Source organism: Ceratotherium simum, chromosome 21 (genome assembly GCF_057802395.1).
Source record: "Ceratotherium simum simum isolate JZ-2026a chromosome 21, ASM5780239v1, whole genome shotgun sequence".
Classification (NCBI taxonomy): Eukaryota; Metazoa; Chordata; class Mammalia; order Perissodactyla; family Rhinocerotidae; genus Ceratotherium; species Ceratotherium simum.
In genome coordinates this window covers 47,180,719-47,252,807 of record NC_141920.1, presented here as the reverse complement: position 1 = coordinate 47,252,807, position 72,089 = coordinate 47,180,719, and the positions used below count along the sequence as shown (strand labels likewise).

Genomic DNA, 72,089 nt, shown 5'->3' with positions numbered 1-72,089 from the left:
GGCTTGACAAGTGGTGCATCGGTCGGCGCCCGGGATCCGAACCTGTGAACCCCGGGCCACCAAGAGGAGTGTACAAACTTAACCGCTATGCCATCGGGCTGGCCCCGATGAGCTGGTTCTTAATATGTCCACTTATTCTATTTTATATATCAATATTGCCTACTGCACATCCACAGCCTCCCAAAATGCTTTGAGAAGGAAAGAAATGCAATTACAAAGTTAAACAGAAGGTAACCAGCTGAAGAAAACAGCATAAAGAAAGGGCAAAAAGTTCATTTTTCAGATGACCAGGAAAAATGAGCAAGGCTGAATTTAGAGAGAGATAAAGCTGCCATTGTGACCAGCAGATCCTAAAAGAGGAATTAAATCAGCTCTCAGAACTCATGTATCAGTAATGGAAGAAAAGAAGTAACTCTGAGGAGGGGGATTAAGACCTGCCCAGGCAAAAATATGAAAGCTGAGATATTAATCTTCAATTTGTACCTTTCTTCCCTTCTATTCCTAATTCCCCAGGCCCTCATTCTGACCAAAGCACCCGCCTCCACACACAGACTTAATATTAATCTCTTTCCCACCATAAAGGCTACTGTCATGTTCTAGTCACTCCTAATTCCCCCTCCCATCAAAACATACCTGTTCTAGAGCTGGCTTGGTGGCATATAGTTAAGTTCACACACTCCGCTTCAGAGGCCCAGGGTTCGCGGGTTTGGATCCCGGGTGTGGACATACACCACCACTCATCAAGCCATGCTTGAGATAGCCAAGTGGCGCCTATCTCAACAAACAAGAAAAATCTCAAATAAACAATCTAACAGTGCACCTAAAGGAACTGGAAAAAGAAGAGAAAACAAAACCCAAAATCAGTAGAAGGAAGGAAATAATAAAAATCAGAGCAGAAATAAATCAAATAGGGTCTGCCCCGTGGCTTAGCGGTTAAGTGCATGCGCTCCGCTGCTGGCGGCCGGGGTTCGGATCCCGGGCGCGCACCGACACACAGCTTCTCTGGCCTTGCTGAGGCCGGGTCCCACATACAGCAACTAGAAGGATGTGCAGCTATGACATACAACTATCTACTGGGGCTTTGGGGGGAAAATAAATAAATAAAATAAAATCTTTAAAAAAAAAAAAAAAGAAAGTAATCAAATCAAAAAAAAAGAAAAAATTGATGAAACCAAGAGCTGGTTCTTTGAAAAGATAAAGAAAACTGACAAACCTTTAGCTAGACTCACCAAGAAAAAAAGAGAAAAGCCTCAAATAAGTAAAATCAGAAATGAAAGAGGAGAAATTACGACACACACCTCAGAAATACAAAAGATTATAAGAGAATACTATGAAAAGCCGTATGACAACAAATCGGATACCCTAGAAGAAATGGATAAATTCTTAGAATCATACACCCTTCCAACACTGAATCAAGAAGTAGACAATTTCAATAGACCAATCACCAGTAAGGAGATCGAAACAGTAATCAAAAACCTCCCCAAAAATAAAAGTCCAGAACCAGACCGCTTCCCTGGTGAATTCTACTAAACATTCAAAGAAGATTTAACACCTATCCTTCTCAAAAAATTGAAGAGGAGGGGAAGCTTCCTCACTCATTCTTCGAAGCCAACATACCCTGATACCAAAACCAGACAAGGACAACCAAAAAAAAAAGAAAATTACAGGCCAATATCACTGATGAACATCAATGCAAAAATCCTCAACAAAATATTAGCAAATCACAAACAATACATTTAAAAGACCATACACCATGATCAAGTGGAATTTATTCCCAGGATGCAGGGATGGTTCAACATCTGCAAATCCATCAACATGATACACCACATTAATAAAATGAAGAATAAAAATCACATGATCATCTCAATAGATGCAGAGAAAGCATTTGACAAGATATAGCATCCATTTATGATAAAAACTCTGAATAAAATGGGTATAGAAGGAAAGTACCTCAACATAATAAAGGCCATAAATGACAAACCCACAGCTCGTATCATCCTCAATGGTGAAAAACTGAAAGCTATCCCTCTAAGAACAGGAATCAGACAAGGATGCCCACTTTCAACTACTCCTATTTAACATAGCATTGGAAGTCCTAGCCAGAGCAATCAGGCAAGAAAAAGAAATAAAAGGGATCCAAATTGGAAAGGAAGAAGTGAAACTGTCGCTATTTGCAGATGACATGATTTTATATATAGAAAACCCTAAAGAATCCACCAAAAAACTTTTAGAAATAATAAACAAATATGGTAAAGTTGCAGGATATAAAATCAACATACAATAATCAGTTGTGTTTCTATACACTAACAACGAAGTAGCAGAGAGAGAAATTAAGAATACAATCCCATTTACAATTGCAAAAAAAAAGAATAAATTACTTAGGAATAAACTTAACCAAAGAAGTAAAAGATATGTACACTGAAAACTATAAAACATTGCTGAAAGAAACTGAAGAAGACACAAACACATGGAAAGATATTCTGTGCTCTTGGATTGGAAGACTTAACGTAGTTAAGATGTCCATACTTCCTAAAGCAATCTATAGATACAATGCAATCCCTATCAAGTTCCAACAACATTTTTCACAGAAATAGAACAAAGAATCCTAAAATGTATATGGAACAACAAAAGACGTTGAATAGCCAAAGGAATACAGAGGAAAAAGAACAAAGCTGGAAGTATCACGTTCCCTGATTTCAAAATATACTACAAAGCTATAGTAACCAAAACAGCATGGTACTCGCACAAAAACAGACACACAGATCAATGGAACTGAATTGAGAGCCCAGAAATAAATGCACACATCTATGGAGAGTTAATTTTCAACAAAGGAGCCAAGAACATACAATGGAAAATGGAAAGAAAATGGTGTTGGGAAGTGGTGCTGGGAAAACTAGACAGCCACATGCAAAAAAAAAGGAAAGTACTATTATCTTACACCATACACAAAAATTAACTTAAAATGGATTAAAGACTTGAATGTAAGACCTGAAACCATGAAATTTCTAGAAGAAAACATAGGACGTACACACTTCAACATCAGTCTGAGCAACATATTTTCAAGTACCATGTCTGACTGGGCAAGGGAAACTATAGAAAAAATAAACAAATGGGACTACATCAAACTAAAAAGCTTCTGCACAGCAAAGGAAACTGTCAACAAAACAAAAAGACAACCTAACAATTGGGAGAAGATATTTGCAAACTATATGTCTGATAAGGGCTTAATCTCCAAAATATATAAAGAACTCATACATCTCAACAAAAAAAAAACCTAACAACCCAATTTAAAAATGGGCAAAAGACGTGAACAGATATTTCTCCAAAGAAGATATACAGATGGCCAACGGGCACATGAAAAGATGTTCAACATCATTAACTATCAGGGAAATGCAAATCAAAACTAAAATGAGATATCACCTCACGCCCGTCAGAATGGCTATAATTAACAACACAGGAAACAACAAGTGTTGGAAAGGACATGGAGAGAAGAGAACTCTCATATACTGCTGGTGGGAGTGCAAACTGGTACAGCCACTGTGGAAAACAGTATGGAGATTCCTCAAAAAATTAAGGATAGAACTACCATACGATCCAGCTATTCCACTGCTGGGTATTTATCCAAAGAACATGAAAACACCAATGCGTAAAGATACACACACCCCTGTGTTCATTGCAGCATTATTCACAATAGCCAAGACTTGGAAGCAACCTAAGTGCCCATCAAGGAACAAACGGATAAAGGAGATGTGGTATATATACACAAAGGAATACTACTCAGCCATAAGAAATGATGAAATCCAACTACTTGTGACAACATGGATGGACATTGAGGGTATTATGCTAAGAGAAATAAGTCAGAGGGAGAAGGTCAAATACCATATGATCTCACTCATAAGTAGAAGATAAAAACAACAACAAACAAACACATAGAGACAGAGATTGGATTGGTGTTACCAGAGGGGAAGGGAGGAGGCAGGAAGAGAGGAAGGGATGCTTAGGCACATGTGTGTGGTGATGGATTGTGATTAGTATTTGGGTGGTGAACAGGATGTAATCTATGCAGAAATAGAAGTAAAATGATGTACACCTGAAATTTATACAATGTTATAAACCAATGTTACCATAATAAAATAAATAAATAAACGGATAAAGAATTTAAGGCAAAACATTAAAATGGGCAAAGAATATCAGAACAGATAAAAGATCACAATTCAAAATGAATTAGTTTCATGAACCCATACTTTCTGAATAGAATTGCATCAAAACATACAAAAGTTATATATTTGTATCTTGCATTTGCAAGAATAAATTTACCAAATTTTCATATGAGCAGGGGCAGCAGGAGGTAGGGCAGAAGCAGGGAAGACTCTTTAGTGACTCTCCCTCTATCTTTTTTTTTTTTTAATTTTTTGTTTATTGCAGTAACATTGGTTTATAACATTGGTTTATAACATTGTAAAAATTTCAGGCGTACATCATTATACTTCTATTTCTGCATAGATTACATCATGTTCACCACCAAAATACTAATTACAACCCATCACCACATACATGTACAGAATTATCCCTTTCACCCTCCTCCCTCCCCCCTTCCCCTCTGGTAACCACCAATCCAATCTCTGTCCCTATGTGTTTGTTTATTGTTGTTATTATCTATTACTTAAGATCAAGCAGACAAAAGGCAGTTCTCATAGATCAGGTTCCTGGAAACAGACTCTGAGACAGAGATTGCATGCAAGAGGTGCACTGGGGAGTCCTTTCAGGAATGACACTTGTAAGGAAATTGCAGAAACAGGACTGACACAAGGAGAACTTGAATTGTATTGCAGGCACCACAAAGGCCTCAGAAGATCCTGAAGAGAGCTCTGGAGCTGGCATAGCCCTTCAAAAGATTTCCCCATGGAGGCAAGAACAGCAGACCTTTGTAGTCCTATATCTATCAACCAGTCTTTGGCTGCAGACTGCCCTTGGTGGGGGGAGGGGAGGGCGCTTAACTTTGGGCAAGAGAGCTCCCTTCACCTGAAGACAATTTCTTCAGCTTGGAAATTGCCATTGCATCCTAACAACAAGTAAAAAGCTGAATGGACTGAAAAATCAACAACTCTTCTTGGATTCAAAAGAGAGAGGAGGACACAGGGCAAACCACTGCCCTCAAGATTGGAGACACAGACAAATACAGCGAGTCACAACCTCCCAGCACAGACACTCAAGAGCGGGAACCAGGAAAACCTAAACTGTAATTGAAGAATTGCTGGAGGCTCAGTGCAGACAATTCTGCGAGTTAAAACTCCATGGGGACCCAGTCACGGGGGGGGGCGGGGCACAATGTTGTGAGATTTACCTCCAGGAGTTCAAACAGATTCCCACCATAAATATCAGAGAAAAATCTCCTCCTGCTTCTGGCAGGAGGAGTGGAAAAGGAACAATTTTGAAATATACCAGAGCACTCTGATCTTCTTAAGAAGGCCTGCTTTGGGGGAAACTAGTCAACCAGAGCCTAACCTGCTGGGGTATCATCAGAGCCTAACTGACCTGAGGAAGGAAAATACTCAACTCTAGCTGGCTCTAGCCATCCTTTCCCACCTAAGGGGGCTGCGGGGAGGGAACTGAGAAACACTTGTGAAGTTCACAGACAAGAGGCACATGCTCACTATAAGACTGAAACCTAATCATAGAACTATAGAATGCTTCCCCTCCCCCTATACTTCACCACTACATTACTAAAGGTCTATTTATAGCAGTTCCTTTTACCCAGGACATCATGTCTGGCTATCAAGAAAAAACTACAAGGCATACCAAAAGGGAAAAACACAATTTGAAGAGACAAAGCAAGCATCAGAACCAGACATGGCAAGGATGTTGGAATGATCAGAGCAGGAATTTAAAACAACTATTATTAATATGCTGAGGGCTCTAATGGCTAGTGTAGAAAGCATGCAAGAACAGATGAGCAATGTAAACAGAGAGACGAAAAGCCTAAGAAAGAACCAAAAATGAATACTAGAGATAAAAAACACAGTAACAGAAATGAAGAATGCCCTTGATTGGCTTATCAGTAGACTGGACGTGACTGAGGAAAGAATCTCTGGGCTAGAGGAATATCAACGGAATCCTCAAAGATTGAAAAGCAAAGAGAACAAAAACTGAAAAAAATAGAACAGAATATGCAAGGTCTGTGGGACAACTACAAAAGGTGTAACATATGCATAATAGGAATACCAGAAGGAGAAGAAAGAAAGGAAAAGAAGAAATATTCGAAACAATAACAACTGAGAATTTCCCAAATTAATGTCACAGAACCACAGATCCAGGAAGCTCAGAGAATATCAAGCAGGATAAATGCCAAAAACCCATACCTTTATCTTTGATTTTCTGCAGTTTGATAATCTAGATGAAATGGACTTTCAGTTCCTTGAAAGACATAACATGCCAAAACTCACACAGGAAGAAACAGATGATCTGAATAAGCCTATATTTATTAAAGTGAATCAATAATTAATAACCTGGCAAAACAGAAAGCACCAGGCCCAAATGGGCTCACTGGTAAATTATACCACACATTTAAGGAAGAAAGTATACCAATTCTCTACAATCTCTTTCAGAGGACAGAAGCAGAGGGAACACCTCCTAACTCAGTCTATAAGACTAGCATTATCCTAATACCAAACCAAACGAAGACATTACAAGACAAGAAAACTACAGACCAATATCTCTCATGAACATGGATGCAAAAATCCTCAACAAAATATTAGCAAGTTGAATCCCAAAAAGCATTAAAAAAAAATTATACACCATGACCAATTGGATTTTATCCCAGGTATGCAAGGCTGGTTCAATATTTGAAAATTAATTCATGTTTGATTACATCACATCAAAAAAGAAAGATAAAAAAAAAGAAAAATCACATGATCATATTAACAGATGCAGAAAAAGCATTTGACAAAATCCAACACCGATTCACAGTAAAAACTCTCAGTAAACTAAGAATACAGGGGAATTTTCTCAAATTGATAAAGACTATCTACAAAAACTCCACAGCTAACGCTATACTTAAATGGCGAGAAACAAAGCTTTCTCACTAAGATCAAGTACAAAGCAAGGATGTCAATTCTCACCAACCCTTTTCAACATCATACTGGAAGTCCTTGCTAACGCAATAAGGCAAGAAAAAGAAATGACAGATATACATATTGGGAAGGAAGACATAAAACTGTTTTTGTTAGCAGATATTACTGTCTATGCAGAAAAATCAAAAGAATCAACAACAACAAAACCTGGAACTAATAAGCAATTATAGCAAGGTTAGAGGATACAAAGTTAATACACAAAAGTCAATTGCTTTCCAAATACCAACAATGAAAAAGTGGATTTGAAATTAAAAACACAATACCATTTACACTAGCATCTCCCAAAATGAAATACTTAAGTATAAATGTAACAAAATATGTACAAGATCTACATGAGGGAAACTACAACACTCTGATGAATGAAATCACAAGAACTAAATAAATGGAAAGATATTCCATGTTCACAGATAGGAAGACGTTATTTCTTCCCAACTTGATCTATAGATTCAATGCAATCCCAATCAAAATCCTAGCAAGTTATTTTATGGATATTGATATTGGATATGGATTGGATATGGATATTGATTCTAAAGTTTATATGGAGAGGCAAAAGTCCCAGAATAGCTAACACGATATTGAAGAAGAAGAACAAAGTTGGAGGTCTGACGATACCCAACTTCAAGACTTACTATAATGCTACAGTAATCAAGATAGTATGGCATTTGTGAAATAATAGACAAATAGATTAATGGATAGAATAGAGAGCCCAGAAATAGACCCCCATAAATATAATCAACTGATCTTTGACAAAGGAACAAAGGCAATACAATGGAGCAAAGACAGTCTCTTCAACAAATGGTGCTGGAACTACTGGGCATCCACATGCAAAAAAATATTAATCTAGACACAGACCTTACACCCTTTACAATAATAAGCTCAAAATGGATCACATACCTAAATATAAAATGCAAAACTATAAAACTCCTAGAAGATAACATAGGAAAAAACCAAGTGACCTTGGGTACAGTGATGCCTTTTTAGATATAAGACCAAACACATGATCCATGAAAGAAATAATTTATAAGCTGGATTTCATTAAAATTAAAAACTTATGCCCTGCTAAAGATAATGTTAAGAGAATTAGAAGACAAGCCACAGACTGGAAGAAAATATTTGCAAAGACACATCTGATAAAGGACTATTATCCAAAATACACGAAGAACTCTTACCACTCAAAAATAAGAAAACGAACCACCTGATTAAAAAACGGGTCAAAGACCTTAACAGACACCTCACCAAAGAAGATATACAGATGGCAAATAAGCATATGTAAAGATGCTCCACATCATATGTTCTCAGGTAATGCAAATTAAAACAACAATGAGATACACACTTATTAGAATGACCAAAATCCAGAGCACTGAAAATACCAAATGCTGGCGAGAATATGGAGCAACAGTAACTCTAAAATATTGCTGGTGGGAATACAAAATGGTACAACCACTTTGGAAGACAGTTGTTGGTTTCTTACAAAACTAAACATACTCTTACCATAAGATCCAGCAATTGTGCTCCTTGATATTTACCCAAAGGATTTGAAAATTTATGTCTGCATAAACACCTCCATGTGGATGTTTATAAAACCTTTATTTATAATTGCTAAAATTTGGAAGCAACCAAGATGTCCCTCAGTAGGTGAGGGGATAAATAAACTGTGGTATACCCAGACAATGGAATATTATTCAGCAGTAAAAAGAAATGAGCTATCAAGCCATGAAAAGACATGGAGGAAACTTAAATGCATATCACTAAGTGAAAAAATTCAATCTGAAAAGGCTACATAGCATATCATTCCAATTATATGACATTCCGGAAATGGCAAAACTAATGAGACAATAAAAAGATCAGTGGTTGCCAGAGATGGGGGCAAGGAGAGATGAATAGGCAGAGCACAGAGGACTTCTAGGTCAGTGAAAATAATCTGTATGGATATATGTCATTTTACATTTGTCCAAATGCATAGAATGCACGACACCAAAGTAAACAATGGACTTTGGGTGATTATGATGTGTCAATGTAGGTTCACCCTTGGTTAAAAATGTACCATTCTGGTGAATGATGTTGATAAAGGGGAAAGCTATGCATGTGAGGGGGCAGCAGGTACATGGGAAATCTCTGTACCTACCTCTCAATTTTGTTGTAAACCTAATAAAACTGCTCTAAAAAAGACTTTAAAAAAAATTTAGGGGGCCGGCCTGGTGGCATAGAGGTTAAGTTGGTGTGCTCCACTTTGGCAGCCCAGGGCTCACAGCTCTGGATCCCGGGTGCAGACCTACACACTGCTTATCAAGCCATGCTGTGGCACGTGTCCCAATATAAAATGGAGAAAGATGGGCACAGATGTTAGCTCAGGGCCAATCTTCCTCACCAAAAAGAGGAGGATAGGCAACAGATGTTAGCTCAGGGCTAACCTTCCTCACCAAAAAAAAAAAATTTTTTTAAATGACAAAACTTACCTTCTTATCTAACCTCCAGGGAACATTTATAAAATTGATCCAGTATTAGGTTACAGAAAACATATAAGTACATTAAAAGCATATTCTTTGATGATGTTGCACTAAAAGTAATAATCACAAAAGTTATAAAATAAGACAATAACTAATCATTAAAAATTTTAAAGCAAAGTCTAAAATAATAAAGCTAAAGTCAAATAACAAACAAAAAAGTTACTATTCCTAACAAACAAAGGGCACTTTTTTTTTTGGTGAGGAAGATCAGCCCTGAGCTAACATCCGATGCCAATCCTCCCCTTTTTTGCTGAGGAAGATTGGCTCTGGGCTAATATCCGTGCCCATCTTCCTCTACTTTATATGGGATACTGCCACAGCATGGCTTGACAAGCGGTGCATCGGTGTGCACCAGGGATCCGAACATGCGAACCCTGGGCTGCCGAAGCAGAGCGCCCACACTCTGCACCACAGGGCCGGCTCCACAAAAGGCACTTATAAACCACAAAGGAAAAAAAAAATGGACAAATACCTTAACAGAAAAGTGAACAAAAGATATAAACAGAGAACTCAGAAAAAAAAGCCTACTCATGACTAATAAACACATGAAAGACGTATCGCTTCACTTAAAATTTTAAAAAATGGAGGGTGACGTCAGCAACATGGTGGAATGAGCTGTTCCCTGTGTCTCTCCCTGTTTGAACTACAACTAAAAGGACACTCATCTATCAGTGGAGGATACCCACACAACACACCAGGATGCCTGAGACACCCAAGCAGCTGTATATCTGAAGGTGGGTGGACTACTCCTCCCCCTGAGGAGATGGTGGAGATAGGTGAGTACCCTCCGGACCCCCAGCAGCCCAGTGCACATGTGCAACTACTTTCCTGGATGGACCAATCATAGCACCGTTATGGCCCCAAGGGTGGGAGCATACCTCAGCACAACTGTGGAAACAGACCACAGCAGCCCTGAGCCCCCCATGTGACCACTTCCCCATCTAATGAGGGAGCCCTTGGAGCCACGCAGCCCACAGAAAGCAGCACAGGCTTGGACCCAGTGGGGAAGCCCCGCCCACCAAGCACAAAGGCTGGTGCTACCTAGGAGCAGAGGGCAGCTGTGCTGCCACTCAGGCGAACAAGCTCCCGGCTGCCGTGAACACCCATAGTACTGCTGCGGCCCCAAATTGGGGAAGTGTGTCTCGGCGGGACTATGAGAGCAGGCGGCAGCAGCCCTGAGCCCATGTGTGACCACACTCTCATCTGGTGGGAGAATCCACAATCCCACCTGGTCCCAGGGAGTGGCTTTGGCTCGGTGCCAGAGAGGAAGTCCCACCCACCAAGCACAACAGCTGGTGCGACTCAGGGGCAGAGGACTGAGATCCCAGTACAGGCAAACAAGCTCCTGGCTGCCATGAACACCCATAGTACTGCTGTGGCCCAGAAGCAGGGAGCACAACCCCCAGGGTCTGTGGGAGCAGGCGGCAGTGGCCCTGAGCCCCCCATGTGACTTCCCTGTGGGGAGACCCCACAGGGCCACTGCGATCCCAAGGACTGACCCAGGCTTGGACAGGCACAGCTGACAGGGATCATGGCAGTGGGCTCAGATTACACAGTTCCTCCCCGTCGTCCCCCCCCCCCCCCGCAAGTGGCAGCAGGTGGAACTTGCATCCAGAAACTATCACTATGCACCAGCACAAATTCACTCCATCAAATGGTATAAAGAAATTTATTAACACTCCAGATCAGAAGGAAAAAGACAAACATCCAGAAACCAATCCTGAAGGCATGGAAATCTATGATCTAAATGACAAAGAATTCAAGACAGCCATCTTAAGAAAACTCAATGAGCTACAAGAGAATTCTGAAAGACAGTTTAATGAAATCTGGAACAAAATTACTGAACAGAGAGAATTCTTCACAAAAGAGATCAAAACTATAAAGAAAAACCAAACAGAATTGTTAGAGATGAAAACACAATGGATGAGATAAAGAAAAATCTGGAGTCCTTAAACAACAGGGCTGATAATATGGAGGATAGAACTAGCAATCTGGAGGATGGGAACGCAGAAATGCTTCAGATGGAGGAGGACAGAGAACTTAGACTAAAAGGAAATGAAGAAATTCTCCGAGAAATATCTGACTCGATTAGGAAATGCAACATAAGGATTATAGGTATTCCAGAGGGAGAAAGGAGGGAAAAAGGAGCAGAGAGCTGGTTCGAAGAAATAATAACTGAGAACTTCCCAAACCTGGAGACAGAGCTGGAATTACATGTAAAAGAAGCCAACAGGACTCCTAATTACATCAATGTAAAAAGACCTTCTCCAAGGCATACATTAGTAAAGCTGGCAAAAGTCAACGATAAAGAAAAAATATTAAGGGCAGCAAGGCAGAAGAGAATAACCTATGAAGGAAGCCCTATTTTTCAGAAGAAACCTTACAGGCTAGGAGATAGTGGAATGATATATCAAAATTTTGAAAAACAAAAACTTTCCAAAACTAGCCAAGAATACTATATCCAGCAAAAATATCCTTCAGATATGGAGAAATAAAAACTTCCCAGATAAACAAAAGCGGAGGGAGTTCTTGCCACAAGATTTGATCAAGAAAGCCCTCATATCTGAAAAAAGAAAAGGTTTATCTGAAAAAAGAAAGGGTTTATGAAGCCCTGAGCAAGCAGATAAATAGGCAGACAAAATCACAAATTGCAACTTTCTATCAGAACAGATTAGCAAACACAATTATAACTCTAAAGATAAAGGAAAAGAAAACATCAAAAATAAATACTATCACTTCATTTTAACCACAAATTCATAACACATAACGGAATAAGTTGTGACAACAACAACCTAGAAGGGGAAGAGGATAGGGATGAAACCTGCTTAGACTAAGGGTACGAGAGGCTATCAGGGAATGGACTATCTCATCTATGAGATTTTTTATACAAATCACATGGTAACTACTAAACAAAAAATCAGAACAAAGACACAAATGATAAATAAAGAGAAAACCATCATAGAGAACCACCAAACTGAATTAGCAGTCCAAAATACATGGGATGAGAAACAAGGACATAACAGCTGAAAAACCAGAGATAAAATGGCAGCATTAAGCCCTCACATATCAATAATCACTGTAAATGTAAATGGACTGAATTCCCCAATCAAAAGACACAGAGTGGCTGGATGGATTAAAAAACAATATCCAACAATTTGCTGCCTCCAGGAAACACATCTCAGCTCCAAAGAGAAACACAGGCTCAGAGTGAAGGGATGGAAGACAATACTCCAAGCTAATGGCAAACAAAAGAAAGCAGGTGTTGCCATACTTATATCAGACAAAGTAGACTTCAAGATAAAAAAGGTAATGAGAGACAAAGAGGGGCAATACATAATGATAAAAGGGACACTCCACCAAGAAGACATAACACTTATAAATATATATGCACCCAACACAGGAGCACCAACGCACGTAAAGCAACTATTAACAAACCTAAAAGGAGATCTCAACAACACAATAATAGTGGGGGGCCTTAACACCCTACTTTCATCAATGGATAGATCATCCAGACAGAAAGCCAATAAGGAAATAGTGAACTTAAATGAAAAACTAGACCAGATGGACTTAATAGATATATACAGAGCACTCCATCCAAAAAGAACAGATTACACATTCTTCTCAAACATGCATGGAACATTCTCAAGGATAGACCATATGTTGGGAAACAAGGAAAACCTCTATAAATTTAAGATTGAAATCATAACAAGCATCTTTTCCAACCATAATACTACGAAACTAGAAATCAACTACAAGAAAAAAGCTGGGAAAGTGACAAAGATGTGGAGACTAAACAACATGCTACCGAACAACCAATGGATCATTGAAGAAATTAAAGGAGAAATCAAAGAATGTCTGGCGACAAATGAAAATGAAAATACACCATACCAACTCATACGAGATGCAGCAAAAGCGGTCCTGAGAGGGAAGTTCATAGCAATACAGGCCCACCTTAACAAACAAAAAAAAATCCCAAATAAGCAATCTTAAACTACATCTAACAGAATTAGAAAAAAAAAAACAAACAAAGCCGAAAGTCAGCAGAAGGAGGGAAATAATAAAAATTAAAGCAGAAACAAACAAAATTGAAACCAAAAAAATAGTAGAAAGGATCAATGAAACAAAAAGCTGGTTCTTTGAGAAGACAAATAAAATTGACAAACCTTTAGCCAGACTCACCAAGAAAAAAAGAAGCATCAAATAAATAAAATTAGAAATGAAAGAGGAGAAATCACAATGGATACTACAGAAATACAAAGGATTATAAGAGAATACTATGAAAAACTCTATTCCAACGAATTGGACAATCTAGAAGAAATGGATAAATTCTTAGACTCATACAACCTCCCAAAACTGAATCAAGAAGAAATAGAGAACCTGAATAGACCACTCACAAGTAAAGAGATTGAAACAGCAATTTAAAATCTTTCAAAAATAAAAGCCCAGGACCAGATGGCTTCTCTGGAGAATTTTATCAAACATTCAAATAAGATTTAATACCTATCCTTCTCAAACTCTTCCGAAAAATAGAGGAAGATGGAACACTTCCTAACACGTTCTACAAGCCCAACATCACCCTGATGCCAAAGCCAGACAAGGACAATAAAAAGAAGGAAAATTACAGGCCAATATCACTGATGAACATAGATGCAAAAATCCTCAACAAAATATTGGCAAACTGAATACAGCAATACATTAGAAAGATCATACACCACGATGAAGTGGGATTTATACCAGGGACACAGGGATGGTTCAACATCCGCAAATCAATCAATGTGATACATCACATTAACAAAATCAGGAATAAAAACCACCTGATCATCTCAATAGATGCAGAGAAGGCATTTGACAAGATCCAACACCAATTTATGATAAAAACTCTGAATAAAATGGGTATAGAAGAAAAGTACCTCAACATAATACAGGCCATATGTGACAAACCCACAGCCAACATCATACTCAATGGGGAAAAACTGAAAGCCATCCCTCTGAGAACAGAAACAAGACCAGGTGACCACTCTTGCCACTCTTATTCAACATAGTACTGGAGGTTTTGGCCAGAGCAATTAGGCAAGAAAAAGGAATAAGAGGAATCCAAATAGGCAATGAAGAAGTGAAACTCCCTGTTTGCAGATGACATGATTTTATATATAGAAAACTCTAAAGAATCCATCAGAAAACTATTAGACATAATCAACAACTACAGCAGAGTTGCAGGGTACAAAATCAACTTACAAAAATCAGTTGCATTTCTATACTTTAATAACAAACTAACAGAAAGAGAACTCAAGAAAACAATCCCATTTACAATCACAATAAAAAGAATAAAATATCTCGGAATAAATTTAACCAAGGAGGTTAAAGAGCTATACAATGAAAACTATAAGACATTATTGAAAGAAATGGATGATGACATAAAGAAATGGAAAGATATCCCATGCACATGGATTGGAAGAATAAACATAGTTAAAATGTCCACACTACCTAAAGCAATCTACAGATTCAATGCAATCCCAATCAGAGTCCCAATGACATTCTTCACGGAAATAGAACAAAGAATCCTAAAATTCATATGGGGCAACAAAAGACCCCGAATATCTAAAGCAATCCTGAGGAAAAAGAACAAAGCTGGAAGTATCATAATCCCTGACTTCAAAACATACTACAAAGTGATAGTAATCAAAACAGCATGGTACTGGTACAAAAACAGACACACAGATCAATGGAACAGAATTGAAACCCCAGAAATAAAACCTCACATCTACGGGCAGCTAATCTTCAACAAAAGAGCAAAGAACATACAATGGAGAAAGGAAAGTCTCTTCAATAAATGGTGCTGGGAAAACTGGACAGCCACACGCAAAAGAATGAAAGTAGACCATCTGCTTTCACCATACACAAAAATTAACTCAAAATGGATCAAAGACCTGAAGGTGAGACCTGAAACTATAAAACTCCTGGAAGAAAATGTAGGCAGTACACTATTCGTCATTGGTCATAAAGGGATCTTCTCGAATTCCATGTCTACTCGGACAAGGGAAACAAAAGAAAAAATAAACAAGTGGGACTTCATCAGACTGAAGAGCTTCTGCAAGGCAAAGAAAACCAGGATCAAAATGAAAAAACAACCCACCAGCTGGTAGAAAATATTTGCAAACCATATATCCGACAAGGGTTAATCTCCATAATATATAAAGAACACACATATCTGAACAACAAAAAAACAAATAACCCGATCAAAAAATGGGCAGAGGATATGACAGACATTTTTCCAAGGAAGATATACAGATGGCCAATAGGCACATGAAAAGATGTTCAACATCACTAATCATCAGGGAAATGCAAATCAAAACAACACTAGGATATCACCTTACACCCATGAGAATGGCTATAATCACCAAGACAAAAAATAACAAATGTTAGAGAGGATGTAGAGAAAAGGGAACCCTCATTCACTGCTTGTGGGAATGAAAACTGGTGCAGACTCTATGGAAAACATTATGGAGATTCCTCAAAAAATTAAAAATAGAAATATCTTGTGATCCAGCCATCCCACTTCTGGGTATCTATCCAAAGAACTTGAAATCAACAATCCAAAGAGGCTTATGCACCCCTGTGTTCATTGCAGCTTTATTCACTATAGCCAAGACGTGGAAGCAACCCAAGTGTCCCTCAACAGATGACTGGATAAAGAAGATGTGGTATATATATATACAATGGAATACTACTCAGCCATAAAAAAAGATAAAATCGTCCCATTTGCAACAACATGGATGGACCTGGAGGGTATTATGTTAAGCAAAATAAGCCAGACAGAGAAAGACAAACACCGTATGACCTCTCTCATATGTGGAATATATATTAACACACAGACAGAGAGAACAGTTTGGTGGTTACCAGGGGGAAAGGAATTGGGGGGTAGGCACAAGGGGTGAAGGGGCGCATTTATATGGTGACAAATAATAATGTACAACTGGAATCTCACAATGTTATAAACTATTATGACATCAATAAAAAAAATTTTTAATGAAAATAAAACAATATAAAGATAACATTTTTTTTACTTATCAGTTTGGCAAAAATTAAAATAATCAACCTGCAGGGATGGGGAGAGAGAATCTAAATTGAGCCATCTTCCTGGAAGGCAGTTTAGCGTTGAATAAAAACTATGTATACCAGATGACTCAGTAATTCTACTTTTATGAATTTATCCCATTGTAGAAGCTTTTTTTCCCACTTAAGTGTAATTTACTTATAGTAAAATTCACCCTTTTAGTGTACAGTTTTGACAACTGTATAGAGTCATACAGAACAGTTCCATTACTGTCCCCTGCAAAAAATTCCCTTATTCTACTTCTTTGTAGTCAAACCATTCCTCCAATATTACCAGACCCGTTCTCTGTCACTATAACGTTGCCTTTTCCAGAATGTCATATAATGGAATTATACAGGATGTAGGCTTTTGAGGCTAGCTTCTTTCACTTAGTACAATGTATTTGAAATTCATCCATTTGTTGCATGTGGTACAAACGTATCACAGTTTGTTTATACACTCCCCAGTTGAGGGATATTTGGGTTGTTTCCAGTTTTTGACAACCTATTTTTTTTCTTTTATACATTATGCATATCTAAGAAATCTTTGCCTAACCCAAAGTCACAAAAATTTTCTCCTTTGTTTTCTTCTAGAAGTTTTATAGTTTTAGGTTTTACATTTATTTAGGTCTATGATATATTATGTGTTGACTTTTGTATAGGTACAAGGTATGGATCAAAGTCCATTTTATTACATGTGGTTGTCCACTTGTTCAATCACCATTTGTTGAAAAGACTACCCTTTCTCCATTGAATTGCCTTTGCAATTCTGTTGAAAATTGACAATATATGTGTAGACCTATTTCTGGACTTTCTATTCTGTTCCACTGATCTATGTGTTTATCTTTTCATTAATATCACACTATCTGGATTACTGTAGCTTTATAATAAATCTTGAAATCAAGTAATTTAGTCCTTCCAACTTTGTTCTTTCCCCAAAGTCATCTTGGCTATTCTAGGTCCTTTGCCTTTCCTCATAAAATTTTAGAGTCAGCTTCTCAATTTCTGTAAAAAGTTTTGCTGGGATTTTGATTGAAATTGTGTTGAATCAATTTGGGGAGAAGTGACATCTTAGCAATATCGAGTCTTCCAATGAACATATGTCTCTCCATTTATTTAGATCTTTGATTTCTTTCATCAGTGTTTTATAGTTTTAAGCATACAGATCCTGTACACATTTAGTTAGATTTATATTTAAATATTTTTTGGTGCTATTGTAAATGGTACCTTTTTACATTTTTAATTTCTAATTGTTCATTGCTAGTATATAGAAACATAATTGATATTTGTATATTGACCTAGTATCCTATAACTTTGCTAAATTCACTTATTAGCTCTAGTAGCTTTTTTTTAAGTTGAGATATAATTGACATATAACATTATATTAGTTTTAGATGTACAACATAATGATTTGATATATGTATATATTGTGAAATGGTTACCACAATAAGTTTAGTTAACATCTATCACCACTCATAGTTACAATTTTTTTTCCTTGTGATGAGAACTTTTCAGATCTAATCTCTTATTAACTTTCAAATATACAATACAGTATTGTTAACTATAATCACTATGTTGTACATTACATCTCCAGGACTTATAAATCCTAGGTACCGGCTACGATCTCCAGTACAATGTTGAATAGGAGTAGTAACAGTGGACTTCCTTGCTTTAGTCCCAGCATTAGAGGGAAAGCATGCAGTCTTATCAAGTTTGATGTTAGCTGTAGGTTTTTTGTATACATCCTTCACCAGTTTGAGGAAGTTCCCTTCTATTCCTAGTTTTCTGAGACTTTTTATCATCAATGGATATTGAATTTTGTCAAATGCTCTTTCTGCATCTATTGAAATTATCACACGCATTTTCTTCTTTCATCTGTTGATATGGTGAGTTAATTACATTGATTGGTTTTTGAATATTGAACTAGCCTGCTTTGTCAGGAGGTATTATAAGAATAGAAAAGGAAGAATTAAAAGTGTCCTTATTTACAGACAATATGATTAAGTGTGTTGAAAGTTCAAAATAATGTCCAAATAAATTATTAGAATTGGCATATTTAGCAAATTTGCTGGATTTAAAGTATTTCTATATAAATATACAACTATATTTCTGTACACAAGCAACCATTAGAAAATGAAAAATTTAAATATTCCTTATACAATAGCATTTAAAAAATCATTTTTCTAGAAATAAATATAACAAAATATGTGTAAGATCTTTATGCAGTAAACTATAACACATTATTGAGAGACTTAAATGGAGATATATACCATTGGAAAACTCAACATCATAAATAAGTCAGTTCTTCCGAATTGATCTCTTCCAAACAAAATCCCAAAAAGTTTTTTTGTAGAAACGGACAAAGTGATTCTAAAATTTATGTGAAAATGTATAGGGCCAAGAATAGCCAAGACGACCTTGAAGAAGAGCAGAATAGGAGGACCAAATCAGATATCAAAACTTATTATAAATAAGTAATACAGTAAATATGACAGTGTGGTATTAGTGCACAGAAAGACAAATAGACTAGTGGCACAGAATAGAATCCAGAAACAGACTCAAGCCTAGATTTGTGACAAAGAAGGCAAAGTGGAGAAAGGATGGTCTTTCCACGGTTCATTTTTACAAATCTTTGTTCTAGTACTTGTCATGCTATCTTATAAAGTAGAGCATAATCTATCTGGGGCAGAAGCTGAATTTTACTCATATTCTATAATACCAGCTGTGAACACAAGTCCTGGCACATACCAGGTGCTCAATTAATGTTGATGGCATGTACAAGTGAATGACTAAAAGCCTAAGGAGAGATAACCAGAGGCCAGATATCTCAGGGGTTCCTGTGCTATTTTACTAATTAGTAACTATGCAGTGATAGATGGGAATGAGAGTAGCAAGATACTACATCAGTTGGAGCTCTCTGAGCCCATTTGAGCTGTAACACTACCACCACTGGCACCACCAAAGAGAATACACCTGCCTCTCCTCACTTCCACACACAAACTTCAGACCACATAACCATTCTGTGACTTCTTTCTCCTTCTAGATTAACCTGATTTTACCTTTAAAAAGAAATGCTGGAGTGGAAGGGCAAGGAAAGAGGGCATAAGGAGTGTAATTTGCTCTGCATCTCAGCCCTAGCCCAAGAGGAACATTCATTTTGTAATTTGTCAAGAGATATGTTAAACAAGGTGTTCAAAGCATGGGAAAGGCCCATAATTCAGTCAACTCTATCTTTTCAGACAGGAAATTAATATCATAATTCTTCTCTCTATAGTTTATCACCACGCACACACCCACAAGCCATCTTTCAACTTCAGTGTGAACACAATACCCAATAGGTCCCAAAACACAGAAACAATTGTTCAGGATGAAACAATTAAAAGTAAATAATTTCAAAAATATCCTTTAGATTAAAATAAAAGGCTGAACAGAGTTTACAGAAAAACCAACGTAAAGGCATTATTACATATTGGAGTCTTTTTTTAAATTGAGATATAATTGACATATATTAGTTTCAGGTGTACAATGTAATGATTTGATATTTGTATACATTGCAAAATGATCACAATAAATCTAGTCACTATCCATCACTGTACATACTTATAAAATTTTTTTTATCGTGACAAGGACTTTTAAGATTTACTTTTAGCAACTTTCAAATATGCAATACAGTATTATTAACTACAGTCACCATGCTGTACATTACATTCCATGACTTATTTATTTTATAACTGGAAGTTTGTGCCTTTTGACCACCTTCACCCATTTCGTCCACCGCCCGTCCCCCTCCCTTCTGGAAACCACCAATTTGTTATCCATATCTATGAGCTTTGTTTTTTGTTTGTTTTGACTTTTAGATTCCACGTTTAAGTGAGATCATAACGTGTTTATCTTTCTCTGTCTGACTTATTTCACTTATTATAATGCCCTCAAGCTCCATCCATGTTGCCACAAATGGAAAGCCTTCATTCTTTTTTATGACTGAATAGTATTCCATTGTGTGTGTGCATGTGTGTGTATATATATACACCACATCTTCTTTATCCATTCATCCATCAATGGACACTTAGGTTATTCCATATCTTGGCTCAGTATGTGTAAATATACTTCAATGAATATGGGGACACCTATATTTTTTCAAATTAGTGTTTTCATTTTCTTCAGATAAATATCCAGAAATGGAATTGCTGGATCATATGGTAGTTCCATTTTTAATTTTTTGAGGAATCTCCATACTGTTTTCTATACTGGCTGCACCAATTTACATTCCTACCAACAGTGCACAAGGGTTCCCTTTTGTCCACATCCTTGCCAACACTTGTTCTTTTTGATAATAGTCTTTTTTTATTATTTTTGATAATAGCCATTCTAACAGGTGTTAGGTGATATCTTATTGTGGTTTTGATTTGCATTTTCCTGATGATTAGTGGTATTGAGCATCTTTTCATGTGCCTCTTGGCCATCTGTATGTCTTCTTTGGAAAAATGTCTATCCAGATCCTCTGCCCATTTTTTAATCAGACTGTTTGGTTTTTTGCTACAGAGTTGTATGAGTTCTTTATATATTTTGGATATTAACCCTTTATCAGATATATGATTTGCAAATATTTTCTCCCATTCAGTAAGTTGCCTTTTCATTTTGTTGATGATTTTCTTTGCTGTGCAGAAGCTTTTTAGTTGGATATAAGCCCATTTGTTTATTTTTTATTTTGTTGCCTTTGCTTATGGAGTCAGATCCAAAAAATTATCACCAAGACCAATGTCATGGAGCTTACTGCCTATGTTTTCTTCTATTGATCATCTATATTTTAGATTATTCATTTTTAAATTGCCAGTTGTATCAGTCAGGGTTCTCCAGAGAAACAGAACCAATAAGATATATATATAGAGAGAGAGAGATTTATTCTAAGGAATTGGCTCATGTGACTGTGGGGGCTGGCAAGCCTGAAATCTGCAGAGCAGACTACAGGCTGGAGACCTAGAAAAGAGTTGATGTTGCAGTCTTGAGTCCGAAAGCAGTCTGGAGGCAGAATTTCTCTTCTTCTGAGGACCTCAGTCTTTTCTCTTCAGGCCCTCAATTGATTGGATAAGGTCTATGCACATTATGGAGGGTAAAATGCTTCAAAGTCTACTGATTTAAATGTTAATCACATCTGAAAAAATACCTTCTCAGCAACACCTTGACTCATGTTTGACGAAACAATTGAGCACCACAGCCTAGTGAAGTTAACACATAAAATTAACTATCACACCAGTGGAGTTTTAGAATCTTTAGTACGGATACTACATATTAGAAACATGCAAACATCACGCTACTCCTAATTCCAGCCTCTCCAAATGCTTTAGGTGCCATGCAATCACAGGCTGGAATCTGATTCACTGACCAAGAGGAACACGTAATTATTTACTAATATAGGAGCCCCTGAACAAGGCTCTATGATTTATTCAGACTTTTAAAAAGATAATAGGAACATTCTAATGGTTAATAAGATAACAATATTTGATATTGCCATACTACCTTATGAATTTAACCATAAACTAGAACAGTAAATAGTAATGTTGGAGGATCATATTAAAGTTTAACATTTTAGACAACTGTTCTTGGAGGTTATGTCTGATAACATCATGATTACACTTTTATAGTGCTATTTCATCATCATAACAGTAGTACATTTATTTTCATAAGGAACAAGATATAGTTATCTTTCAATAATTAATGTGTAGGTATGTTGAATGTAATGTTGATAGAAGATTATAATGATTACATTGGTCATGTTATAACATAGGTTCTGTCAGGGTTGTACAGTACTTGCTGAAATTTTACTGAGTCCAGAGCTTAGTGATTTAATTCCATTTGACTTAAGAAACAAATCTAATCTGTGTTAATGCTGACAGCACAGTCCCTTTGTATTTTACTATCGAGTTTCTGGTTTTAAGTACAGGGAGCCAACATCACTCTTTTGACAGGAAGATTATTGCCTCTACTTTAAGTGAAAATTTGCTCAACATTTTCCAAGAAAGCTGGACCAAGGACTGTTACTTTCCCATTTTTAATTTTCCAAGTTTCTATATTAACAGTTTTTATATTTGCCAAATATGTCTAGTAAAGAAATCGCTCAACTCCATGAACTTGATCTAAGTGTAAAATTGCTATTCATCTCTCAGAAATCTCTGGTTTGGAATTCCAACAAGCAGAAAAATGGAATATAAAGGATTTATGCAGTGAAAGGCTCTTGAGGAATATCTTGAAAAAGAGAGCAACCTATATGTATATACAACAAAAACCTACGTAGGAAGAGCAGGGATCAAAAGATTAAACAAGACGTAGCAGCATGAAACAAAAGGAAAGAATACTAACTCTTTAAAAACAATTCACTACAAATAGAATTTATGACTCAAGAGCCTAGTATACGACAAGATTTTACAGAAGGCAAAAATTGATAACATTAAATGGAGAAAAAATAACATAGCATTAGGTGATGAAAAAACAAGTAATATTTGATTCTTCAGTTTTCCCAACCCATCATTCAGGCCTTGAAAATTAGTATTGAACATGAAGGCAAATTTATCTCAGGACTAAATATGTTCACAGAGATATATGTAACTAAGCTGAAGAACCCACTGAGATCAAATGGCCATTGACACTCTTAACAAAAGCAAGAATATCTAAGAAATAAATGCTCCACTATGTCAGTTTGTACTGTTGAAAGTGGTCACCAAGAAAGAAAATCCGAAAAGCAAGCAGTCAAGGGCAGTAACTGCTGCCTAAAGGGAGAGAATAAAATTACTGACAATGATGGAGCGATTTCAGGAGGAAATGAGAAAATCACATATCAATGAATAGAATTTTCACAAAAGAAAATAGCCACAGTTTACCCAAGCTTTGATACTCAGCTTCTAGAAATAAATGCATTGCTGACATCTAATTCATAGGACATTAGTAACCTAATCATCAAGTAATGCAAAACTCAGGACTGAGGCTTTACTGTTAGAGGAGTATAAGGTCATATATGTGACCATACATGTATAAGTCCATGTGGCTGAGGAAGTCATTTAAAATCCATCTCAACATAAATGTCTAGGCTATCGAGGAGCCTCAGGTTAGATGTGGTGAACACCCACAGCATGATTATCTGGAGCTTCTGACAAATATCTTAATTTTTTTAAAGGTTTTTGGTTGGTTGGTTTTCTCTGGCTATTAATAAATACATAAAGACCTTTGGGTGTAAACTAGCATTTTGCAGGAGTGAACTCTTCAATATACTGGTGCATCCACCTTTCAGCACTTCCAGGAGGCTAAGGATATATAAATATAACTGTTTGGTTATTGGTGGTTATCATCAAGAGTCTGACCACTATCAGGTTTTAAGCCACATCCCTCACTTTGCCCCACATCTGGGCAAGCTGATGGTGTCCGCTCCTTTGACGCCAGAGGAAGATTCAAACCAGGCATGTCCCTGCTCACACACAGGAACCCTCTCCCCAGCCCCACCCCTAAGCACAATAAATAAGCCAGTCTCCTTTCCTTACTCTCAAGCCATTTCAGACCTCCTGGAATGCCTGCCCTACTCTTCCAGAGACCTCTATTATGCACATAATAACCTTTTCATATCCACATGGTGTGTGTGTGGTGTCATCAGTCTCGACATCTGAAACAAATTTTGAGAGGGTGTCCTTTCTGTTTCTCAGAGTGACTACAACAGTAATTAATAACATATTGGTTAGCCAGGCTTCTTTCCGCTTATACAGAAAAATCTAGGCCAACTGGTTAGTGGTCTAAAATTTATAAAACTGGTATATGTTTGGTCAAGACTGGAAACAAAAGATTTGTTTAACTTAATAACAAGAGAATCCTAGGTTCTACCTTTTATTTACTTATGAAACATCTGGGGCAATTGTATAAACAACTGTGTAGACACAACCAACATCATCAAACTGGGCTCTTGGTTCTATTCAACTTCTCTGGTACTCATCAGATTCTATTTCACTAGACCTGCCAAGAAGTGACTTCATAGTACCCGTATCCATTCAGCATAGGGAGTCATCCTACAATATTCCTTTCCTTTACAAAACAGATTCTTCATGCTTAGAAGATTTTTAAAAATCATTAGGAACAACGAATAAATGTAAATATTTTTATAATCTTTGAGTAGGAAAAGAGTGAAAAACCAGAAGGAACGAAGGAAAATATCGACACACTTGACTGCATAAAAATTTTAAAGTCAGTTTGGCAAAAGACACTAGAATCAAAATTAGAAGACAAACAACAAACAGGGAAATAGCCACAATATACACACAAGAAAAAGAGTTAATATCTTTACTACATAAAGAACTCTTACAACTCAATACAAAAAAGATGAACACTATAGTAGACAAAAGATGTGAACAGGTAATTCACAGGAAAAATCCAAATGACTGTTAAGTATATGAAATGATACCCAACTCCATTAATATTCAAAGAGATATAAACTGAAACAATAAATACTATGTTTCCCCTGGTATGGGTATAGTCTGAGGTAGATGAAAAAGAATGATAAAACCCAAGGCTGGCGAGAGTGTAGGGAAAAGGTGATCCTTATGTCCTGCTGGCAGGAGCATAAATGGTGCTGCTTTTCTAAAGGGTAGTGTGTACCAAAATATAAACCTCGTCAATTCCACTTGTAAAGATACATCCTAAGCAAATCATTGTTCAGGTACACAAAGATGTATGTACACAGATGTTCATGGGACTGTTGTTCACAATATCTGAAAATTGGAGCAACGTGAACATCAGTCAATATGGCTCTGGTGAAGTAAATCATGCTATAACTACACAATGGAATTTCATGCAGCTGAGAACATGCTAAATGCCATCAACACAGATGTAAATAAAGAAGACTACAGTCTGTGTAGTATCACCCTATGTATGTTTTTAAAAACGCATAAAAGAATCTAGAAGACTACACACCAAATTTTAAAATGGCTGACTCTGGGAGTCACGCCTTGGAAAAGAGGGCAAGGGGAGGCATGACTAAAGGCCCTGAGACCATTTGCACAGGCGCCTCCCTAGAAGACTGAAATTTGGAAAGCAAACAAAGTGATGAAGCCTGCAGGTAAAATCAGCTTCTCTTCTGGCCCCAGCTGGCTGCTGCTCCAAGTGCTGGGTCATTAAGGGTGCAGGGAGATGCTCTCCAGCTACCGCAGTCCCTACAAATAAGGAAAACAGGAGCACAGTGAGGGCGGGTGGCTGAATCAGAAGGCTTAGAAAGCATTTTCATTTAGTGTCACCCAGCTAGTTATTCCTGGCTGTAATGCCCTCAAGAGAAAGGAGATAAAAGGCTCTGTTATAACACTGGGATGGGGTGGGGATGGGGGCGGAGCGGGGGGGAGTGTCACAAAGTGCTGAGGAACTCTGTAAACCCCCAAGGCTGGCCTAATGAGTTGTGCTCTGACCTAGGCAGAGGGGATGGCAAGGAGGACAACTCACTTTATCAGGGAGGGAGAGAAATGACATCAAGAAAAGGGCAATGGCTTGCCCTCTGGGAGCTGTCAAAGCATGTTGGGGCAACGCCCCTTCAGAGGCATACTCTGCAAGCTGTCAATTGGAAGAGGGGGAGCCAGGCTTTGGCGAGCAGGAAACACCACAGTATAACGGAAGCAACCTAGTGTGACCCTTAGCAGGTCCCTATCTGTAAGCCTAGCTGCAACTTTCTGGAATCCGGTACTTAGTCATGTGCATGGTACAGAGTGGGAGGTAGCTGCAGTCTGCGAATGACGGTGCTTATTCATACGAGAATAAGAGTCACTGGGGAAGAGAACAGAGTAGCTCAGGGTTCTCTGGGTCAAGGTGAAAAACTTCCCTTCTCATTGTTCTCCCTTCTACAGCCCTGGTTACCCCAGGAATGGGTGACTAATCTAGAACCCCAGACCCTGGAGGTGTAAGGAGCATAGTTTTTAGTGGTTGGTGTTCCATCCCTTGCTCCCTGCACTCCCACCACCCCCAACAATAGAGACAAAATTTACCTACAGCTAAATATGGGCTTGGAGGGCATGCTGTGGCGGCGTCCCATATAAAGTAGAGGAAGATGGGCACAGATGTTAGCCCAGGGCCAATCTTCCTCAGCAAAAAAGAGGAGGATTGGCATGGGATGTTAGCTCAAGGCTAGTCCTCCTCACAAAAAACAAACAACAACAACAAAAAGAAATGGATGTTCAAATTCATAAACTACATTTCCAACATTGTTGAAATGTACACCTGGCAGAATACAGTTCTTGTCAAAAGAACCAAAGAAGTGTTGCTTTGGATGTAGGCAAGGGAGAAGCTGGGGTTCCTCCAATCTTGATGCATACTCTGCAACTCAAACTCAGGCCAGACAAGATGAAGTTAGACAAAAACAAAGAGACTTTTACTAGGAGTTTAGGGAAAGAAATATCTCTACTTTCTTAGCAATGTTTTACTCTTGAATACTTTTAATATTGAAACAGATTTTCTAGAAACTAGAAAGTAATTGTGGGACCAGAGACAACCAGGATGGCATAAATGGTTTCATTGTGATATCTGAAATATTTTCATATGACAGGTCTAAACAAGTTAACATTTTCATTTCATTATATTGGCAACATAAGTAGTTTTAGGATATAAGTACCAAAGATGTTGATCCAAATGTAATCTCTGTATTTTAGCTCTGAAATATAAATGTCGATGCGTTACAGTTACGTAAGACATTTTAAAAAGTCTCTCTCTATATATGTACAGAGCTTTGCTATGTACGTTTTTGGCCTGTCACAGCTTAAGTAAGTAGTGAGATAATGATGGCAATAAGAGTTAGGTCTTAACCACACTAAAGAATTTAAAATGTACCAGTTTATAGACATATAGATCCATGAAATAGAAGCAAGAGCTTAGAAATTCTAGACATGCACATATATGGTGAATTGATTTTCAATAAAAACAAAAGAGCAATTCAACAAATAGTCCTTGAATAATTGGATATCCACTTATGGAAGAAAGGAAGGAAGGAGGGAGGGAGGGAGAGAGAGAGGAAGGGCAAGAAGGAAGGGAGGGAGGGAGGAAGAAAAAAAGTAAAATAACTAGATCTATACTTCCGCACAAAAGTTGAAAATGGACCATAAACCTAAAAGTAAAATACAAAACTTTAAAAGGGCAAGGTTGAGTTTTTTCTTTTGGTTCATGGAAATAGTCTACATTTTGATTGTGGTGGTGGTTACATGAGCACAGAACTGAACATTAAAAAAGGTCAATTTTAATGTATGTAAATTATACCTTAATTTAAAAACTTTAAATTCTGAGTGCTAAGAAAGGATCACTTTACATAAAACCTGTCAACTCTGCCACTAACAATCAAATGTGACTTGGGCAAAAACCTAAATTTTCTGAACTCAGCTCCTTAATAAGTATATTGAAGTCAATATAAGTGGTTCCTAGAACATACAAAAATACATTCATAAAGATATCTGGGGTCGATTAGAGGAAAAAACCAATGAATTTTATAGAGTTCACAGAATGTGAATTATATAAAATTCAGAAACATTATTATTTCAAAGTGGTATTTCTTAGCCCTTAAAAACAACTTTTAAAAGACGTGGTTTATTTTTTAACCTTTGGGAACATGAACGTTTCTTCAAAATAAAACAGTAAGATGTAAACCAACCAACCAAGGTCTTTCCCTCTTTTATCATTAACAATAAAGCTTTTAGTGAAAAGCAATACAAAGTAGCCATACCGCAGACAAGCTTTGTATTTTCAGCAAGCTTGCTACACACAGCAGTTTCCCGGCAATGAAGATAAATCTTAAGACATCTTTAGCCTATCTCTTCCCTACACATAAGTTCCTGCATAAGGGGAAAGTCACTTCACAGGAGGTTGTGCACAAGGCATATTCTCTCTCCTCTGCCTCACAGACACACTTGTGAGCAATGTCGCAACATCCCGGCACTATACATACATGCAAATTTGCCCACCGGGGTCTCATTTAGATGTATGGCTACAGGCTGGGCTAGTAACACATGCGCAATCTCTCACTGCAGAGGAACTCCATGCCAAACCATGCAAACCTAGAATGGGGTTCAGGACACTGTACATCAGCTTCCTCAAAGGCTATCACCATTATAAGTGTGTAAATGGATTTAAACTCTGCTTAGACAAAAACTAATGGACTTTTTAAACTCTATTTAGACAAAAATTAATAGACTTTTTCTCCTTTGGGAGGTTTAAAGGACACATTGTCTGAGAATCAAAGAATCTCCACACTGGAAGTTATATAGTGCCACCTCTCATCCAAGATCGTTCATCCTTCACTGTAAGTACCTGAGGATCTGTCACCCAGCTTCTGCTTTCACATACTCACCCAGGGGAGAAGGAAAAACTTAGCAGCATTCCCAAATCAACTCACAATTAGAAATGGATGTTCAGGGGCCGGCCCGGTGGCATAGCAGTTAAGTGTGCGCGCTCCGCTTCGGCCCAGGGTTCGCAGGTTCAGATCCCGGGCGCGCACTGACACACCGCTTCTCAAGCCATGCTGTGGCGGCGTCCCATATAAAGTAGAGGAAGATGGGCACAGATGTTAGCCCAGGGCCAATCTTCCTCAGCAAAAAAGAGGAGGATTGGCATGGGATGTTAGCTCAAGGCTAGTCCTCCTCACAAAAAACAAAAAACAACAACAACAAAAAGAAATGGATGTTCAAATTCATAAACTACATTTCCAACATTGTTGAACAATTTTCCTAGAAGGTTCTTGTAGTGAATTAAGATCTGCCTACATATACAAAATTTCCACTAATAGATCTTTTGATGCCATTGAGAACAAACCACATCTCTCTTTCACATTATAATTCTCTAAGCATTGGTAGACAGCTTTAATTTTTCATTTACATGTGTTTTTATTTGTAAGTTGCCAATTCCCAGAACAAAAAATAAAGTTCTTAAACAAATACACAAAACCCTACTGTCTAATAAACAGTTTATTTAGTGGCTACTAAGCGCTCAGCACATTTCACCGCCAACATGTAATGAGCTTGGAAGCCATCACTATCCTCTTGACAACAAGCAAGAAGCTAAATAAACTGAAAATCAATGTCTTTTCTTGGACTCATTAGAGAATTGAGGATGCAAGGCTATCTGCCACCTTGAAATCTGGCAAGATGAAGAAACCCAGCGAGTCACAGCTGAAATCTGCTTACCTGGAGCAGAAGTGCTAGAGCCATACACTGGTAGGGACACTTAAATGGTAAATTTGATGAACTGCTGGAGGCTGAGAGTGGACTAGCATAAGAGTGAGAATCTTTTGGGGGCTGTGGCCTTAGGGGGGTCCACACTTCTGTGAGTTTTACATCCAGAAACCTCACCAGGTTCTTATGGTAAAAAGCTAAGAAAGATCCTCTCAAGGCTGCAGCAGGGAGAGGGGAAAAGTGACCACTGTGAAATACATCCAGAGTGTTCCCCTACAAATGCCCACTCTCCAGAGGGAAGAACTTTACCAGAGACTTATCAAACCTGGGGGAAGGGCATTTCTCCAACTCCAGCCCTCTCTAGCTTCCCTGCCTCACAAAGGTTGGGGGAGCCAAGAGATATTTGTAAAGGTCACATCCACGGACACAGGCCCACTAAAAGACTGAGATTTAATCATAAGATTATAGAACACTTCCCCTCTCCTACACTTTACCACCACACCATCAGGGCTCCAGTATAATAACAATGGATTATAGCTGAAAGAGCTGCAAGACACAGACTTTATTTAAGAATCCTTAGTAAAGCCCTAAAACAACAGGAGATACAAAAGCAGGATACTAGATAAATTTGAAGCCTTTGGAGCCTATAACTACAGAAAACATTAAACACAGCCCAACTCCTAGCCATATTAACATTACAACCTCACACTAAAAGCCTATTTACCACAGTTACTATTACCTGATACATAATGTTTGATTTTCAACAAAAAAATTACAAGCGATGTTAAAAGGCAAGAAAAAGGACAGCCTGAAAAGACAAAGCAAGCATCAGAACCAAACTCAGATATGGCACAGATTTTTTATCATATAGGGAATTTTAAATAACTGTGATTAATATGTTAAGAGCTCAAATGCAAAAAAAATAGACAACAAGGGAGACAACATGGATAACATAAACATAGAGATGGAAACTCTAAGAATCAAAAGGAAATGCTAGAAATCAAAACCACTCAGTGGGCTTGAAGAGATGTCAATTAAAACTTCCCAAACTGAAATGCAAAGGGAAAATAAGAATGAAAAAGACAAGAGCGTCCAAGAACTGTGGGACAATTTCAAAAGGTATAACACACACACAATTGGAGTACCAGAGAGAGAAGAAAGAGAGAACAGAGCAGAAGAAATATTTGAAGTAATAATGACCAAGAATATTTCAAAATTGATGACAGATACCAAACTAAAGATCCAGGAAGCTCAGAGAACACTGAATAGGATAAATACCAAAAAGATTCATGCCTAGGTATATAATATTCAAACTGCAGAAAACCAAAGATGAAAAGAAAATCTTGAAAGAAGCTAGAGGGGGGTGAGGGGAAACCTTACTATAGAGGAATAAGGATAAAAATTACAGCAGACTACTAGTCAGAAACCACGCAAGCAAGAAGAGAGTGAAGTCAAGTGTTTAAATGATCAGCACCATGGTAAGTGCTATGAGGAAGAGATGACATTATCCGGAGCCAAAGAGTTAACTAATTAGAGAGATAAGATTAACATATTGAAAACAGATAATCTGGGGGCCAGCCCGGTGGCGTAGTGGTTAAGTTTCACATGCTCCACTTCAGCCCAGGGTTCACAAGTTCAGATCCTGAGCATGGACCTACACACTGCTTATCAAGCCATGCTGTGGTGGCAGCCCACATATAAAATTAGAGGAAGATTGGCAACAGATGTTAGCTCAGCGACACTCTTCCTCACCAAAACAAAAGAAAACAGATAATCTTAACAATTGCAGCCATGTTTAAAAAGTGAAAATTCCTCCCTTCACTTCCTCCTACTTCCAATCCCTAAGGGTAGCTCTTTGTAACTCTTTGGTGTGACTCCTTCCAAATAATTTTCTAGGCCCATGAACAGATCAATGAAGTTTTAAGTATATATTTAAATACAGATACTTTCTCTCTTTTTTTTTTAAATGAGATCATATTGTATGGTTTTGCAGCTTGCAAAATAATTGATATCTATTCATGGCTATGAATGTAGCTGAATGCAGTCCTCTCTCAACTCTTTTCAGTGACTACCTAGCATTTTCCTATTGATGGGAATTTATATTATTTATAATACTACAAATTGTCCTGCTATCAGGACAGTATATATATCTATATCTATATATCTATCTATATCCTTGTCCAAGTATTTTTGCAGGATCCAGTCCTGGAGATGAGTTTGATAAATCAAATGTACATTTAACATTTTCAGAGTATAAAGCTATATCACTTTATACTCTTATCAACAATGTGCCTTTGTGGTTCTATATTCTCCAACTCTAGATAGAAAGTAAATCTTTCTAGGGGAGAGGAATGGCTTCTCATGGTGTTTTAATTTGCAAGTCCCTAATACTAGCGGGGAATAAGCACCTTTTCAGGTGGTTATTAATCATTTGTGTAATTTCTTTTGTGAACCGTCCACTCTCTACTGGGTTATTTGTTTGAAGGCACTTTTATAGTAGAATGTTAATCCTTTTCACATACGTTACACACATTTTTGCCAGTCATGTGTCTTTTAACCTTGCTTGTCATGTATTTTGCTTCAAAGGAATTTTGAATTCCTATGGAATCAAATGTGTAACATTTTCCTTTGTTTTCCAGAACCAAGTCAGTGCCTTTATTCTACACGTGTGAAAACCAACTCACAGAGAGGTCAAGTCACTTGCCCAATTTTATATTCCTAACTAGTATCAAAGCTGGTATCAGTATCCATAGAAATGGCCAGAAGGAACATGAAAAGCTGCTCAACATTACTAATCATCAGGGACATGCAAATCAAAACCACAATGACATACCACCTCACATCTGTTAAAATGGCTATTATGAAAAAGACAAGAAATAGGGACAAGACAAAAAGACAAGAAAAGGGAAGTCTGTTGGTGGTAATGTAAATCGGTGCAGGCACTATAGAAAACAGTATGGAGGTTCCTCAAAAATTAAAAATAGAACTATCATATGATCCAGCAATTCCACTTCTGGATATTTATCCAAAGGAAATGAAATCATTATCTCAAAAAGATATCTGGACCCCCATATTCATTGCAGCATTATTTCCAATAGCCAAGACACGGAAACAATGTAAGAGTCCATCAACAGGGGCCGGCCTGGTGGCGCAAGCGGTTAAGTGCGTGTGCTCCACTTCGGTGGCTCTGGGTTTGCAGGTTCAGATCCTGGGCACGTGCCGACGCATTGCTTGGTAAGCCATGCTGTGGCGGCGTCCCATATAAAGTAGAGGAAGATGGGCATGGATGTTAGCTCAGGGCCACTCTTCCTCAAGGAAAAAAAAGGGGGGAGGATTAGCATAGGATGTTAGCTCAGGGCTAGTCCTCCTCACCAAAAAAAAAAAAAAAGTTCATCAACAGATGAATGGATAAAGAAGGTGTGGTACATATACATATACAATGAAATGTTATTCAGCCATAAAAAAGAAGAAAAACCTGCCATTTGCGACGACATGGATGGACCTTGAGGGCATTATGCTAAGTGAAATAAGTCAGACAGAAAAAGACAAATACTGTATGATTTCACTTACATGTGGAATCTAAAAACAAAAAAACAAACCCATAGACACAGAGATCAGATTGGTTGTTGCCAGAGGTGGAATAGCGGGGTAGGGGATATGGGTGAAGGTGATCAAAAGGTACAAACTTCCAGTTATAAGGTACATAAGTCCTAGGGATGTAATTTACAGCATAGTGACTATAGTTAATAGTACTATACTGTATATCCGAAAGTTGGATAAATCCGATAAAAGATTAAATCTTAACGGGGCCAGCCCAGTGGCGCAAGCGGTTAAGTGCGCGCGCTCCGCTGCAGCAGCCCGGAGTTTGCCTGTTCGGATCCTGGGCGCGCACCGACGCACCACTTGTCAGGCCATGCTGTGGCGGCGTCCCACATAAAGTAGAGGAAGATGGGCATGGATGTTAGCCCAGGGCCAGTCTTCCTCGGCAAAAAATGAGGAGGATTGGCAGATGTTAGCACAGGGCTGATCTCCTCGAAAAAAAAAAAAAAAGATTAGATCTTAAAACTTCTCATCACAAGAAAAAATAAATTTGTAACTGTGTGAAGATGATGTTAACTTATTGTGGTGATCATTTCACAATATATACATGTATCAAATCATTATGTTGTACATCTAAAACTAATACAATGTTATATGTCAAATATATCTCATTAAAGAAAAAAGAATCCAGGTCTTTCCACATAATGCTCTCCAACAATGACAAAATAACAAAAATGATAAATGTAATTGATAAATTTAATCATGTAATAGAAATTATAAGTTGGAATAGGGCATCAGTAGAGAGAGAGAGAGAGATCAAAAGGGCTGGAGTGGCCGGGAAAGTCTTTATGGAAGAGAGAATTTAAGCTGGGCCTTGATATGTGAATACCATATGGATTGTTGGGAGAACAGGAACAAAGACAAGGAGGCAGAACTATGCTTGCAGTGTCCACGGGATAACAAGACCAGCCTGACTGATCACAAGATGTATCCTGGAAGTAGGATGGTTAGGAAATAGTCATTCACAGACAGATGTTACTAAAACCATGAGAACAATGGATTTTCTGAAAGTAAAGCAGGGGAATCGAGTCTTTCTGAAAAGACTGGCTCTTTACTTCCTTTAATCCATGAGATCAACAGAGATGTGAGCTAGTGGTCAAGTGTCTGGTGGAAACTGGAAGAGAAGTGGCAATAGCCAACTGCACTCCACCGCTCCCTGCTGCATATCCAGAAAAAGTAAAGACAGGGGAATGTGGTGGCAGCAACCAGCTTGAGATCTATCAAACAAAAATTTGAGATCTACTGATCAGAATATCATGGACTGAGTTTTGAACATCATTAACTATGAGGGGCAAGAAAAGGAAGGGGAATCAGTATAGGAATATAGAACGAGCATTAAGTCAGAAGGGAAGCAGTAACAGAAACTAAGGCAGATGTTTTCCAGAAAGTAAAGATGGTCAGTAGCACCAGTTATAGCACAGAAGTCAAAGAAAAGGTACTGGAGGAAATCTGTTGGATTTGACAGCAAAGTTTTGGTGGCCATGTTTTGTCTATCCTGCCCCTCCCTCCAGTTGGGGGCTGTTCTCTCTGCACCCCCTCTCAAACACACACATATCTTGAACCCTATACATCTAGCGGTGGCTGCCTATAATAGAACTGTGGCCACAGTGGGTGAGCACTTGTCCCAAGCTGAGCCAATCTGTCCTTTTTAGGATTAGAGTAGAAGTCACTCTCTGAAGAGGGAACCACAGAATGGAAGGCCCAGAAGCTGTTGCTGGCCATTTCTTGCAAGATAGAGGAAACTGATCTGTAGTAGAAGAGACACCACCAACATGCAGAGAGACGTCAGGAAATGAGTGCCGTGGTGACATTTGAGTTTCTGGTTCCATTTGTCCCTGACATCCAGCTAGCTGCATGCTGGATGAGACCAACCCCAGTATCATTCAAATACATCCCCTTCTTCACATAAGCTACTTCAAGTTAGGTTCCTGTAATCTGCAACTAAAAACAGTTGTAAATAATACAAGTTTAAATGCAAATTAGTGGCATGAATTTCTACGTGGGGCTGCATATTTTTTTAACTTACTAAGTTAACAGGAATAAAACTGCTACAGAAGGATAAGGGAGAGAGATTTGTATATAGTGACTCCTAGGTTTCCAGACCTACCTATTCCACTTCTCGAATCTCTCTCATATCTGGCCTTCTCCATTTCCATGGATGCTGCTTCAGCTCAAGCCCTCATTCTTGCATGTTTTTATAATAGTCTCCTAATTGGATGCCCTGCCTCCAGCATTAGTATTCCTGAATTCATTCTCTATACTGACACCAGTACAAATTTCTGGAACATAAATCCAGTCTTTTTGCTCTCTATGGATAAAGTCCAAGTTATTTAGCATAGTGTACGATGCTCTTCATGATTTAGCTCCTGCCAAACTTTCCAGTCCTACCTCCACTAATTCCCAATTTGTATTTTATGCTCCAGTCACATGTAGCCACTTGCCATTCCCTGTACACTCCATGTTTTCTTGGGCTTGGCACATGGTAGACATTCATTAAATGTTCATTGACTTAAACTGCCTCTGTGCCTTTGAACATGCTCTTTTGGAATACCATTTCCACCTTCTAACTCCCTGATCTGTAAAATTCATCCCATATATCACTTTAGCCGGGTCACCTTCCTTGATCCTCCACAACACACGTCCTCTCTTCAGACTGAGTTAGCGGTCCCTCCTTTGTACTTCCATAGCCCATCATGCATAACTACCACAGCACTTTTTAAAATAAATTGAAAATGTTGGCTTACTTATCTCTTTCTCCTTCCCCCTTACCTGTCCTACCACGGGGGCTTCATTGAGGAAAGAACCTGTCCTGTCTTTCTCTCCGTATCTATAGCTTGGAATGTGGTGGGCAATCCACAAATGCTTACTGGATGACGGACTGAGTGGATAGAGCACATATTCATGTAGGTGTGGAAAAGGGGTAAAAGCCATTCCACCTCTAGACACAGATTCTGCAGTTGTTAGTTTAGCAGCCAAACAATACTGGAATAAATTTTTATGCAAATTACTGTGCTATTTACAGAGACGTCCTCCAGTAGCACACAATATGTTAAATATTGCAGAGTCCTCACCTAGGGTTTTCCAAGACATAACCTTCAAGGTATTTCTGCCTTGGCATAGAACTTTCCAAAGGCAAATTATCTGCATAAGAAACTTTTCAGTGTGGTTGATTCCAGGATTATCCAGTTGATTTTCTTCCAAAAGGAAAAAAGAAAGATATTTCCTTTATGCCTGAAGATTCATGTTTTCCCAAAAGGAAGGATAACAATATTCAAACTTTTGGCTGTAGAACGTTATGGAACAAGAGGAGATTAAGTGAAGGGGAGGTGTGAGGTGATAGAGAGAAGACTCAGTTCTCAAAGGAATAAATCTTTCTCTCCACAAGTCCAGATCCATCACTATACTAATATTACTTCTCAACTATCTCCTTTGACATATCGTGGGTTGCCAACTTCTGCAATAAAACATGGTATTTTAGGAAATATGTCCTTTTTATATGCAAAATACTATGCTAGTTACAGAGGTGTCCTTCAGTAGCAAAATACTGTAGCTTTTGTTGTTCTCAGAAAGAAAGCAGCGAGTGAAGGCAAGAGAAACAATAAACAAAGCAAACATTTTATGAAACAGCTATGATAGGTGATTTCATCTATTACTTAAACCTATTTAATTTAACCGTCACATTTTTACAGATGAGAAAACTGAGTTCAGAAAGGTTAAGTAAACTTTGCCACCAAATTTTACAGTTTGGTAGAGAAGAAGTCAACTGAAGTCTAATTCTAAAGCATAATTGCTTTTTACTATGTCATTTTCTCTCAAAGAAAAATAACAAGGATGAAAATGCAACAAATATATTACAGTCCTAAGCTAAAATTTCTAGCTTGAATATTTATTTAAGAGTGGTTATTTCTGGATGTTATTTCAGGGGACTTTGCCCTTACACTTTATATTTTACTTGGTTAATTTTCTTTTCTTTTTGGTTTTTAAAATGAGCAACAGTACTTTAGTAAATAGAAGAATATTAAAGAGATACTAAATTATGTACATAAAACTAGACTGGTAAAAAAGTTTTTAATGATTATCTAGTGTTGGTGAGAGATGTGAGGAAAAAAGTGTACATCATACACTGCTGACATGTAAATTGATAGTCTTTTTGGAGAGTAATTTAGCAACTTCTACTAAATGTATAATAAACTTACCCCTCTAATCCAATTTTACTTCTAGAAACCTATCCTACAGAAATATTTGTACCAATACACAAAGATCTGCAAATATATTCACTGCAGCACTGTTTGTAATAGAAAAAGAGAGGGAGAGAAAGAGAAGGGGAGGGAGGGGATGAGAGGAGAGGAAAGGAAAGAGATTAAACTCATTAACAGGAGACTGATAAAATAACATATAGTAAACCATATCATGGTATATAATGTGATCATTAGAAAGAATGATGAACATCTATGTGCACTGCCATGAAAACACTTACTTGTACTGACAAGGAACATATGTACAAGTACTGATGTGGAAATTGATATAAAATATAGTTAAGTGAAGAAAGGAAATCAGAATACAGAAAACTTATCCACGACTTCACTTTCTGCAGTTTCAGTTACCCTCGGTAAGCACTGTCCAAAAATATTAATGGAAAATTCCAGAAATGAACAATTCCTAAGTTTTAAGTTGAATGCCATTCTGAATAGTGTGATGAAATCTCGCACTGTCTCGCTCTGTCCCACTCAGGATGTGAATTATCCCTTTGTCCAGCGTATCCATGCTGTATACGCTACCCGCCCCTTAGTCACTTAGCCATCTCGGTTATTAGATCAACTGTTGCAGTATCGCAGTGCTTGTGTTCAAGTCACCCTTATTTTACTTAACAATGGCCCCAAAGCGCAAGAGTAGTGACGCTGGCAATTCAGATATGCCAAAGAGAAGCTGTAAAGTGTTTCTTTTAAGTGAAAAGGTGAAAGTTCTCAACTTAATGAGAAAAAAAATCATATGCTAAGGTCACTAAGATCTATGGTAAGAACAAATCTTCTATCCATGAAGTTGGAAAGAAGGAAAAAGAAATTTGTGCTAGTTTGGCTGTCCCACATCAAACTGCAAAAGTTAAGACCACAGTGTGAGATAACGTTCTTAGCTAAGATGGAAAAGGTATTAAAATTGTGAGTGGAAAAACATGAAGAGAAAATGTGTTCCCACTGACAGCAAAGTGTTGCACCAGGAAGCATTGCACCTATACGAAGACTTCAGCAAGGGATCCTCTGAGACGAGTGACACCAAGTCACTTACTGCAAGTAAGGGATGGTTACACAGATTCAGGAATAGGTTTGGACTGAAAGACAGAGAGACCACATCCACATAACTTTCATTACAGTATATTGTCATAATTGTGCTATTTTATTGTTATTGTTGTTAACCTCTCACTGCATCTAATTTATAAACTATCATAGTTATGTATGTATAGGAAAAAACATAGTATATATAGGGCTCAGTACTATCCAAGGTTTCAGGGATCCACTGGGGGTCTTGGACACAGTCACAATAGCTGCTCTAGACTGAACATCTGCTCTGTGCGAGGTAATTTTTCATTAGCTCTAAATTATTACTAACTTTGCATACCAACTCCATAACATAGGTGGAATTTTCCTATTTATAGACAAAGAATTAAAGGCCTAAAATGTTCATTTTCTGTCATGAAGGAAATACTCAATAACCCCCGCAAATAAGGGGGGACTACTGTATACATGTAATGATACCATTACATTTTTTTGTGTGAATATAAGTTCTAGATACATAAGGAAATAAAACTAGAGAATATATATATGTGTGTGACATATATAGGAAAACATCTAAAAAAACACACAGAAAACCCTTAATAGTGATTACTTCTGGAGACGTGTGAGATTGTGTATTTGTGAAGGAGATTTTCACTTGCACTCTAGCAGAGGTTGACCACCGTTTTCTGTAAAAGGGCAAGCAAGCAAATATTTTAGGCTTGTGGGCTAAAATATGGTCTCGGTTGCAACTACTCTTTTTTTTTTTTTTATTTTATTTATTTATTTTTTCCCCCCAAAGCCCCAGTAGATAGTTGTATGTCATAGCTGCACATCCTTCTAGTTGCTGTACGTGGGACGCGGCCTCAGCATTGCTGGAGAAGTGGTGCATCGGTGTGCACCCGGGATCCGAATCCGGGCTGCCAGCAGCGGAAATCGCGCACTTAACCACTAAGCCACGGGGCCGGCCCGCAACTACTCAGCTCTTAACACTGAGGAAGGAGTGTGGCTATGGTCAATAAAATTTTATTTATGAACACTGAAATTCGAATTTCAAATAATTTTCATGCATCACAAAATATTATTATTCATTTTATTTTTCAACCATTTAAAAATGTAAAAACCATTCTTAGCTCCTGGGCCATACAAAAACATGTGCAGGGTCAGACTTGGCCCGGAGGCCATAGTTTCCTGATCCCCGCTTTGGAGCTACACTTCTCAATACCATAGTCATGAGCAACACACCAGTACTAAGCACTTGAAATGTAGCTAGTACAAATTGAGATGTGTAGCAAGTGTAAAATTACAAAGACTTAGCACAAAAAAAAATGCCTTAATAATTTTTATGTGGGTGATATACTGAAAGAATAATATTTGGGTATACTGAGTTAAATAAAATATATTTTTATTTACTCTCACCTGTTTCTTTTTACTTTATTTAATGTAGCTACTAGAAAATTTTAAATTATATATGTGGCTCACATTGTATTTCCATTGCACAGAATTGCTCTATATACTTCCACATTATTTTGAATTATTTTGCAACAAGCTTCTATTTATTTATTACTTCAATAACTTTAATAATATTTGGCTGATGTCAATAATTAACACCTATAATCTACAAATCAAATATTTATTTCACTATAACCTGAGAAATTATATTATTTTTCTAAGGAAATTATTTTATTACTGTAGTAACCATAGGAAAGAAACACCTTTTATCACTGCTCTGTTAGCTCTATTTACAGCCACTTGAAACTTCAAAACTTTCTACCGTTCGCATAAAGGAAATGTATACAAAACAAATATCCAGGGGCTGGCCCTATGGCTTAGCGGTTAAGTGCGTGCGCTCCGCTGCAGGCGGCTCGGCTTCAGATCCCGGGCGCGCACCGACACACCGCTTCTCCGGCCATGCTGAGGCCGCGTCCCACATACAGCAACTAGAAGGATGTGCAGCTATGACATACAACTATCTACTGGGGCTTTGGGGAGAAAAAGGGGAAAAAAAGGAGGAGGATTGGCAACAGATGTTAGCTCAGGGCTGGTCTTCCTCAGCAAAAAGAGGGGGATTGGCATGGATGTTAGCTCAGGGCTGATCTTCCTCACAAAAAAAAAAAAAAGAAAAGAAAAAGAAAGAAAAACAAATATCCAGTTGAAGAGTGAGTTCGTAAACTTTGTCTAAATAGCCATCAAAATAGTCTAACAACGTAAGAATAGTAACAATAACTACTCAAATATTGCATAAATCCTGACCTATCAACCTTGTAGAGATGCAGAAAAGCAGTATAAACAATTATCTTTGAGATCTCTTTCCCACTCCTTTTCAGAATATTTTTCACTTGAATTCACCGTCAATATTGACCACATTTTAAGTTTTCTTCTATTGTAACTATTAAATGAGATAAACACCTAAAGTTCATGAACATACCTAGCACATTAGCAAAAGATTAATAAATGTTAGTGGGTTTTAGGATTTTAGCTTCATCTCCACCTTATAAACGGGATATGTTCTAAAAAGTTCATTAGTAATTGTTTAGAACCCGGCATGCATTTCATATATATTATATATATAATATAATATATATAAAATTCATACATATTCACAAGCATATATATATGTATAATATAATATATATATAAAATTCGTGTACATTCACAAGCATATATATAAACATATATATGTACATATAATTTAAAAGTACTGTTTCAAGATCAGGATATGGATGACAGAATAAGTTTCCTCTCTCTGGTATCAGAGGGGCTCCCTTCTCAATTTTATAAAGCAGTTAGGACAGTCTTAAGCATAGAGTAATCACTTAATAAATTCTTGGTTAATACAATCATATATGCTCATTCCAGATTTTTTTTGTTCTGGGGGATTTTTTGTATGAAAAGGAGACAACATAAGATAATATGATAATAATATAATATCTTCTTATATTTAGAGAGCTTTATGGGAAGAGACTAGACTTACAGCTTGGCATCAAAGGACTAACTAGGACTCATACCTGCAAACTACAGCGACACAGTTAGTCTCAACATAAGAACTTTCTAATAACCAGACTGTCAAACAATGTTGTGGTTTCTATGAAGTCTTCTTTGAAAAGCATGGAGTTCATTCCTAGAATATCAGAAGGCTACATATCTGGACCATATTATTTTGCTCACACCCCTCAGAGTTACCTTAATTGAGCTGATTTGGTGTTGTACTCTTTATATAAGATCCTTTTTTATGAGGTCCTGATTCTTACTAAATGTTTAAAGTACACAAATATATTTATTAATAAATTGCTTCATATCCTTTATAAATCAAGATAGAGAAAGAATAAATGTATAATCAAGCTTTTATTTTTTGCATCATATAATAAATTCCTCTTGAGCCTCTATGTCAAAATATCTAGAATTTGAAAAGTCAAGACAGTGGCATAGGCAGACTCTGAACTCACCCCCTCCCAGGGACACAGCCCATTTACAGCTACTCTTGTGAAAACTACCCCTGAGAAAGAACTGAAAACTGGATAAGAGGAACCCCTGCAACAAACAACAGTCCTAATTGAGGTGGAAAAGGCAGAAATTCCCTTCTGGAGAGGAAAAATGCCACCTTCACAAGCCACAATGCTTCAAGGCAGCCCAGGAGCAACCCAAAGATACACAGCCCTCCCTGGAGGAGTGGGGGACCTGAGCCAGGGAGCATTCCTGCTACAGGAATTTTTTAGGCCCAGCACAACCAAGATGAGTAGCATAATATCTGGCTTTGCTGGCTACTAACAACAGGGAATACTCCCAGAAAAGCTGGGCGACAAAGAAATTAAAGCTAGCTCTTATAAGAGCCCACATACAAACTCACCCATTTCAGAAAGCAACCTAAAGTCACCAGAAAGAAAGGTGCACAGGGCTTTGGTGAAAAGAGACTCACCTGATAGGCTCTGGGTGCATCTCAGTGAGAGGTGAGACCTCTCCAGGGACTGGGACATTGGTGGCAGCCATTGTTGTGACCTTCTATGGACATGCTAACACAGATGCTGGCAGATGACACTGGAGTTCTCCCCATGGCCTGGAAGCCCAGGGTCTGCCCCACCCACTAGAGCGCCAATTTAATCCAGCTAACCAAGGCAAGCAGCCTGCCCTAGGGACTGGCCACACCCAACAACAAGCCCTTGGGCAACTTATGGGCCTGCTAAGCAAGCTGTCTGGATTCTCTGAAGTCTGGCAAGTGGGTCCACCTCTGTGGGGCATGGCGAGTGCAAGGAATGGGTGGAGTGTGTGGGGCATTGGTGGAGTGAGTGGGGCTCCTGGCTTGGAGTAACTAGGTCCACCTCAGAGGGTTGGGGCTCATGCACAGGGCGGGACTGTGTTGACTGTGTGTGTGGCCCTGAGGGTGGCGGGGCTTCTCAGCTGCAGAAGACTTGTGCTTCTCAAACAGCCACATAGGGGATCAGCCCCACCTTCCAAAGCCTGAAACAACTGGGGGATCCCATGCCTGAGGCCAGCCCCACCAAGCTACAATCCTCAGAGAGCTGACAAGAGCCTTATAGGCCAGAGGTCTAAAGCAATTGTAAGCCCCCGAGCCTAACAAACAGCCACACTGGGGTTCTACACACATAATAGAAAAACTGCAACAGGAATGTGCTATTAGACCTTGCAGCCAACTGTGCTGGGGCTCCCCACACCCAATAAAGAACTGAAGTGTCCACAACAACCACACAAAGCTGAGCATTACAACCTGCCAGCCAGGGGGACAGCTCAGCCTCTGTGGGCACCTACAGCAAGAACAACCCTGCCATAACAGAAGGACACACATAGCCCACACGGGGGTCACACCTAGAACACTTGGAACTGGTGATGAGAGGAAGGCACACTGCTGAGCCTCATAAGGCATCACTTACATAAGGTCATCTCTCCAAGATCAGGAGATATAGCTGACCTACCTAACACAAAGATAGAAGCACAGAGAAAGAGGCAAAATGAGGAGGCAAAGGAATACATTCCAAATAAGGGAACAGGACAAAACCTCAGAAAAGGAACTAAATGAAACAGAAATGAGCAACCTACCCAACAGAGAGTTCAAAGAGTCATAAGCATGATCACTGATCTTGGGAGAAGAACGGATGAACTCAATGAGAACATCAACAAAGAAATGGAAGATATAAAAAAGAACCAATCTGAAATGAAAAATACAATACTGGAAATGAAAAATTCACTAGAGGGACTTAAAAGCAGAGTAGAGAAGAATGGAGCAAGCTGGACGAAAGACTAGAGGAAATCACCCAAGATGAATAGATAAAAGAAAAAAGAATTACAAAGAGTGAGGACAGTCTAAAGGGCCTCTGGGACAACACCAAGTGCACTAACATCCATGTTATATGTGTCCCAGAAGGAGAAGAGAGAGACAAAGGGGCAGAGAATCTATTTGAAGAAATAATAGCTGAAAACTTCCCTAACCTAAGGAAGGAAACAGACATCCAGGTACAAGAAGCACAGAGAGCACCAAACAAGATAAACTCAAAGAGGCCCACACCAAGACACATCATAATTAAAATGTCCAGAATTAAAGATAAAGAGAGAATCCTAAAAGCCACAAGAGAAAGACAACAAGTTACACTCAAAGGAAACCCCATAAGGCTATCAGCTTGCTTCTCAGCAGAAGCCTTACAGGCTAGAAGGGAGTGGCATGATATATTTAAAGTGCTAAAAGGAAAAAACCTATAGCCAAGAATACTCTACCCAGCAAGGTTATCATTCAGAATGCAAGGAGAGATAAAGAGTTTCCCAGACAAGAAAAATTAAAGGAGTTTATCATGAAGAAACCAGTCCTACAAGAAATGCTAGGGGGACTTATTTAATGGGGAAAGAGAAGAACACACATAGGAAAAATTATCTATTTCCATGATAAGAGGGTAATGGATACAAATGCACAAAAAGGAGGTTAGATATGATATCAAAAACACAAAATGTGGGAGGAGGGGAGTAAAAGAGTAGAGCTTTCAGACAGAGGTCAAACTAAATAGGTCATCAAGTTAATATAGACTGCTATAGACATAGGTTACTATATATGAACCCCATGGTAATTACAAACCAGAAACGTATAACAAATACCAAAAAACTAAGAAAAGGAACCCAAACATAATACTAAAGAAAGCCATCAAACCACAAGGGAAGAGAGCAAGAGAAGAAGAAAGGAACAGAGAAGAACTACTAAAACACTGAGAAAAAAAGTCAAAAAAAGGCAGTAAGTACATACTTATCAATAGCTGCTTTAAATGTCAATGGACTAAGTGCTCCTGTTAAAAGACGTAGGGTGGGAGAGAGAAGTCAAGACGGCGTAAGCAGACTTGGAACTCACCTCTTCCCGCGGACACAGCCAATTTACAGCTACTCATGGAAAAATTACCCCCGAGACAGAACTGAAAGCTGGATAAGAGGAACTCCTGCAACAAAGGACAATCCTAAATGAGGTGAAAGAGGCAGAAACTCCCTTCTGGAGACGAAAAATGCCGCCTTCACAAGCCGCCAGCTTCACGACCGCCCGGGAACAGCCCACAGGTACGCAGCCTCCCTGGAGGAGTGGGGCCCTGAGCCGGGAGCTGCCCCACTGTAGGCACTTTGTGGAGCCAGCACAATCGAGACAAGTGGCATAATATCTGACTTTGCCTGCTACTAAAACATTGGGGAGTACTCCCAGAAAAGCTGGTTCACAAAGAAATTAAAACTGGCTCTTAAAGGGCCCACACGCAAACTCACCCATTTCAGAAAGCAACCAAAAATCACCAGAAAGAAAGGTGCACAGTGCTTTGCTGAAAAGAGACTCACCTGATATGCTCTGAGTGCATTGCAGTGAGAGGTGAGACATCTCCAGGGACTGGGACATTGGCAGCGGCCATTGTTGTGGCCTGGTGTCGGCATGCTGACACAGACGCCATTGGAGTTCTCCCTGGGGCCTGCTAGCCCAGGTCTGCCCCAGCCACTAGAGCGCCAATTTAATCCAGCTCAGCCAGGGCAGGCAGCCCAGCCTAGAGACTGGCCCCGCCCAACAACAAGCCCTCAGGCAACTTGTGGGCCTGCATAGATTGGTGACTGGATTCTCTGCAGCCTGGCAACTGAGCTGACATCAGTGGGGCAGGGTGTGCACAAGGAGCAGGTGGAGAATGTGGGGCAGTGCTGGAGTGTGTGAGGCTCCTGCCGTGGGGAGACTGGATCCACTTCAGGAGGTCGGGTCACGCCCACAGGGCAGGACTGTGTTGACTATGTGTGTGGACCTGTGGGCGGCAGGGCTTGTCAGCTGCAGAAGTCTTGTGCTTCTCAAAGACCCACATAGAGGGTTTGCCCCACCTTCCAAAGCCTGAAACAATTGGGTGCTCCCTTGCCTGAGGCCAGCCCCACCCAGCTGCAATCCTCAGAGAGCTGACAAGAGACCTAAAGGCTGGAGGCTTATAGCAATTGTAATACCCCGAGCCTAACAACCTGCTACGCTGGGGGCCTACTCACTTAAAAGAAATACTGCAACACAAATGTGCTATTAGAACTTGCAGCCAACTGTGCTGGGGCTCCCCACACCTGATAAAGAGACTGAAGGGCCCACAACAACTACAAGCAGCTGAGCATTACAACAGCTGGCCAGGAGCATAACTCGGCCTCCCTGGGCACTTACAGGGAGAGCAAACAGGCCACAACAGAAGGACACACATAGCCCACATAGGGGTCACCCCCGGAACATTGAGAACTGAGGGAAGCAAACTGCAGGCCTCCTAAGGCATCACTTATATAAGGTCACCTATCCAAGAGCAGGAGACGTAGCTGACCTACCTAATACATAGACATAAGCACAGGGAAAGAGGCAAAATGAGGAGGCAAATGAACACATTCCAAGTAAGGGAACAGGACAAAACCCCAGAAAAGGAACTAAGTGAAACAGAAATGAGCAACCTACCTGACAGAGAGTTCAAACAAAGAGTGTTAAGGATGCTCACTGATCTGGGGAGGAGAATAGCTGAACTCAGTGAGAATGTCAACAAAGAAATGGAAGATATAAAAAAGAACCAATCTGAAATGAAGAATACAATACTGGAAATGAAAAATTCACTAGAGGGACTCAAAAGCAGAGTAGAGGATACAGAAGAACGGATCTGCAAGCTGGACGAAAGACTAGAAGAAATTACCCAAGCTGAACAGGTAAAAGAGAAAAGAATTAAAAAGAGTGAGGACAGTCTAAGGGACCTCTCAGACAACATCAAGTGCACTAACATCCGTGTTATAGGTGTCCCGGAAGGAGAAGAGCAAGACAAAGGGGCAGAGAAACTATTTCAAGAAATAATAGGGCCGGCCCGTGGCTTAGCAGTTAAGTGCACGCGCTCCGCTGCTGGCGGCCCGGGTTCGGATCCCAGGCATGCACCGACACACCACTTCTCCAGCCATGCTGAGGCCGTGTCCCACATACAGCAACTAGAAGGATGTGCAGCTATGACATACAACTATCTACTGGGGCTTTGGGGGGAAAAATAAATAAATAAAATTAAAAAAAAAAAAGAAATAATAGATGAAAACTTCCCTACCCTAAGGAAGCAAACACACATTCAGGTACAGGAAGCACAGAGAGCCCCAAACAAGATAAACCCAAAGAGGCCCACACAAAGACACATCATAATCAAAATGTCCCGAATTAAAGATAAAGAGAGAATCCTAAAAGCTGCAAAAGAAAGACAAGTTACATACAAAGGAAACCCCATAAGGCTATCAGCTGACTTCTCAGCAGAAACCTTATAGGCTAGAAGAGAGTGGCACGATATATTTAAAGTGCTAAAAGGAAAAAACTTACAACCAAGAATACTCTACCCAGCAAGCTTATCATTCAAAATGGAAGGAGAGATCAAAAATTTCCCAGACAAGCAAAAATTAAAGGAGTTTGTCAACAAGAAACCAGTGCTACAAGAAATGGTAAAGGGACTGATTTAAGGGGAAAAGAAAAGACCACAAATAGGAAAAATTATCTATTTCCATGATAAGAGGGTAATGGATACAAATGTACAAAAAAGAGATTAGATATGATATCAAAAACATAAAATGAGGGAGAAGGGGAGTTAAAGAGTAGAGCTTTCAGACAGAGGCCAAACTAAAGAGACCATCAATTCTGTATAGAAGGAGAAAGGAACAGAGAAGGACTACTAAAAGACTGAGGAAAAAAAAAAGTTAAAAAATGGCAGTAAGTACATACTTATCAATAGCTACTTTAAACGTCAATGGACTAAATGCTCCAATTAAAAGGCATAGGGTGGCTGATTGGATAAAACAACAAGACCCATATATATGCTGCATACAAGAGACACACTTCAGACCTAAAGACACTCACAAACTGAAAGTGAAGGGATGGAAAAAGATACTCCACGCAAATGGCAATGAAAAGAAAGCTGGGGTAGCAATACTCATATCAGACAAAATAGACTTTAAAACAAAAACTATAAAAAGAGACAAAGAAGGGCATTACATAATGACCAAGGGAACAATCCAACAAGAGGATATAACACTTGTAAATATCTATGCACCCAATGTAGGTGCACCTAAATATATAAAGCAATTATTAACAGACATAAAAAGAGAAATAGACACAATAATAGTAGGGGATTTTAACACTCCACTTACATCAGTGGATAGATCATCCAAACAGAAGATCAATAAGGAAACATTGGCCTTAAATGACACACTAGAACAGATGGACCTAGTAGATATATACAGAGCATTCCATCCAAAAACTGAAGAATACATGTTCTTTTCAAATGCACATGGAACATTCTCCAGGACTGATCACATATTAGGCCACAAAACAAGTCTCCATAAATTTAAGAAGACTGAAATAATACCAAGCAACTTTTCTGACCACAACGGTATGAAACTAGAAATCAAGTATAGGAAGAAAATCAGAAAAGCCACAAATACGTGGAGATTAAACAAAATGCTACTGAACAACAATTGGGTCAACGAAGAAATCAAAGGAGAAATCAAAAAATACCTGGAGAAAAATGAAAATACAACATGCCAGATTTTATGGGACACAGCAAAAGCTTTTCTAAGAGGGAAGTTTATAGCAACACAGGCCTATCTCAACAAACAAGAAAAATCTCAAATAAACAATCTAACAATGCACCTAAAGGAACTGGAAAAAGAAGAAGAACCAAGCCCAAAATCAGTAGAAGAAGGGAAATAATAAAAATCAGAGCAGAAATAAATGAAATAGAGACCAAAAAAAAAGTAGAAAAATTAATAAAACCAAGAGCTGGTTCTTTGAAAAGATAAACAAAATTGACAAACCTTTAGCTGGACTCACCAAGAAAAAAAGAGAGAAGGCACAAATAAGTAAAATCAGAAATGAAAGAGGAGAAATTACAACAGACACCTCAGAAATACAAAAAATTATAAGAGAATACTATGAAACGCTATATGCCAACCAATTGGACAATCCGGAAGAAATGGATAAATTCTTAGAATCATACAACCTTCCAAAACTGGATCAAAAAGAAGTAGGGAATTTGAATAGACCAATCGCCAGTAAGGGGATCAAAACAGTAATCAAAAACCTCCCCAAAAATAAAAGTCCAGGACCAGACTGCTTCCCTGGTGAATTCTACCAAACATTCAAAGAAGACTTAATACCTATCCTTCTCAAACTCTTCCAAAAAATTGAGGAGGGGGGGAAGCTCCCTAACTCATTCTACGAAGCTGACATTACCCTGATACCAAAACCAGACAAGGACAACACAAAAAAAGAAAATTACAGGCCAATATCACTGATGAACATCGATGCAAAAATCCTCAACAAAATACTAGCATATCGCATACAACAATACATTAAAAAGATTATACACCATGATCAAGTGGGATTTATTCCAGGTATGCAGGGATGGTTCAACATTCGCAAATCAATCAACCTAATACACCACATTAATAAAATGAAGAATAAAAATCACATGATCATCTCAATAGATGCAGAGAAAGCATTTGACAAGATACAGCATCAATTTATGATAAAAACTCTAAATAAAATGGGTATAGAAGGAAAGTACCTCAACATAATAAAGGCCATATATAACAAACCCACAGCTAATTTCATCCTCAATGGTGAAAGACTGAAAGCTATCCCTCTAAGAACAGGAACCAGACAAGGATGCCCACTGTCATCACTCTTATTTAACACAGTATTGGAAGTCCCAGCCAGAGCAATCAGGCAAGAAAAAGAAATAAAAGGGATCCAAATTGGAAAGGAAGAAGTGAAACTGTCACTATTTGCAGATGACATGATTTTATATATAGAAAACCCTAAAGAATCCACCAAAAAACTTTTAGAAGTAATAAACGAATACGGTAAAGTTGCAGGATACAAAATCAACATGCAAAAATCAGGTGCATTTCTATACACTAACAACGAAGTAGCAGAAAGAGAAATTAAGAATACCATCCCATTTACAATTGCAACAAAAAGAATAAATTACCTAGGAATAAACTTAACCAAAGAGGTGAAAGATCTGTACACTGAAAACTATAAAACATTGCTGAAAGAAATTAAAGAAGACACAAAGAAATGGAAAGATATTCCGTGCTCTTGGATTGGAAGAATTAACATAGTTAAGATGTCCATACTTCCTAAAGCCATCTATAGATTCAATGCAACCCCTATCAAAGTTCCAACAACATTTTTCACAGAAATAGAACAAAGAATCCTAAAATTTATATGGAACAACAAAAGACCCCAAATAGCTAAAGGAATCCTGAGAAAAAAGAACAAAGCTGGAGGTATCACATTCCCTGATTTCAAAATATACTACAAAGCTATATTAACCAAAACAGCATGGTACTCACACAAAAACAGACACACAGATCAATGGAATAGAATCGAAAGCCCAGACATAAACGCACAGATCTATGGACAGTTAATCTTCAACAAAGGAGCCAAGAACATACAATGGAGAAAAGAAAGTCTCTTCAACAAATGGTGTTGGGAAAACTGGATAGCCACATGCAAAAAAATGAAAGTGGACCCTTACCTTACACCATACACAAAAATTAACTCAAAATGGATTAAAGACTTGAATGTAAGACTTGAAACTATGAAACTTCTACAAGAAAACATAGGAAGTACACTCTTCGACATCAGTCTTAGCAACATATTTTCAAGCACCATGTCTGACTGGGCAAGAGAAACAATGGAAAAAATAAACAAATGGGACTACATCAAACTAAAAAGCTTCTACAGCAAAGGAAACCATCAACAAAATGAAAAGACAACCTAATAATTGGGAGAAGATATTTGCAAACCATACATCTGATAAGGGCTTAATCTCCAAAATATATAAAGAACTCATGCATCTCAACAACAAAAAAACTAACAACCCAATTAAAAAATGGGCAAAAGACCTGAAGAGACATTTCTCCAAAGAAGATATACAGATGGCCAACAGGCACATCAAAAGATGTTCAGCATCACTAATTATCAGGGAAATGCAAATCAAAACTACAATGAGATATCACCTCACGCCCATCAGAATGGCTATAATTAACAAGACAGGAAACAACATGTGTTGGAGAGGATGTGGAGAGAAGGGAACTCTCATACTCTGCTGGTGGGAGTGCAAACTGGTGCAGCCGCTATGGAAAACAGTATGGAGATTCCTCAAAAAGTTAAGGATAGAACTATCATACGATCCAGCTATTCCACTGCTGGGTATTTATCCAAAGAACTTGAAAATACCAATGCTTAAAGATACATGCACCCCTGTGTTCACTGCAGCGTTATTCACAATAGCCAAGACTTGGAAGCAACCTAAGTGCCCATCAAGGGACGAATGGATAAAGAAGATGTGGTATATATACACAATGCAATACTACTCAGACATAAGAAATGATGAAATCCCGCCATTTGTGACAACATGGATGGACATTGAGGGTATTATGCTAAGTGAAATAAGTCAGAGGGAGAAGGTCAAATACCGTATCATTTCCCTCATTAAGTAGTAGATAATAACAACAACAAACAAACACATAGAGACAGAGATTGGATTGGTGGTTACCAGAGGGGAAGGGGGGAGGGAGGAGGGCGAAAGGGATAACTTGGCACAAGTGTGTGGTGATGGGTGGTAATTAGTATTTGGGTGGTGAACATAAGGTAATCTATGCAGAAATAGAAGTATAATGATGTACACCTGAAATTTATACAATGTTATAAACCAATGTAACTGCAATAAACAAAAAATTTAAAAAAATAAAATAAAATAAATAGAAGGAAAATAAATAAATTTAAAATAAAAAAAAAAGGCATAGCGTGGCTGATTGGATTAAAAAACAAGACGCATATATATGCTGCATACAAGAGACACACTTCAGACCTAAAGACACTCACAAACTGAAAGTGAAGGGATGGAAAAAGATACTCCGCACAAATGGCAATGACAAGAAAGCTGGGGTAGCAGTCCTCATATCAGACAAAATAGACTTTGAAACAAAAACTGTAACAAGAGACAAAGAAGGGCACTACATAATGATGAAGGGAACAAGCCAACAAGAGGATATAACACTCGTAAATATCTATGCACCCAACGTAAGAGCACCAAAATATATAAAGCAATTATTAACAGACATAAAAGGAGAAATAGACAGCAACACAATAATAGTACGGTACTTTAACACTCCACTTACATCAGTGGATAGATCATCCAAACAGAAGATCAATAAGGAAACATTGGCTTTAAAAGACACACTAGACCAGATAGACTTAGTGGATATATACAGTACATTCCATCCAAAAACCAAAGAACACACATTCTTTTCAAATGCACATGGAACATTCTCCAGGATTGATCACATATTAGGCCACAAAACAAGTCTCCATAAATTTAAGAAGACTGAAATAATACCAAGCATCTTTTCTGACCACAACGGTATGAAACTAGAAATCAACTATAGGAAGAAAATCATAAAAGCCACAAATACGTGGAGATTAAACAAAATGTTACTGAACAATGATTGGGTCAATTAGAAATCAAAGAGAAATCAAAAAATACCTGGAGACCAATGAAAATGAAAATACGACATGCCAGAATTTAGGGGATACAGCAAAAGTGGTTCTAAGAGGGAAGGTTATAGCAATACAGGCCTATCTCAATAAACAAGAAAAATCTCAAACAATCTAACAATGCACCTAAAGGAACGGGAAAAAGAAGAGAAAACAAAGGCCAAAATCAGTAGAAGGAGGGAAATAATAAAAATCAGAGCAGAAATAAATCAAATAGAGATGAAAAAAGAAAAAATTACCGAAACCAAGAGCTGGTTCTTTGAAAAGATAAACAAAATTGACAAACCGTTAGCTAGACTCACCAAGAAAAAAAGAGAAAAGCCTCAAATAAGTAAAATTAGAAATGAAAGAAGAGAAATTATGACACACACTTCAGAAATACAAAAGATTATAAGAGAAAACTATGAAAAGCTATATGCCAACAAATTGGATACCCTAGAAGAAATGGATAAATTCTTAGAATCATACACCCTTCCAACACTGAATCAAGAAGTAGACAATTTCAATAGACCAATCGCCAGTAAGGAGATCAAAACAGTAATCAAAAATCTCCCCAAAAATAAAAGTCCAGGACCAGACTGCTTCCCTGGTGAATTCTACTAAACATTCAAAGAAAACTTAACACCTATCCTTCTCAAAAAATTGAAGAGGAGGGGAAGCTTCCTAACTCATTCTTCAAAGCCAACATTACCCTGATACCAAAACCAGACAAGGACAACCAAAAAAAAAGAAAATTACAGGCCAATATCACTGATGAACATCAATGCAAAAATCCTCAACAAAATATTAGCAAATCACATACAACAATTCATTTAAATGATCATACACCATGATCAAGTGGGATTTATTCCCGGGATGCAGGGATGGTTCAACATCTGCAAATCAATCAACATGATACACCATATTAATAAAATGAAGAATAAAAATCACATGATCATCTCAATAGATGCAGAGAAAGCATTTGACAAGATATAGCATCAATTTATGATAAAAACTCTGAATAAAATGGGTATAGAAGGAAAGTACCTTAACATAATAAAGGCCATATATGACAAACCCACAGCTAATTTCATCCTCCATGATGAAAAACTAAAAGCTATCCCTCTAAGAACAGGAATCAGACAAGGATGCCCACTTGCACTACTCCTATTTAACATAGCATTGGAACTCCTAGCCAGAGCAATGAGCCAAGAAAAAGAAATAAAAGGGATCCAAATTGGAAAGGAAGAAGTGAAACTGTCACTATTTGCAGATTACATGATTTTATATATAGAAAACCTTAAAGAAGCCACCAAAAAACTTTTAGAAATAATAAACAAATACAGTAAAGTTGCAGGATACAAAATCAACATACAAAAATCAGTTGCGTTTCTATACACTAACAACAAAGTCGCAGAAAGGGAAATTAAGAATACCATCCCATTTACAATTGCAAAAAAAAAAGAACAAATTACCTAGGAATAAACTTAACGAAAGAGGTGAAAGATCTCTACACTGAAAACTACAAAACTTTGTTAAAAGAAATTGAAGAAGACACAAACACATGGAAAGATATTCTGTGCTCTTTGATTGGAAGAATTAACACAGTTAAGATGTCCATACTTCCTAAAGCAATCTATAGATTCAATGCAATTCCTATCAAGTTCCAACATTTTTCACAGAAATAGAACAAAGAATCCTAAAATTTATATGGAACAACAAAAGACGTCGAATAGCCAAAGGAATCCAGAGGAAAAAGAACAAAGCTGGAAGTATCACGTTCCCTGATTTCAAAATATACTACAAAGCTATAGTAACCAAAACAGCATGGTACTGGCACAAAAACAGACACACAGATCAATGGAACTGAATCGAGAGCCCAGAAATAAACGCACACATCTATGGACAGCTAATTTTCAACAAAGGAGCCCAGAACATACAATGGAGAAAGGAAAGTCTCTTCAATAAATGGTGTTGGGAAAACAGGACAGCCACATGTAAAAAAAAAAAAAATATATATATATATATATATATATATATATATATATATGAAAGTAGACCATTACCTTACACCAGATACAAAAATTAACTCAAAAAAGATTAAAGATTTGAATGTAAGACTTGAAACCATGACATTTCTAGAAGAAAACCTAGAAAATAAGCACTTCAACATCAGTCTTAGCAACATATTTTCAAGTATCATGTCTCACTGGGCAAGGGAAACAACAGAAAAAATAGACAAATGGGACTACATCAAACTAAAAAGCTTCTACAGCAAAGGAAACCATCAACAAAATGAAAAGACAACCTAACAATTGGGAGAAGATATTTGCAAACCATATATCTGATAAACGGTCAATCTTCAAAATATATAAAGAATTCATACACCTCAACAACAAAAAAGCTAACAACCCAATTTAAAAATGGGCAAAAGACCTGAACAGATATTTCTCCAAAGAAGATATACAGATGGCCAACAGGCACATCAAAAGATGTTCAGCATCATTAACTATCAGGGAAATGCAAATCAAAACTACAATGAGATATCACCTCACGCCCATCAGAATGGCTATAATTAACAAGACAGGAAACAACATGTGTTGGAGAGGATGTGGAGAGAAGGGAACTCTCATACTCTGCTGGTGGGAGTGCAAACTGGTGCAGCCGCTATGGAAAACAGTATAGAGATTCCTCAAAAAATCAAGGATAGAACTACCATATGATCCAGCTATTCCACTGCTGGGTATTTATCCAAAGAACTTGAAAACACCAATGCGTAAAGATACACGCACCCCTGTGTTCACTGCAGCATTATTCACAAAAGCCAAGACTTGGAAGCAACCTAAGTGCCCATCAAGGGACGAATGGATAAAGAAGATGTGGTATATATACACAATGAAATACTACTCAGCCATAAGAAATGATGAAATCCAGCTATTTGTGACAACATGGATGGACATTGAGCGTATTATGCTAAGTGAAATAAGTCAGAGGGAGAAGGTCAAATACCATATGATCTCACTCATAAGTAGAAGATAAAAACAACAACAAACAAACACATAGAGACAGAGATTGGATTGGTGGTTACCAGAGGGGATGGAAGAGAGAGGAGGAAGAAAGGGGTGCTTAGGCACATTTGTATGGTGATGGATTGTGATTAGTATTTGGGCGGTGAACAGGATGTAATCTATGTAGAAACAGAGGCATAATGATGTACACCTGAAATTTATACAACGTTATAAACCAACGTTATGGCAATAAAAAAAAGAGAGATATAAAATATCAAATGGGATAAAAAAACAAAATATCTACGTGAGAGAAATGCAACTTACTGCTTGAACATATGGGAATGTGGTAATCTATTCATAGAAAGCCAAGGACAATTGTGATTCGACTTTCTTCGATATGAAAAGTGTTTGACTTTTGCATTTATCTATATTCATTTATCACCTATGTAGTTAAATGCAACCACATATGGAATATTGAATATATAGAAATTCTCCGTTTCTCCTTTTGAACCAGTACAGAATAAATACTCCATTTGTTCATTTAAAATCCATGACCAAATAATCTCTTTATGCCACATAAATATTTTTTTCAGGAGCAGAGCACTTAAACAACACTTGTACCTACTAAACCTGGGTTTTATGAAAATGATTTCAGAGGGCACTGGAAATCCCAGGTTTCTTTTCGATCCTCTAGTGTCTTCAGAAAGCAATTCCTAAACCACCATTTCCACCACTCTTTTAATCTCTGCAAATCGTTTATAAGAGCTGTATCAAGGCAGTCTGTCATCAATTATATTCACAACAGTAGCTCAATCATATATGCCCTAGCACTGATTATTCCCAAGAAATATTGCATTTAAGAGAACTCTAGAAAAAATCATCATACATACCAGACTAAACATAGAAAAATAAAACTTCATATGTGAAATCGTTTTCATTCAGATCTTTCAGACTCTTTGTTTATAATAGTAAGGATAGAAAACATTAAAAAAAAAAAACAAATTAAAACAATTACCTTGTATTCCATTATCTAATTCCTAGAACAACTTATCCACAACATTCAACCTTAATATACCCTTCACAGTTCAAGATTTATTGAACAATTATAAATTCAATTTTAAATTTCTTCTTTTTTTACTGTGTAATTTTTAAAAAACTTTCACCCATTGAAGTTTGCCACTTATGGTTAAGTTAGGTTTGTTTTTTAACTTATTTTGAATATATATGCTTTTTATTTCCGAAGAGATGATCTCCAAATGTTACATATTTCTTCTACTAGATAATTATGTATTTTTAAAGACATACTGTATACCAATGACAAGTTGCTTTCATTCAAGCTCGTAGTGATTTTCTCAAGCAATTCTTATTTGGCATTTTTGGCCAAATTTCAATAGCTCGTGGCACTTTTGTGAAATTTCCATTAATTCTAACAGCAAAAGTTTGAATTGCCTTTTCAGTATTAGCTCTATGTAATTCCCTATACAGTGACAAGGTCAAATTACCTTTTGAATTTAGTCCTTCATTTTCAAGAACTTAATAAACACTAGGTTTACTGAAGAGTCAGATCCCATTATTAGTTTATTTCACAAACTGGGTATTTTGAGGCAATAATTAGTAATTTTCAAATTCATCTGACAGGTTTGTTGTGGTTTAAGACTTATTTTATTAGGCTTCTACGTCTTTTTTTTCTTAAGGAAACCTTATGAAGCAACTTTTATCAGTCAGTTCTCCTAATGGCACTCAATGACTGTATAAAGTAGATAAATGAAATTATTTCACATTAAGCTTTTTAATGCAAATTATTGAAGCAATAATTAAATTGTTTAAAATCTACCAAAACTGATATTGATTCATGAGGTGAACACTAGCTTATTGCTTCAAGCACAATTCTCAATCTAGAATGCAGACAGATACATACAAATATCTGTCAAGTATCTCCTCAACATTAGTAGTACACAGAACAAAAAAGGTCCAAATTGAGCAAATTATTCTCTAATTATATTACTGTTATAGTTATTTCTCCTAAAATGTATACAGTAAAACTTTATTAATAAATACAACAAATAATCAATTTATCGAAACGTCAAAAATCAGAGTTTCTCCTTCAAGTAAGTGATGGCAACAAATAACGCAATTACCTGACTTACGTGTAAAGACTGATACCTTCCTTGATAATTACAAATTAATTTGTAAATATAAGGTGATACAGCTTTAATGGGACTTGTAGGAAAGAAAGAGACTACATTAAATTCATTGAACCTCTTAGATTTGGAAAAATTGAGAGTGTATGAGAAAAAGGTTATAAAAGTATATATTTTTTAAAAAGCTATATGTATTCACTCTAGTCAGGAATGTGTAGAGATATGGTAGAACCTTCAGAATGACTAGCTCCTCACACAAAATAAATAGAAATATGATTTTAGTTAAAATTCAAAGGATCCTTTTTTCCTATAAAAGAGCCATTTAATGACATTCCAAAACATGTAAAAAAAAAAAAGTCAAAGATATTGTTCAATGGAAATGTTATTCTAAAAAGTTAAACTTTCTATGTAAACAAGATATACAAGTAAATGTTATCAGAAATAAGAAATATATTTCAATACTGCCATTGCTTCCCATAATGTGTATTTTATCACTTACTCTAAAAAATAATTTCAAAAACAGAAACATTTAAACTTCTAGCTCAAGCTCATAATCCTAGGGTGAAAGCGTTGTGACATATTGGTCGTTTTTCATATTTTTACTCCCCTGGTATAGCCCGTTATTTTCCACCATGACTATAAAAACTAGTAGTACAGCTTGAGCCCAGGAGCGGAGGCTTGTAGCTTTTCTTCTTGTTTTTTAGAAATCATTTAACTGGACCTCATTACTATGATGACTTCAGCAAGAATAATGTCTTTTAACACCTTCCATTCATTTTCATATTGTACTAATAATCACGTTAATTTAAAATATATACATTGGTCAGAAAACTATTTTCAATCTAAAATATCTGAATCTCAGGAAAGGGTGACTCAAGAGTTTTTAAATAGGAGTTAAACTGGAAGGAGTTTGCATTTTGTGAAAAAAATATGAAAGGATTACTGAGAATGAGGTGGGGGGCTTCCAGTTCTCTAGCCTCTTCTTCCTGTTCTCCCAAGGAGAGAGATTCCCATTTCTCCTCGGCCCTCGTCCCTAGTTGTGTTTCAGTGCACCACGGACTGAGGACAGACGGACTGAGGGTTAAGAGAGGGAAGCTTGGCAGGGAGGCACGTAGGTACTGTGAAAATCCTTCCCTCTGCTGTCCCCCATTAAGAGAGGAGGAGAGAAACAACAAAGTCATATAAATACAAGTGTAAAGTTATTGTAAGAGATTCAAAATAATTGAAATGAACATTTAAAACAACAAGCCTTTGTGAGAACTAAAAAGAAATAGAACAAAATTTCAGAAATTGGTGAAATTAGAAACATTTTAAAAATAGTTTTTAAAAACTTTGTGTTTCATCTCCACAGCAGTTTTATTTCCTCTTTATAACCTCAAATTTTGCAACAAAATATTAGCATCCGGATATGTTTCTTTATTTCTTCCCAATTGCAAAGATGATATTTTAAAGCTACTTCCACAAAATGCGAATTCTATTAATCAAATTATTTCACAACTATTTAGAACTAATCACAAATGTAGCAAGTGTCTCATTTCTAAAGGGTACTTATCTTCTTGGGTATCATGCAGAAAGTTATATTTTCAAACACAGTTTGTCTTTAGAAGGAACTCTGGGACACATTGGAAATCTATTTGCTACCCTAGAAAAACAACATTTCCCTTTAAGTACTGGCTGGGTATGTCAGAAGGCTTCTCAACATCTCTCAGGCCCCCTTCTCTGAGCTTCTGTCTGACAACAGCAAATCCCAAATCTGGGGAAGGCTCCTACTTCAGAACTTTCCTGCCAAATATCTTTGGCCCTAAGATTAACTAACACATCAGAGATTTTCAATAAATATCATATTTTTGTCAGAAGGCCAAGAGATCCTACTGAATCTTTTTGTCTAGGAAAATTTTCTTTATCTGCCACAGCGCATTTAAGTTTCCAGTACTGTGATGTATAAAATTACAGAAACTTGAACTACGAAAAAAGCAAGGTACCAAACCATATAGAGCATGCTACCCCTTGTGTGTAAAGTGGTAGCTGTATAGACTATCCCAGAAGAAACAGGTAACAGTGTCTCTGAGGAGGGGAACTGGGAAGCTGGAGGATAGGAGAGGGAGGGACATCTCTTTTCACTGTATTCCCTTTGATAGTATTTGCATTTTTTTGCTGAGTGCCAGCATTGTTTTTAAGGAAAGAAAAAACCCAACATGAAAACATTCCTCAGAAATATATTTCCTGCCGGCCCCGTGGCTTAGCGGTTAAGTGCGTGCGCTCCGCTACTGGCGGCCCGGGTTCGGATCCCAGGCGCGCACCAACGCGCCGCTTCTCCGGCCATGCTGAGGCCGAGTCCCACACACAGCAACTAGAAGGATGTGCAGCTATGACATACAACTATCTACTGGGGCTTTGGGGAAAAAAATAAATAAATAAATAAAATCTTTAAAAAAAAAAAAAGAAATATATTTCCTATGAAATCCAATTTAGTCAATAGTATTTAAGAACCTACTGAGTATAAATTTCCAAACATAATTTAGGCAGACAATAATCTGATGAAATGAACTTGATGAAAAGCTTTAACGGAATAGCAATTGGATTATTTTAATTTGTGTGTGTATATTAATGTACATATACATCCTCCACTACATCTATTTTCAGAATCATCTGCACACATCCAAATAGTGTTCCAGCATGAAGGTATGTAATTTCTAGAATGAGACACAAATAACTGATAGGGAGAAATGTTGAAGACTGTGGATTTTTTTTTTTTCCCCATAACTGCTCACCTCCAGTGAAAGAGTACTATTTAGGGTATCAAGTTCCCAAGCAGCCAGAAAGTGACTCTTTGCAGAGAGCCTCCAGATATGATAAAGTGTTTTTTTATTTAAAGATGTGAGCCTTCCAGATGTAAATGCACCTGTCGCAGAACTCGATACAGTTGAAAAACAAAATAAGCAACAACCTTGTAGTATAACCATTTGATATAAACTGCTATCCCAAAGTTCTATAAAGAAAATTACACGAGATAAAATATACAGCCTGGAAACAGAAAAAATAATAACTGTCTGGAAAAAAACAATAATTATAAACAGTTTTTCAATTCGGATAACTAATCAACATGAAGATTTTGATAATCGGTTTCATTTCTGAAACATCTTTGAACTTGGAAAATAAAATATAATGCTTCACAAGAGACTTTTATATCCACAGATGTCATAACACAACTATTTTTACTTACCCTGTTGTCTCTGAGGAAAGTTTGAAACGAAAGACTATTTTTTATTTAAGCTAATAGAAGTAAACAACACAATTTGAATTAAACCAAAACTTAAATGCCAAACTGCAGTTTTCAGGATTCCAGCAATCACTTAAATACACACATAGGTGCTTCTTTTTGCATCACTAATTTAAAAAAAAATTAAGTAGGCAATTCCAGTGCAGGTGAGGATGAAGACCTAGCTCAAGTGTTTCAAGTTCAGGAAAGACCTGTAAAAGTAGCATCATGTTAAAATTGCAGCAATATTCACCTTGCTAAGTCAATAACCGACATCTGCAAACAACTCACGTTAACTTTGCCTTTTGTTCTTTTTGTATTTTAAAAATACTACTATACACACTTGGCTAGTTGACACTTGCTTCCCAAAGGTGACCATGCTGGTCTCTCCCCACCCACTAGAGAGGGCAGATTCTTTGCAAAACTCACTGAAACGAACAAAACAATGATTAAAACAACTAAGAGCAAAAACACCAAAGACATTCCAACCAAAAGGCTGAAGCCAAAGAGGAAAAGGAATAGGTAACACACTGTTCTTGCCTTCAAGACACATACTGTTGGGTTAAACTGGAATCGTTTTCACACATTCTTTTCCTTTTCTTCCCCCTTTTTTTTTTTTTTTAAACAATAAGATCTTGCTTCAGAAAGCACTTTTCTTGTTTTTCTTTCTCTTGCCTCAGTCTTCAGGAAAACTTAAAAATCGTATCTTCATTTCCCTGTTATTTTTTTTAACTGCAAGATTGCTTTCAAAATTTAGTCAATATGTTTTGCACACTTCTTTCGTCTTATTCTTGGTCGTGTTCAGCATTTGGTGAAGAGTTCACACCATCCAAGTTCTTCTTTGCTATGCAGGTAAATTTGCAAATCAAGGGATGACAAAGTTTTTTAAAAATCAGTTTATCTGTGGTTTTGTATTTTCCAAGAGAAACTACCATTTTCACCTGATTTCTGCATCCATGTCATATTTCTTGAACAGGTTATATTTTTTCGACAACAAAAAGACCCATTTCGAACTGCTAGAAATATTTGGATTTGGGTTTTTTTTTTCTCTTTCTTCTTTTTGATCATGGTAGTGATAGGAAAATAAACTCTACATTGGATATTTACTTTCTTTAGCGACAGAGAAGGAAAAAACAAAGGGAAAGAAAGCTGTAAAGAACTTTACAGTTGCAAATTAAACAAGAAACATTCTAACAAATAAAAATGTACCCTCTTTCTCTTATCCAACCTCCATCCCCACAAAGCAAAAACAGAATACTTACAAGTTAGCATCTGTGTATTTATGAGTGTCTCTGTGTGTGTATTTTCTCTCTTCTTTGGATTTGGATACTTTGAGCTAATTTGGAAGTGCCTGTTTGGTTGCCCACAAAATGATGCTTAAGAGTCTAAAGATGCATAAATTAGAAGCCTTACAATGGCAGAGGACGGTCATTGTATCTCATCTCTTTATGCGCTCTTATGGTGGGATCTAAGAGCTTTTTTTTTTTTTTAACACTTTAGATGATGGAGCGAGTGAGGGGCTGATAGCTGGAGAGGACGAGGCGAGCCTCGCACAGCCCCTGGTTCCCCACCCCCGTCCCCCCCCACCAACTCAGCACCACATCCCCCTCCCCAGTTATACTGGACTTTGCTACGAAGTCACTTTAGGAAAACTGGGGTCTGGATGGGGAGAAGGGCGGAATCCTTCACGTCAAGTCTCCACGCCAGCCTTGGAGTTTCTGTCTCTGTTGCTCGAGGGCTGGGGTAACTGCCGGGATAGAGGCGGGAAGGATGGAGAAAGCAAAGGGGGGTCATCTTTTCAAGAAACACCCAACTGCCCCGTTTACCTTTTTTGCCTCCAATATGGGGAGTGGGGGTGAGAGAAAAAGATGTCAATGACCATTGTTTGCTCGTTTGGGATGTTGCTCCGCCCCCCGAGTCTGTCGTAAACCTGGCGCCGGACTAACATAAACCCCAGATCCCGCAGCTCGGGGGGCTCGCCGCGCCGCCGACTCCTCGTCACAGGCGCTGCCGCCGCGGCCGAGGTGGCGGCGAGGAGCGACCGCCGCGTCCCGCCCGCGCCCGCCCCGGGCCCCCCTACCTGGCCGTCCGCCGAGCCATGTCGTTGAGCCCCAAGCACACGACGCCCTTCTCCGTGTCCGACATCCTGAGCCCCACCGAGGAGACCTACAGGAAGTTCGGCGGCGCCATGGACGGCGCGCCGCCCGGCCTGGGGGCGCCCCTGGGGGCCGCCGCCTACCGCGCGCAGCCGCCCGGGCCCCCCTCGCAGGCGGCGGCGGGCGTGCAGCCTGCGCACGCCATGGCGGGACACAGCGCGGCGGCGGCGGCGGCGGCGGTGGCCGCCACCTACCACATGCCGCCGGGCGTCTCGCAGTTCCCGCACGGCGCCGTGGGCGGCTACTGCAACGGCGGCCTGGGCAACGTGGGCGAGCTGCCCGCCTACACGGACGGCATGCGGGGCGGCGCGGCCGCCGGCTGGTACGGCGCCAACCCGGACCCGCGCTACTCGTCAAGTGAGCGGGGCCAGGAGCGCGGGACTGCGGGCAGGCGGCCCGTGCGGGCTTTTCCCGCCACAGCCCGGGCGCGGGGGGGCTGCAGCCCGGGGCCGGCACGCGCGCGGGGCAGGGACTCCGGGCCCCCGCCTGGGGCGCGCAGGAGGTCTCGGGGCCCGGGCCGAGGGCGCGCGGGGGGTCTCGGGGCCCCGGCCGAGGGCGCGCGGGGGTCTCGGAGCTCGGCTGGGGGCGCGGGGGTCCTGGGACGTAGCCAGAGGTTCCGCCGGCGTTGCGGCCGCGGCGGTGTGAAGGGAGCGGGGCGGCGGCGGCGCTCACCGGGCTTCCCCTTGGGCCCCTCCCCAGTCTCCAGGTTCATGGGGCCGTCGGCGGGCGTGAACGTAGCCGGCATGGGGTCGCTGACCGGCATCGCGGACGCCGCCAAGTCCCTGGCGCCGTTGCACGCGGCGGCGGCGGCGCCGCGCAGGAAGCGCCGCGTGCTCTTCTCGCAGGCGCAGGTCTACGAGCTGGAGCGGCGCTTCAAGCAGCAGAAGTACCTGTCGGCGCCCGAGCGCGAGCACCTGGCCAGCATGATCCACCTGACGCCGACGCAGGTCAAGATCTGGTTCCAGAACCACCGCTACAAGATGAAGCGGCAGGCCAAGGACAAGGCGGCGCAGCAGCTGCAGCAGGAGGCCGGCCTGGGCCCGCCGCCGCCGCCGTCCCCGCGCCGCGTGGCGGTGCCTGTGCTGGTCAAGGACGGCAAGCCGTGCCAGAACGGCGCGGGCACCCCGACGCCCGGCCAGGCCGGCGCGCAGCCGCCCGCCGCGACGCCCGCGCCCGAGCTCGAGGCGCTGTCGCCCAGCCCGCCCGCGCTGCACGGCCCGGCGGGCGGCCTGGCTGCCCTGGACGCCGCCGCGGGGGACTACGGCGGCGGCTTGCTGGGCGCCAACCTGCTCTATGGCAGGACGTGGTGACCGCGGGCGCCCCGCGGCGGGGTCCTGCCTGCGCCCCGAGGGGTCCGCGAGAAACTGCGGGAGCGGATGGGGGAAACTTACCGAAACGGACTCTTGAGTACACGGTGGTCAAACACGAACAATGGTCGTGGAAAGGGGCAGGCTCTGAACCTCTTTGCGGGGGGTGGGGGACAGCGACAGCCCCAGAATCGAATAATGTGATATCACGCCAGGAGGCTTTGAGGTGGCGATTTCCTCCTTCTAGAATTCCTAAATTATGCGAAAAGCTGGCTGAGTCCACATCCACCACGTTCCTAACCAAAGCTCTCAGAGTTTTACAAGTTGGAAACTTTGTTGGTCTTTGTAGCTCTAAAAATCAACCAGCTTTAACAATCCTTTTTGAAGTGGACCTTATCTTGGGCGATTAATTTTCGAAGGGCCCCCCTTAAGTGCAATTTCATTAATGTTTGATTGAAAGTAAAGTGAATTGTAGCTCAAGGTGGCTCATACACATAGCAACATTATTGCAGAGGAATTATTGCCATTTAGGTAATAGAGAAATGGGATAAAAATAATCAAAATACTGCTTATATGGATTGATACAGCTTTTTAAATTTAATGATGATTTTTAAATGTCTTAATCATTATTTGGCAAATGAGCGTTTATTGCCCTAAAAGAAGATTCCCCCCGCCCCACAAAATGCAGCTCATTATAAGAAAGAAAGATTGAAAAATATGGAATCTGCTCTCCCCAAATCAATAGGTAAAATAAATACATCCTATTTTTCTGTAGACATGCGCTTTCTAAGGTATTGGCTTGTCTGAATTTGAATACCTTGAATACCTTGATAAGATACTAGAATCAGCAAGCGAAATTGCTAAAATGGACATCAATTAATTAATCTATACTTCAAAGCATGTCAAGAAGAAGGAAGAGAATAAGATGATTTACTGAATTGTAATCATGATGTAAAGAATAAGTAACTAAAATATTTATAATTTCTTCATCATATTTAGAATTTAATAGGGGTTGCACACCAATTTTCTTGGTGTTTTATTGTACAAATAATGTATTTACTCTAATATTCCAATTCATAATTCTTGTGTTCCAAATGGATATTTAAATATAATTTGAAAGGACCTTAAGTACTTTTTTTGTAAAAGTCAAGTGGTCATTTCCTTTTCACTAAGTTGTATAGGTTTTGTTTTGGTTTGGTTTTTTTTTTACACTAGTTGGCATGATGTGACAACACTGCTCAGTTTACTCAATTTAAATAACTGGTATTCAAGTAAAAATACTAAAAGCTGAAGAACATGAGCTTATAAAATGAATGAAAATTAAAAACATAATATGGATAAAGTGTGATTTATAAATGATCAAACAAATAGTTACCAGAGACCCTAAACCTCTTCTACATTTGAAGTTTTAGAATTACCATTTGAGGCTGAAACATTTTATTTTGCTTCATTGTTCTCGTGTTTTTCTGAACGTGCAAAGTGAACCCTTAGGGAGGTGTTTTAGAAATTAAACTTGTACTTTCTTTAAACTGTATTTTATATAGTTAAAAAAAATAAACTCCAGTCCCTTTCACTGAGGGGAAAGAAACACTAGAGAAGCAATGGGATCAGCCTTTATCAAGGGGTTGTTTGGGAAACAACTAATTTTTAAAACATTTTACCTAAAAAGAAATAATTTGAGCAGAAAAATAGTATGAAAATGGTGCAATGCACCTACAGAAAATTCTCCCAATTTGGGTTCTTACATATTATGGATTGACTTTAAAAATGTTAACCAAGCTAGCATAAATATTACTGATGTGCCAAATTTCAAAATGCCTGTTTATATTGATTTGATTCCCTTATAGTAGTACCAGAATTCTGAAATTTTACTTCTAGAAAACGTGTTCTGCAAGTCCACATGGTTTGGGATTCTTTTTTTTTACAGCCCAATACTTAACAAAAAACAATAATAGCTTATGGACTAAGGACTTTAAGTAACATATTTAAAGAAAATAAATCTGCATGGACAGTTTTTTCCTTAATACTTTATTTTTGGAACAAAGAATCCCTTAGACTAAGTGAACTCTCTATCAAAAAGATCATTAAGAAGAAATAGCCTTTTTTATATAGTACTTTCCGAAAGCGTATTTGGTGTAGGCATATCTTTTTCCTTTTAGCGTTCCTGTAAGTAGTAAAAGATCCAAGCCAGAAGTAATTTATAGAGGGCTTAATATTCTACACCCAGAAACGTACTGAGTTTGTATGTGCACATCTTGAAATTAGGATAAGGTTTGACTCTTGAAACATTAAAATAGAAAATGTGCTTACTATAGAATTCCACATGTAAAACAAGATCTTTTTTCTTCTTTTGCAATTAGTGCTTTGCAGATCTTTTATAAAAACACAAACGGCCAGACTAGGTGAAACTCATTAACTGAAGAGGAGGATAAGTATCTTCACAACCAAGAGGGAGGACTGGCGGCAGGGTCCGAGTGGAACAAAGCCCCTCAAAGTTTAGCAGAGGCCACAGCACAACTCCGTTTCAGAAATACTAACCGCAGAGGTGACATTTTCCTAAATGTTTTGGGGTTTCATAATAATCTAACTTATCTTTTCCAACTGAGGCACAGAAGCCAAAACCCAGAACCGGAGATGCAGAGAGGAACTGCAGGGACTTCAGGTACTTGTCTGTAATCTTGGGCTGTAAATGGAAGTGTGTGTGTGTGAGAGTGTGTGCAGTGTTGAAGGACACAGGAAGGGTGTTCTGTATATGGAAGGGTGGACATGTAACCCAGTTGTCTTCTATTTAATACTTTCCTTAGAACTAAAACCTAATCGTCAGAACAAGTAGTCGATCAGACTTTTTATCAACACAGATGTTGTGTTCAAACTCCATTCTGCTATCGATTGTTTACTTTCAATTTAAAGCAAATCAGAGACTCAATCCTATTCACTAAATGCAAGCACCTTCCAAAGACTTGCTTTGTTAGCTGCATTGAATACTGATGATTTAGAAAGACTTATGGAATAAATTTGTGAGCCATAATCACATAAAGACCCATCGATTGGATTTTTAGATTGAATTTTTGCCTAAACTAATGCATTAGGTGGTGGCAATATAAATTTCAGATGTAGTTCAAAGCATGAATGACATTTCCCAACTGTTTAACATAACACTAACATGTCCTGCATAAATCCCTGTACGTTAATTACTTCAGTTTTTTCTAATATGGCTACTTGCCATGCCCAAACCCAATGAGATAGGGAACTAGGATACATTTTATTTTAAAAATAGCCTTTTACTGCTAGTGAGATTTGATAAGCATCTGGAGAAGATTCAAAGAAGACTTGCAGACTGGGAACCGCATCCACATCTGGTCAGGAACTCACTTTCTCCAGTAAGTATTGAGATAACTTTGTGATTTCAAGATCATTTTTATTATTTTTAAGTTAGGAGATAATGGAAGCTTCTGGGAGAGGTTTTTTTTTGTTTCATTTGTTTTTGCTTTAGAATGTTTACCTGCAATTGAATGAAATGCCTTTTATTTCAGTTTTTTTAAAAGTTCCATGTAACCTCATTTCAGTAATCGTTTAGGTGACTTTTGATAAAAGGTTAACCACTAATATTGCCTAATTCTAAGTTGTGCAAACTATTTTTCAGTAGTGAATAACTCTGTTCCTATTTCACACGCAAAAATTAAAGCATGTTGTCTCTTGTCCCTCGTTTCATAAATACGGTATCGGGAAACAAGCAACAGTGTTCAACTTCACCCTGAGTGAAGGAGAAACCCATAGAGAATGGGCCGTTTGTTATTTTATTAGTGTGCGGACTTTCTTCCTGGTTGGAAGTAGTAGAGCAGTCGATTGCCAGGAATAGTCTGGGGGATCTCAGCTCCAGGACCCTCTGGGGCGGGCAGGAAGAGGCGTCCGACCAGCGGGACGAAGCTTGACAGCCACTCTGCCGTCTGGGATGGGGACTCTTAGCTGACTCTTCGGAGAATGTCTAACTTTTAGATTTCTAAGCATAGCTAAATGCGGTTACGTTCAGACTTAGGACTTAAAACAGCAGTCTCGAAAAGAAGACCATTTCTCCTCTCTCCTTACAGGTTAGCTGTTTGCGTTCGTGCAGGAAGTTGCGACGGTGAAACCGGGCAGGTTGAGAAGCTGCAGCGCCGCATCCGGGGAAGCGAGGGGTGGTGCTCCGGTTTGGGCCTGGCGGCGGCCGGGACACGCAACCACTGTGCCGGTCGGCGGTCTGAGCTTTCCCGCGCCCACCCTGCCCGACGCCGGCAGCTCGCGGAGCTCCCGGCCGGCGTGCAGCGGGGTCTGCGGCGGGACGCGGGGCCGTGGGGCGGGCCGGGCAGCGAGCGCCGCGAGGAGCGGGAGCCCGGGGCCCAGCCACCTGCGCCGAGGGCCCAGCGCTTCCGACCCCGCCCGGGGGGCAACCGGGCCTGCGGGCCTAGGACCCGACTCTGAGGAGCAGGCGGTCTGTCCCCGCCGCGCCAGGCCCGCGGCTTCCGCGCCGCCACCATCCCGCCCGGCTGCGGAGCGGCCGCTCCCCGGGGCCCTGGACGCGGTGGAGGCGCGCCCGACGTCCAACGCGCCCCACGGAAACGCGAGCTCAGGACCCCAGCCCCACCCGGCCTGCCCCGACGTCTCGAGTCGTCACACGAAAGTTAACCTGTCGGTCATTACACTTAATTTGCCTTCCTAACGCTCATACAGGAAGCTAATACTAGTTTGTAGATGGCCTTGTACTTTAACGTGCATTGCTGTATTCGATCTTTCAAAGGAAGACAACTGCTCATTAAGGGCTCTTAGAGCCACAATAAAATCAGGCTGTTTCCAGGTTCTAAGATTTTTAAGAATCTTTAATATGAGCCCCTAAAAAACTGCCCTAAAGACAATATAATGGGGTACAATTATTTAAAATTGGCCCGTTGACTTCACTCTTACATCCGAATATGGAGGGGATATTTATAGCTTTAAACATTTCAAAGTTCTAAAAAGCGTTGACTTGTTGAAATAACAGGCCATTTTTCTTTAAGAGTCAAACGTGGGGACAAGTTGGAGAGATGGAGGAAGAATAAGGAGAAAGAAGCAGGGGTGAAGTGAGGGTCCCACGAGCTGGCAGATGTCCTTCCAGCACAGCACCTGTTAAGAGGGAATCCAGCCCTCATGTTTCCATCAGGCTCTTTGCTTAGACGTCTTCAAAACACTTTAAACATTCATTTTCAAATTTAATTTGTTTTGAACAGTTACATTTAACTGTGAAAAAGCCAAGTGAAAAACTCAACTACTTTACAGACACACTAGTGATAGCTTACAACAAAACTGAACTAAACCAAAACCGAAGACCTGAGAAAACACAGGTTCTGTAGAAGTCTGGGTTTCGGGTACCTAGGAAGCTACAGTGATACATTTATATGGGCTCCTATGGTATATGCAATCCTTGATTTAGGTGGCTGTACATTTTAATATTTGGAATATAAATTAGAGAAATTTAACAGAAGGCATGATTACCACTTTAATGCATTGTGAACGTGATATGTAATGGTTGTGTTAATTACCAGTGGAGAGACTCTTGGTCTCAACAATAAAGGACCCTGCTCTATTCACCCATCACCAGCAATGACCTCAATAGCTTCAAAATACCTTTCTATTCAAGGTTAAGGTGGGATTTTTTCCACATAGGCTAAGATTAACAAGTGTGCCTTAACTGAATATTAAAACAACAATGTCCTAAATCAGAAGTTCAAAGAGAAACCTTATTTTACAATCTTAGGCTAGAGCAGAAAAATGGAAACAAAGCAGCAAGACTCTTGATATGGTGTCTAAATCTGTTGTGGCAAATGAAAACCCACATGGAAGTGTGGTGTGTAAACTCCAAGCATAAACTGAAGGAATTATAGTGTGCTTAGTAGCAAGAGAAAAAATGAGTACAAATTAAATCTATTATGAAATAATGCAAAAAATATGCTAAGGAGCACAGACTAATTAGCTACAAATTCAACTTTTCAACTTTTCTGAAATATTTAAAACAAGTCCTTTAAAACTAGAGCAGAAGTCTATATGAAATTTGTAAAAGGTAAATAATTTATTCTCACAAAGATGTTATTGTTAGCCAAATCAGTAGCTGACAGACATATATGGGTTGGCCGGGTTGTCTTATTGACCATATCCTCTTAAAATCTACTTCTTCATTGATTTTCTTTTGACATCACATTGTAGAAATGAATCATTTTCTGAAAAATTGATTAAAAAAATGCTTGGCCAAGATTTTCAAAGCTGAAATACTGTAAAAGAATAAGAACACAAGAGACCAGAGGTTTTTTTTTCTTTTCTTTCTTTTTTTTTTTACCAAAGTCCAGAAATTTCTATAAGACAAGTACATTAATGAAATGTTTCCAAAGAAATACTGAACAATATATACTCTAGTTGGCTGAGGGTTCCAGCTCAAGAGTTCATACCTAATTCTTGTGCATTAAAAATCAGCATGGATCTTAGATGATCTAGAATACACTGTGTTTTGAAATCCACAGCTGGTTTTATTTTTAACCATAATGAAAAACCAGTATCCCTATTCCATCAAATGTGTTTTACAAGCAATAATAAATTCAGATCCACTGTATTATGCAACACATCTTTGGAAAGCAACATAAAACAGTGAGATCAGATTAGTAGAAATATACACAGTTAAAAGAAATACACAAAGTACTGTAGTTTTATTAAAAACTACTATTTGAGGAAGAAATCTTTCCACAAATAGCATAAAATTGTAGAATGATGAAAGGATTTGGGAAAGCTTTTACAAAAGCCTAATTCCAACTGTATCTTCCTGAAGGTGGTGGCAAAGGGTATTTCCTTCCTTCTCTGGGATATCCCTGAAAATAAGCAAAAGAGTGAGTTTATTTTATGGATTAACACCTCTGCAAAGAAATTAATTTTACATCTCTATGGAAAAACACACCATAAAGAAGCTGAATGTCTTAAAGATATATCACATGGAAGGTTTCCATAAATAGGTGCTTTTGGTCCACAGCTTTATACAAAAGCTTGCTGCAAAGTTGGACTCTAGCACAAATGCTATCACTGAAAACTAACCAAACAAACGTTAACAGGCACTTAAGAAATTTCTCAAAATGCACACAAATGAACTGTAGTTAGGTGTTTTGTGTAAAACACTAGTGGTTCTCAATCTTCCCTACCAGTCCTAGCAGTAATTCAAAACACATTTTGGTAAGGTACCCACATCATTTTTAGACATACTACACTAGGAAAGGCACTTTGCTTAACCAAGGAAAGAGCTTGCTAAGTTAGTTAAGGCCTAATGAACTATTAATTTTCGAGATTTTTGTTTAGCTATAAATAGTAAAGCATTAAGTAACACATTAGGTTATTACATAATCAATTACTGGTGACATTCATAACCTACCCTGGTA

The 72,089-nt window shown here is 38.7% G+C and overlaps 3 protein-coding genes across 3 annotated transcripts in view; 1 reads left to right on the top strand and 2 right to left on the bottom strand.

The window, feature by feature from the left end:
• Window positions 1–24,887: 24,887 nt before the first annotated feature.
• LOC147914307 (uncharacterized) lies at window positions 24,888–45,729 on the bottom strand. Its single transcript, XM_087444907.1, has 3 exons — window positions 45,573–45,729; window positions 45,106–45,190; window positions 24,888–25,914 (listed from the first exon to the last, which is right to left on the bottom strand). Exons 1-3 carry the CDS (start codon window positions 45,663–45,665, stop codon window positions 25,739–25,741), a joined length of 354 nt encoding a protein of 117 aa, XP_087301033.1. The 5' UTR covers window positions 45,666–45,729; the 3' UTR covers window positions 24,888–25,738.
• A 17,571-nt stretch (window positions 45,730–63,300) lies between these two features.
• On the top strand, window positions 63,301–64,668 carry NKX2-4 (NK2 homeobox 4). Its single transcript, XM_087444906.1, has 2 exons — window positions 63,301–63,715; window positions 64,058–64,668. Exons 1-2 carry the CDS (start codon window positions 63,301–63,303, stop codon window positions 64,666–64,668), a joined length of 1,026 nt encoding a protein of 341 aa, XP_087301032.1.
• Window positions 64,669–71,343: 6,675 nt separating this feature from the next.
• Window positions 71,344–72,089, bottom strand: part of XRN2 (5'-3' exoribonuclease 2) — a 22,079-nt gene continuing 21,333 nt past the window's right edge. The window contains exon 6 of the mRNA XM_087445690.1: window positions 71,344–71,531. Coding sequence (XP_087301816.1) covers window positions 71,466–71,531 — 66 coding nt within the window. The 3' untranslated portion in view covers window positions 71,344–71,465. The remainder of the gene's footprint in view (window positions 71,532–72,089) is intronic.

Coding starts and splice junctions, on each gene's coding strand:
- LOC147914307 (XM_087444907.1), bottom strand. CDS start 45,665: ATGCCGACACCAGGCCACAACAATGGCCGCTGCCAATGTCCCAGTCCC. Junction 45,191..45,572: donor ATGCACTCAGAGCATATCAG/GTGAGTCTCTTT, acceptor CCTTTGTTGCAG/GAGTTCCTCTTATCCAGCTT. Junction 25,915..45,105: donor GGCTGTGTCCGCGGGAAGAG/GTGAGTTCCAAG, acceptor CCTTATTTGTAG/GGACTGCGGTAGCTGGAGAG.
- NKX2-4 (XM_087444906.1), top strand. CDS start 63,301: ATGTCGTTGAGCCCCAAGCACACGACGCCCTTCTCCGTGTCCGACATC. Junction 63,716..64,057: donor GGACCCGCGCTACTCGTCAA/GTGAGCGGGGCC, acceptor GCCCCTCCCCAG/TCTCCAGGTTCATGGGGCCG.